Raw genomic sequence first — 72,089 nt, forward strand, 5'->3', positions numbered from 1 at the left:
AAGAGGAGGAGGAGGAGGAGGAGGAAGAGGAAGAGGAAGAGGAGGAGGAGGAGGAGGAGGATGAAGAGGAAGACAAGATGGATGAAAAGGAAGAGTTAGACAAAGTGGAAGTGAAAGAAGTAGACAAAGAGGAGGAACAGGAGGACGGAGAGGTTGACGAGAAGGAGGACAAAGATGTCAGAGAGATAAAACATGAAGTGGATGAAGAGAAGGATAGTGTAGATACAGGAGGGAAGGATGAGGAGGAAGAGGAGGACAAGGAGGATGAAGAAGACAAAAACCAGGAGAAAGACTTTGAAAATAAAGAAGTGGATGAGGATGAGGAGGACGAAGAAGTAGACGAGAAGGAGGAAACAGTAGCCAGGGAGGTGAAAAATGAGGTAGAGGACGAGGATGGTGTGGATACAAGGGAGGAGGATGAAGAAGCAGAAGAAGAGGAGGACGAAGAAGAGAAAGAGGATGAAGCAGACCAGGAGAAAGAGGTACACAATAATGAAGTGGATGAGGATGAAGAAGTATACGAGGAGGATGATGGAGAATTAGACGAGGAGGAGGAGACGGACAAAGGGGACGCTAAAGCAGAGGAGACCGTGCTCAAAGAAGAGGAGGAAGACGGCCGCGAGGACGCAGACAAGAAAGAGGAGAAAGACAACAAGGGAGACAAAGTAAAGAAACGCATCAAACGCAAACCTGATGTCCCACTACATCTGCAGTTCCATAAACTGAACACCTCCTTCTCCTCCTGGAAGCAGTCGTGGATGGTGGCGGTGGTTTACAGAGGAGGAGATGAGTATGATGAGGAGGAGGAGGAGGAGGAGGTAGAGGAGTGGAAGGCTTGGAGAGAGTCGTGGAGGATATATCGCTGGAAGAAGCCGGATGAGGACGAGGTGGTGTATTTCTCCACCGAGCACCGGAGTCAGAGATACATGGGACTGACGCACGAAGGAGACGGTATGCCAAACAGTGAATGGACTCTCAGCTGGAAGACTGCAGCAAAGGATGCAGACACTGAAGAAGAACAAGAACAGGAAGAGGAGGAGGAGGAGGAAGAAGAGGAGGAAAGCTGAAATTTCTGATAGCTCAAAATTGATGATATGGGAAGTACATTGAGATTTATTTTTAAATGTTGGAGCCCAAAGAAGTTAGAGTTATAGTATTACAACCTTAATACGTTTGGTTCTGAATGTCTTCAATTGTGTCCGTAGAATCATAAGCTATACAGCATGATGTTCATTTAGTAAATGATGGTCCATTTAAAGTCAAATAGACCCTAAAGCAGGGTATGCTTTAGGGCGGGGCTACCTTGTGATTGACAGGTCGCTACCACTACAAGAACCATATATGGCATCACTCCTCCTCAGTCCAAATATGGTCACTTCAGTTCAATGGTTGCAAAAAACAAGAAGGCAACAAGCAAAATCCAAGATGGTGACAAATGCCGACCTCGAGGCTTTAAAACCGTAGTCCACCAACCAATGGGCGACAGGAGTAGAACAAAGCTTCTTATATTAGATTCCTTTGACTTCTTTTTACAAACAGTCGCCAGCCCACGGTTTGTGTGCTTCATAACTAGTAACTAGAGCAGACTAGGGCCCGTCATATAGCGTGCATTGGGGCCCGTTGTAACTACCAAACACCACTGGGTGTTCCACGTGAGGATAACCCGCCGTTATTAGTCAACGTCATCCAGGTTTCAGCCTGAGAGAGTCTGGAGGGAGCCGGAGATTCTGGAGGAATGTGCATGTGTTTTCTACTTCAACAGTACAAGCGCACAACTTCTGCATCTCACCGCCCCAATATGAAGGGCAGCCCTAAAGACTTTGGATCGGTTCTGCGATACATTTTCTCACACGGTTTTAGCAACAAAACCAGGGAGATTGTCATCAGTTTTTTTGTTGGGCAAAGAGTTAAGAGCCTCACTGGGGGTGTCCAGCATTGACTCTTGTAGTGTCACACTTTTGTAACTTTCCTCCATTACTAGAAAGCTAAATGTTTGTGCCACTTGTGGCTGGCTCCAAGAGTGAGTCAATCCCCATAGACCTCCATGTTGAAATGCCCACCTTTGAAAGCAGAGATAAACTTGTTTACATGCTAAATACAGCAAATGCAAACACGAGGTTGTGACAGCGTGGCAATATGAAGCACTTTAAGAGAGATACATTGAAGAAGAATGTGTCAAAATATGTAGAAAGTGTAATGTTAGACAATGTAATGTTCAGCGGCAGAGTTGTGGAGGATGTGGAGATCGGTGTTACTGGTTTGTAAAATGCTGTGTATGTTTACCTCTTTAAAAAGATAATGTGTAAATATGTCACCGCATTTAATAAAGTATTTCTAACAGACTAAAGTCAGAAAGCCAAATATTTAATGATTAATAAAGTGGTTTGAAAGAACCAGCTGAACATTTTGCATGATGCATTTTCTCTTTTTTTCTGACAGTGAGATGACTAGATGCATATCAATGCCATGTCTGTGAGCTGGAGTCAGGTTGTGCTTAGCCTAGCTTAGCATAAAGACCGAAAGCAGGGGGAAACAAACAACAGTGAGCGCAGAGGGAGGATGAATACACCGTTGTTCGTCGAGAAATAGTTCCAGCATGTAACTCCCCTTTACACGTTGTTTCTTCTGTATCTGTGTGGATTAAACAATCAATATACAGCATGTTATAATGCATGTTAGAGGTGGTAGTTGGTGCGTCGTAGGGGCGACTGTGGCTCAGGGGAAAGAGCGGGTCATCCTTAAATCCCTGTCTCCTCCTGACAGCATTTTGAAGTGTCCTTGAGCTAAATACTGAACCTCAGGTTGCTTCACAGCAGCACACTGCTCCTAAATGCTTAAAATGAGTTAAATCCAGAGGTCAAACTGCATGAATGTACCTGTATGTGATGTTTAAATCAAGTTTGTTTGATTTTGTGACTGTAATGAACACGGGAGCCTCTAAAGGGTGCTAGCGGAGCACCTCATTTCTCAAAACTAATGCTAAGTTGTTGTCTGTTCAGTCAACCTATGCTGGAAATATATTTTGAAGCAACGGGTAAATTAAATGTTTATGAATCAGCCACCAGATGGAGATACAGACTCAGCGTGGTCCATCTCAGCTCCTCACATTGTTTGTAGTTCTACAGCACGGAAACAGAAGCTCCATCAGCTGATATAATCCTGGTTGTTTTTAGAGTGAAACTCTAGTTACTCACTGTTTTACTCTTTTGTTTTGAACTTTCACATTAGCACAAAACAAGAACTGACTAAATAATGAAAATGGATGTAACAAATACATTTAAATATATCACTTTACTGCAAAGTCTCATTCAATCATTTTTATCCCCATATATAGTAATTGTGTTCTTTAGTTTGTTGACATCCGACATTCTAAGAAATGGCAGATATTAAATCTAAATCTAATAGGCTACAGCATAAATGCATAAATCAAATTGAGTCAAATGTCTTTTTAAGAGATGTGGTTCGTAGGACCATAATGTGCATTTCTTTGTATTTGGGCATTATGATAACTATGTTTTTTCATTCCATTAAGACTCCTTCTTGTTGGGCTATGTTCATGGGCGCCTGGTTTCATTTTTAAATGGGGAAGCAAACTTGGAAATATTCATAATTGGCGAGGGGGACAGGGGGTCTACCTCCTGAAAAAAAAGATTAAAAAAAAAGACAAAAATCCAACAATTTTAATTTACTCAGATTTTTAGATTGGGATCATTTTTAAAATCCAGCATTCTCCTGCAATACTTTCTTAAGCGTACCGACCCTAACTGTGAGCTCAATTGCACGTTTCTGAACAGTAAAATTATTTCCGACATAGGCCGTTTAAACCTAATCACAGGATTGGGGACTAATTGATGATAAGTTTATTTTTGACAAATGACAAAAAGTGGGGTAGCAAAACCATAACGTGGCTCCGTTGCTCTGTGTTCAGGCGCCTATAGCCGTGATATTACACTTTACTAAAACTACTTATTAGAATTATTTTTTTACATCTTCAGTAAATAAGATACATTTTATTCAGAAATGTAGCTTTTTTCCCTCATCTTCTAAAGCCTTCATGGTTTTTATAACTAACTGCAACATTTAGGTGAGTTTCCGTTATGTTGATTCCAGCTCTTAGACGAGACTGAAACTTTTTTCCTTTTTGTGTTCATATGTAAATATGTATTTGCGCCTTATGTCACTGTGTTATAAAGGCAGAAGAATAAACAGCTATACAAACCAATATCTGATAGTCTTATTAAAAGTATCAATGATTGGAGGTTAAAAGATGTTTGCTTATGGACAGTTTTGGAGTTCATGATCTAAAATAGGAAGATTTGCCAAAACTCAGTGCTGCGCTTGCTTCAGTGGCCACCAGCAGACAGGAAACAAGACATCCACCGCATCTCTTTGCATCATCACATGAAGTCAAAGCTGTGCTTTCTCTCACATATCTGCGTCTTCCTCTCCCCCTCTGTGTCTTGCAGAGGTCTGGCAGCTTTCACATGCAGATTTCCTGTTGTATTCGGGTCCGGTTTTCCCTCCTGCTGCTGACTCTCCTGCTGTGTATTAGCATGAGATCAGACTGCATTGTGATGCTGCACAGATTACAAAATACCCATTTCCACCTCTTGATTGTGCCTCTGTGGTCCGAGCAGGGACAGATTAAGCCGGGCTGAATGGAGGGGAGGAGGGGGTTTCCTCTGGTTCTACTACAAAAAAAACACAAAGTCTAGGATCCAGATAAAACCCTCCTTGATAAAAAGAAATTCTACAATTCAACAATTGTCTGAAAAAAGTGTATCTTTGCTAACTCATCTATCCTTAACACACTGATGAAGCTGCTGCTCACTCAGCTCAGGATGAATCAACACGCTCAGCAGAACTCTGGCACATTTACTGACTTTATTCTGTGACTGGTTTATTACATTCAAGAAAAAAATAAAGCATTTATAAGAAAGGAAGAGGAAGAAAGGGGGGAAAATAAATACATCGACAAACCTGAAACGCACACAAGGCTAGTAATTCATCATTCATAAGCAGAACAGATTGAAAAGGGAGGAAAATTAATTCATAAAGATCATAAAGTGTCCTTACCTCTCTTGATTAAATTGAATATTTCTTTGCAGTGTCAATCCACAAAGAAGTTACATATTTCCTGAAGAACCAAAACCCATAACCTGGTACTAATCCGGCCTTTAATAAATGTAGCAAAGACAGAGATGTGGTTTTCTATATGATTTATTTATATATAAAAATATTGAAAGACGTGTTGAGAATACAGTTGAGTTATTACAAGCGTGACAACCCTAATATGTCTAATGTTGGTGTGTGGGTGTGAAATGAGGCACGGTGTATAATACAATAAGGTACACATTAAGGGATGTAAACTGAGTCTATGAAGACATCTGGAAGGCATTTAGAAAAACTGGGTCGTGTTTAACTCAAGCCTACCTGGCAGGAGAGGTGAACACGCTGCTATTTATAGAAATATAAGCTGTATTTAATGGAGGTAGATGTTCAAATGTGTTTGTGTGAGTTATATTTGAGTGGAACTTTTCTTTCATGGAAATAAGAAGACGAGTCTCTTAGAAAGCTGGTCTCTATTTCTTTAGAATTAGTATCACATTTATTCCAAAATAACTTCCTGGTAAATCTTCAGGAAATTACAGGCCCATAAAATACAATATTAATTCCCAAAAAATTCCCCCTTTTATGCTTCAAGAAATAAAATTCTGCCAGAGAAGTACCGGATCTTAATTTATTCAGTAAAATAAAATTTCACTGAGACTAAAATGCAGGAATCAGTCTTTTGAACTGTGTTGTTTGTAACAGTAGAGTAGAGGGATGTAATGAGGGGAAAGGTGTTTGTGCAGGATAATATACAGCATCATGTAATGGGACAGTGTTAAAGCAGATGTGAAAGGTTTGTACTCTATAATTAAAACAAATGAAGTATAGGTTTGTGTTATTGTCTACAGTGGAGAAGAAGGGACATGCTGGATGACCCTGGGTCATTAACATGTGAAGGCAGGACTAGATGGGCGAGTGAGGGCACTATACATGTGTATGAAGGGGGGGGGGGGGGCAGAGGGAGAGAGTGAGAGACATTGGAGGTGCAAGCTGAGAAAGAGGGTGAGGAGAGGGAGAGTCTCATATATGTATATACTAAAACAACTAGAATATAAAATACAAACACAAGATATTAAACCTTAAACATTAGACATGATAATTATTCAGAGATCACAGAGCATGATATATGACGTCTCCTCTCATCTGAGGAAAAGACCACAGGACTTTTGTTAGGCCTGTTATTTCATTTTTTTATACATTAGTCCACAGCATTACACACATTAATGTCACTTTACTTTCCTCGTCTACAGATAAAATCACACTGAGTTGAAGGCAGTGAGTTCTTCATTGTTGTGACCAATTAAGGATCATTTTACAGTCTTTTATTATTGAAAACACTGAAGGTTTGCAAGTTCCTTCATGGTTGGGAAAATGATCTTATTTCTTCAGCAAAATAAAAGATTTTTTGAAAAGTCAGTTGTTGCTGTTTTCCTTAGCTTTTGTAGATTAATTTTGTAATTAGAACATTTGCAAAATTGTTATATGTGAGTTCCTTTTTGTGTCACTTATTTGAACATTGTGTTGAGACAGACATTCAGCAGGTCACAGACATTATTACACAACTAAGAATTCCATTGGTTGGAAAAATAGATCACAATCAAATGAAATATAAACTAAAAAAACAATACCATTAAAAGCCAATACATATATATCCAGCTTGTTAGTGTGGCATAGGGGTTAAAATTCAACTAGACAAATATTAATAACATCTGACATATCTAGGTGAAATTATCCAACTGCAGGTAGAAGATGCATCACATAAGTCAACTCAAAAGTGTGTTATTTTCACTATTATTATCACATTCCTTTTACTTTTGGGAGAGTTTCTCTTATTGTTGATTCCACCTGAACACGTCAGACAGACGGAAACAGAGAGCGATCGGGAGTAGGCGGGGCTTCCCCCAGTATGAGACTCACCTGCAGAGACTGGAGGCTTCAGAGGAAACTAACAGTCGCGGACCGAAGCCACTGATCGCTGCTTCTGTCTCACACGGAGCGGTGAGGACACCCAGAGGACAAGGACGCTCTCTATGGACACTTTGACTTTCTTCTGACTTCTTTGGGAAAGAAACACAGACTCTCGGTTTCGGAAAATATTTTGATACCAATTTGTGTTCGGAAAGTCTTTTAGTTTCGTTAATCAGGTGCAGAGTTGAGTTGAGACGGTGAACGAACAACTTGTTTGATTAGTTGGGATCTCTCCGGTACAATGAGTTGGACGCAGCTGATCAGGTGAGTCTGGAGACCAAAGATACGTGTGAATATATTGAATTACTTTTTATTTATTATTTATTGATTTCAACTATTTTTACGAACATACGCCGTTTTTATTTATTATTTTCAGGATGGTGCTCTGTGCAGCGACCTGTGTCCACTCTGCTGCTGCTCTGCCTGATGCAGGTCTGTTCAACACGCGCGCACACACACACACACTAGTGTGTTCGGTGCTGATTTATTCCATGTGGAAGAAACTATGAGTTATTTTACAGATTTGTTAATGCCAAAAACAATCTGATAAGTAGAGTGAAGTCTGTTGAACCCGAAACTCTGTCTCTAGCAGAGCCTCTGAATTGAACCAAATGAAATAAGTCAAACCCTAAGTATTAATTCAATTGTAAAACGCATCATACATCATTTAGGTTTTATTATCTTTTGAATTTGGGGTCCATGTGGAAGACCATGATCCATTATAATATAATGGTCCCCCCCCCCCCCTCTTCTTGACAATCATATGTTAGAAGAAGATGTGTCATCACATGATGAGGATTTTTTGGAGGAAATCTGAATTTGTTCCCTTTTATCTTTCTCAGGCTGTGAAGGAGACGACTGCAGCAGAGGCCACCAGACCTCCTCTTCGTCCCCATCCTCCTCCTCCTCCTCTCCTTTATCACCCTCTTTATCTTCTTCCGTGGTGGTGAAATCCCAGCAGTCCTCCCAGGACTTCCTGGGCCAGTTTACCCAGGTGAGCTCGCCAAATAGCGGGGACCGTAAACACCGCGACGCCAGCGCCGTCCTGCCCTTCATCGGCCTCACGGACAGTAAGTTCACACTTCACCTCTGTATGCACAGATGGAGGCGGTCAGCCCCAAAAACCAACGAAGAAGAGAGCCACATAACCCAAAACAGACTGACTCAGGGTGTATGCACTGCAAAAAGAATGTTACTATATAATAGTAAAAAAATAATCAGCTTGTACATAAATAAGTAAACAACTTTCCCATCTTTTACAGCTTGTTTTAAGAAAATAAGATTTAATGGTCTAAATGATCAAAACCGTCATGAGATTTGTATTTGCAGTATGTATCAAAGGCAGTGAATTAAACATTTTTATATATATACTTTGCTGCAAGAGCACACAGGTTGAATTTCTGATTGTTGACGTAGCGATAATATTTATTATTATAAGAAAATTAAAAGAAACTGGAAAGTAAATGCATAAAGTACAAGAGTAATAAAACAAGTTTAAACTTCCTAATTGAAAAACTGCAGCAAGAATAGATTCAGATTAAATATGTAAAGTAATATCCACAACACAGGTGGGTTGCTCATGTCACATTCATTATAACAAAACTATAAAAAGTCAGATTTTCAATTTTTTTTAATTCTTCGTAAATTGCTTTGTAAAATTCTCTTCGAACTAAAGTCTCTAAAATGAGAAGTTGTCCCGGACTGACCAACGAGGCCGTCGGCAGTTCGTTTTAGTGTTTCTCTGTTAATTTCCGATGTTTGTTCAGACTCTCAGTGTTTGTCTGCTGATGTGAAGCAGAGGACAGGAATGTGCAGCCAGATGGAGACTCTGGTTTGTCTCACAGGCGCAGATGCAGGCAGGGAGAGGCTCAACCTGAGGTGTGAGGGCCCCGCGGTGGCCTTCAGCTGGTCTCACTGCTCTCTGGACTGTAGCAGACACAATAAGACTGGTCAACAAATAAAATAAAAAAAACATATAGATTATAGTTCAATCAAAAACTGGAATAAGGGGGAGAAGCTAAAAACAAAAAAACTGAAGTAAATTCATAATATGAAAAAAAAACCTGAACAAAAGAAAGCTTTTATACAAACATTATTATATTTATATTATATTTTAAAAAGATGGCGCTGCAGAGCTGAGGGGCCCTCACATGAGCGTAACCTTTGACCTCTTCATCAACCAATATTATTATTATTAACCAATATTGGTTGATTGTATTTTATTAATTAGAGTTCATGTCTGAAATACGGAAGCTTCTATTTGAGTTGGATCCGGGTTGGACGCTGCAGGCTGGACCTAACGGTAGAAGAGGATGTGTTGAGTGGTTTATTTGAAGAAAATAGAGAAATTGTTTGAGGTGCTGTCGGTTGGAACACAAACATCCTTTTTCCTTGCAGGTGCTGAGCAGAGTCGCAGCTGCTGTAAGAACGGAGGGACCTGTATCCTGGGCAGCTTCTGCGCCTGCCTTCCGTTCTTCGCGGGGAGGAGCTGCGAGTACGACCAACGCATCAGGTAGGCAATGCTCTAAATCACCACCATCACACAGCTGTTGTTTCCTTAGTTTAGTCGGTATATGTTTTGCCTGTCTGCCTGTAGGAGCTGTGGTTCCGTTCCTCACGGTGAATGGGTTCAGAAAGGATGCTCCTACTGTCGCTGCGGTTACGGCGTTCTGCACTGCTTCCCCGACGTCTTCCATAAAGACTGTGGTAAGATGCACACACATCTGCACCTTTCTGTTGTTACCTGGATCAATTGATCATTTTCCAGATCATCCATTAGTTTTGAGGCTGTGTTGAAGGGTTGGAAAGTTTAGCATCTGGTGACGGAGGGCAGATTCTGCTTATAAAAACATGCTTCATGTGGTGCGTTCATGGACGTGCACAGACCAAGTCATTCACTCTTGTGAAGATAGAGTTGGTATTTATCCATGCTGTCCACTCTAAGGCGGTGATGTTTTTCACTTGAATGAAGAGCAAAGGTGTAGACGACGCCCGACGTTCAAATGCAGCGTCGTTCACACTTTTCACCCCAAACAAAAAAACAACAACCCCGGTGTTCACGGTAAACTCCCACTGAGTGTAAACGCACCTATTAAGGAGCACGAGCCCCACCCACTCACTTACAGTTCCAAGGCTTTTATTCCAAAATGCAAAATCCCCCCACGACTGTCGGCTCCTACGCAAACATCCCACAATGAGGACACATTACTTCCACATTAAGCTGTGCCTAGCAGCAGCAAATGCTAATAGCTTTTTTCTAACCTGTTTTTTGCCGCTTAGGCTACATGCAGGATGTTCTAACCCTCTGTTTGGCTGAGCTTGTTAGGGCTGTATGCTGCTTGAAAAGAAGATCTGCAAACACTATTTGGGTGTTCTGGAAAAACTAGTTCATCGCCATATTTGTTAATCATAATTTGATTTGTAACTATATTAATCTCCTATGCTGGAATTTTATTATTATTTATTTATTTTATATGATTTACTATTATCTATCTGTAAAGATCAGGATTCTGTCAATGAATGATTATTTTAGTAGGGTCAGTGCATCAGTAATACACAGCCATCATATTTATCATAATATATTATTTACTACAATTGCAAAACTTTGGTGTATGCCCATGCCTACATATTATACAGTCTTTCCGATGGTGTGCTTTACAGTGAATAGCATGTATCTCAGTAACTAAAGGAATACATGTTAACACACCATAAAATGAACCCTATTGAGGTAAAGTGAAGAGTGCAACAAAAGGAAGTACAAAAATAGATCCAGTGTAGACAGGTAACCTTAAAAACAAAATGAAGCATTGAAAAACAAACAATAGTAGCCTGAATGCTGTAAACACCACACAATAGTAACCACAAAGTGTACTGAAATGAGTTTGTTACAATAATATTAAATACTTTTCTGTCTCTCTCTATTTCCCAGATGACTCGGAGGAGGTACAATGGTATCGTTCGTCAGCTGTTGGTACAGTTCGGCCTGGCTGCTTCCTGTATCTGGTGCTGCTTCCTCCACTGCTTCTGCTCCTCTGATGTTTTAAAAAAAAAAATGGATTCTGGACACCTCCACTGGGATTCATGTGAAACACTGAGCTGTGAACTATACAAGATTTCTCAAGCTGTTTCATCAGGACTAAAGATCGGTTTCCAAACATCATCTTACTACAGAATATCTGGATTTTCAACCCATAAGTTACACTGTGTTCTGGTTTAGGGGGACCCTCTGCAATGTTGTGGTTTAGGGGGACCCTCTGCAATGTTGTGGTTTAGGGGGCCTTCTGCAATGTTGTGGTTCAGGGGGACCCTCTGCAATGTAGTGGTTTATAGGGACATACAGATGGTCTTCTGCACCTAAATTGAGCTGTTCATGGCCTCGTCCCATTTAGACTCCAACACATGAAAGATGAGCCCATGAAATGTGAGGGGATCTTTTTGAGGACCGAAGATTGAAAGTACTTGAACCGTATCACTGGACCAACTATAACATTTTCAAGAATCCAGTAAACCGTTTCTTCAAACAAGGAAAGTTGCAGTTGCATCTGAACTAATACCAGTTTTCTCCTTGCTGGTCTTCTTGTCTCAAGAGATGCTTAGCAATGTGTGTAGATGTCTTTAAAATACATCCCTCCGCTTGCAGATTACAACATTTCAGGGTTCAGGTTTATAACTTGTCAGCTTCACACATCAATTCATGACCGTGTCTCTTTTAACAGTTTAACAGTGAATGCAGCAGCGACTGACGTCCAAACTCTGCGTCTTAAGTGTCTTTAAACCTTTCTGTCCGGTGAGACGTCGTCTGTGTGTCTATGGTGTCTCGAAGAACAAAGTGTATATGAAGGAAGCTGTACATAAGATTTTTATGAAAAGTATGTTGTTGTTTTTTTTTTAATTCTAGTCTCTGTAGCTTAATGTGATTTCTTTTTTTTTTTTTTTTTTTTTTTTTTTTTTTTTTTTTTTTTTTTTTTCTTTTCCCTTTTGTAAAATAAGACATATTCTTGTTTTGAACTTTGTCTTCTGCCTGTTTCCACAAATTGTGAGTCGATGTGACATTTTGTCCTGTGTTTATGAAATTGTTTAACACAATGTCATTAAAACAATTGTGACAGTGGGAGTAACATGAAAGTTAACGTTTTAATATTAAATAAATCACTAGGTTTAAATTAGCAAATCCTGTTTCAAAGTAAGGGTTGATTGTTCATTTAAAAAAAAAATTTAAACGATCTTTCCCACGGGAGTGAATTGTAATTTTCTCTCTCTCTGTTATCTGCAGGTATTTTCAGTGGGAGCTCTGCCCGTTTCTTATCTCCAGAGTTTATTGATGAGGTTCGTATTGCTTATCAGCTGTTCTCCTATCTTAAACAAACACATCAGCTGTTGTTCTGCAGCCTGTCGGCCTGCCAGCTGCTTCAGTTCGCAGCTCTGAAATTAACCGGCAGGATAAAATTAATTTGTTAAAATTAATTAGCTCAAAGGATCGTTATTGCATCTTGTTATCTCTTGTTACTGCTTTCTCCAGTATTTCTAACACTGTACTGTTGAATCTGGAAACATGGTGACGCCACTAAAAAGAAGCTCCTTCAAAGGGTCGCCTAATACATCTGAGGGGTCATGAAATGATCAATAAGGTAGGAAAGAAGAAAGTTTGGCTATTGTATTTTAATATTTGTTGGTATTCAAGTTAAGCCAAGTGAGAAGTTTAGCAGGGAAATGTCTCTTTAGTGGAACAACTCATGAAAATCTGAAACTAGGCACTGTTTCATTGAGGTTACATAGGTTCACAACCTGTTTTAATCTTATCGTGTTATTTTTTGATAAGTAAATATGCTATTTTTAAAATGCTGAATCTTATGGTTGAAGTAATGAGTAATTATATCTGTCAAATACATGTGGAGTAAAAAGTATATTTCCCTGTGAAATGTAGATGAAAAGTATAAAGTAACATTAAATGGAAATACTCAATTAAAGTACAAGTACCTCAAATCTACTTGTGTAAATGTACATAAAACCCTTTCTCATAGGACAAAACCCCCACTAATATTTGGCTTTTCTCTCCAGTGGGGAAAGTTACAGTCTGCGGTTATTCCCGGGACCAATGACTCAGAAGTCACAGGTATTGGCAGGCAATGATATGTTACATGCGTCGAGTTGAATATATAATAAATAAAATCAATTGGGATTTGGACAATTATTGTAATTAATTAACTCCTCAAAGTCACTATACTCGTTGGTGATCTAGGAACACACTTAGTTCAAACTCGACAAACAAAATGAAACTCATCAAAACTGCTTTGGTTACTCTTTCCGCTGATTCAACAATCATCAATTCTGGTTTGATTGGAATAAACCTTTAATTCACTGAGAAAAATATGAAAAGAAACAGCCGTTATATGCGCTCCTCAAAGCCACAACATTTCACTGACAGTAATTGTATCATGCTGATCATTTTAAAACACAATTATTCACACTCGAAAGAAATAAAATAAAACTCATCAAAACAGTCTTTCCACTGTTCAAAAAATCACCAACTCCGGGTTGGCAATTTGAAAGAGTGACTGAATACGTAACTAATATGAAACATAAATTTCTGTTGATCCTTTTTCCGATAGTTGGTGACACTAGAAGTCTTCCTACGTTTTTGCATATACGTGTGCTTAAGAGGGAAACAAAGCACTAGTAGCTACGTTACCGAAGAAGAGTACAAGGAACGAGGGAGAGGAAGAGGATAACAAGAGGAGGAAATGTGGATGCATGTCAGGGCTTTTATCAAAGAAAATGTCTTTTTTTTCTCAGTTGAATCCCTGAGTAATCACTGTATAGCTTTTCTTTTGTTATCCATATAACAACTTGTTTAAAGGCTGCGCTCTGATTGGACAGACAGCATCTCTAAAGAACAAGCGGAAAATGTGATTTAACCCTGCACGGTGTCCGCTGCCTCCTGAATGTTCTGTTTGCCAATCTCCTCAGGAGGAGGTTAACAGGATCGGAGGGGATTTAAGGAGCTGCAGGTGGAGACGGAGGAGATTCCGGAGTCTGTGCAGAGGAGGAGCAGCAGGAGACGGGAGCAGATTTAAAGGGCTTAAAGGGAATGTGAATCAGAGGAGAGCAGTTCAATGATTTTATCCCACGTCCTCCATGTCGTCCCGCTGCGACACCCTCATCTCCTCGTGCTTCATCTATCAGCACACTAATGAACCCAGAGAGAGAGAGAGAGAAAAGCACAACGTTCCATCATCAGAATGCAACTCCAGCTCCATCTGCTGCAGCTCAGAGAGGTGAATTACACCATCGTTCCGGTGTTGAGCAAAGCAAATAACCTGGCAGAGAGAAAGCGAAGAGATAAATATGAGGAAACTGTGTGAGAGTTTGTCTTATCTCTCCAGGTTCCTCAAACAACTTCACTAGCTGATAGCAGCAATCAGAGAGAACACACTGCAGATATCTGCCAGTATGACACACACACACACACACAAACACACACACACACACACACACACACACACACTCTTTAAACAGATAAGATTATTTGATTGATTATTACAGTCAATTTAAAACACAGGAATAATTATGAGGATATGAGTTAATTAATAAAAGCATGTTATGAAGAATTCAATAATAACAGCACTGCAAAGAGAAGAAAACATAAAAAGAAAGAAACAGAGGGAGCGGTGATGTATTCATGACTATTTAAAGGCTGAAGAAAAGAGAGAGAGATAAAGAAAGAAAGGTATCTGATAGTGAGAAACTGTTCCTCAGTTTAGACACTTTACACATTTTAACTGGAGTGTAGAATGAAGAGCATTGATTGGTCAGCAGATCTCACAGTTCAGAGATAGAACAGTGCTTTAACAACCAATAGAATCCTCTTCAAACTGGATTTAGTGCTTTGCTGGTAACCAGTGAAGAGAGTCCAGTCCACCAGTAGTGAACACATTGTCAATCCCAACGCTCCGTTCTACATTCCCCTCTAGCTTCAGGTGTGGACGAGTCAGGGTTGGTGGTCAGTTTACACTTGTTACATGGAGTTTCCTTTCAAAATAAACTTCTGTGTTCACAGGAAATGAAGTGTGCTTTTTACAGGCATATGGTCTCTTTTCAAAATAAATTTCCAACATAGGTCAACATAGTTTTTTTTTACCTGCTACGGTTTAAAGAACAAAATTTCTGTGTTAATACAAAACAAATCAAATGTTAAATCAAAGTCTTCTCAATATTTCATCAGTCTGTCTGTTTGCTAACTAACTGTTGATATTCTCATTGATTGAAGAAATCCAAGATTACATTACAAAGCAGTAAAGAGTTGCATCAATAGTTTTCAATAATATCTTCTAATACTATTTATCACCAAGTATGATTTTAGTTGTCTGATGTTTGTGTGTAAAATGTGGGCAGTAAACTGGACTGTGCTGTGAGACACACAGTGACCTGGAGACACCGTGGAGACTGTCTCACTCTCTGCCTCCTCCATCTGCACCACCTGCACACATAGACTGTAAGTTATCAAAGTGAGGACATGAAGCCAGAGACAGATCCAGATCCTCATTATGAGTCCTCATCATGATGCAGGTCCACCATGAGAAACCTTCAATAGATTCAAACATTCAAATGATATCCAGGGTGGGGGACACCACTGATGTCATCATCATTTTACCATAACAACCAGTGTGACTGCTGTAAGGATATAAATACTGAGGAGTGTGAAGCTGCATGAGTCAGCGTAAAGAACCGTTGATCACAACGATCATTGATACGAGTGAATATTCATGAGGTGCTTTGCATTGACCATTTATGGATGAATGTGGGCGTGTAGAGGGTATGAAGCTGATCCATGTGAGCACGTTTCAGGTGGACTGTGATTTATGAAGGGAACATGGTCTGCAGGTGTGTGTGTGCACGGTTTAATATGTCTGGTCTTGGTACCAGTAAAGAGTCTCTGCTGCATCTTGAACCAGCTGCTGGGGAGATAAGACTGACTGATTACAGAGACACAGTTACAAGAATAAATGCATGAACTATGGTCTCCATGTCCTCAACAGACAGGAATGATGGAAGAAGTTACTGCTGACAACACTGTCGATTTATTTATCTAACAAACATGAAATGACAGAAGTCAACAGTGTTGGTTGGTGTGTTGGAGGAATCTGCAGGTACGAAGGTTAAGACCTCAGTTTCATTCTGCTTTAGCTTTCAGGAGCATTTTGACATCTTCAATGTTCAGCAGAGAGTTAAAACAGCTTTAAACACCAGGTTTCAGCTACAGCTGGGTATCAACAGTAGGAAATATTATATTTTCTACAAAAACACCCCAAAGGAACAGACATATATATATATATATAGATATGTGACTAGATAGATAGAAAGATGGATACTTCATGTATCCCTGGGGAAGATTGGCACGTCACATTTCCAGCTCTGGAGGTGAGTTCATGTCCTCTTTTAAAGCCAATCACAGTGTTGGAGTGTTGATGTTGTCAGTGATGAGGAGCTTTATGTTCTCAGGTTTGTTCCAGTGTGGAAGATGCTGTTGGTTAAACGTTAAGACGTATCATATAAAGTCCTATAAACATGATACAGCTGATCTTTGAACTGAGTGCTGCAGGTTCACACTGGTTTATTAAAGTGTTGGAGTGTGACAGCAGCCTGAAGACACTGAGGACTGATGAAGAAGAAGAAGAGGATTTAATCCTGATGGAGCTCATCGTCCCACTCATATCAACACAAAACTCTTTTTCCACACAGACCTGGTCCAGACAGCAGAGAGCTGCAGAGTGCTGAAGTTCATGAGAAGAAAGTGAGTAAGTGGAACTTGAATTGATGACAAACAAGCTGCTCTTTGTTGGTTCATGTGTTGACCTTCTGTCATTGATAATGAGTCCACAGCACAAAGTTGATCTGACAACAGATACTTGAAACTACAGCTGGCTGTCTTTAAAGTCTACATGCAGAAGCGGGTCCCATTTCCTGATGAGACACAAATCAAATGAGACTGAAGACTAATGATGAACCTGTCTGTCTGTCTTCATCAGGTGGCTGCAGCTTATCAGCAACATGAAAAGGTATCACACTCAACACTTCTCATTACATTTGATCCTGGTTTACCTTCAACATATTCATTCTTACTAACTTGATGTTTACTGTTTCTCTGCTCATAATACAGCTATAAATCTATAAAACACATACAGTCGTTAGATTGAGTTCTGATACTGGACTAAAGTCTGGACTTTGATACTTCAGGTATTTTATGAAGCTCATATTTCATGTTTATTGAGGCCTCCGTTGGACAAAGTGCTCTCATAGATCAAGGGACAATTTCTACTCTGTTAATTAATAACTTCAAAAGCTCAATGACAATGTGTTATTATGTTGAACTAATCAGTCTATGATGTCAGAACCAATGTATGCCGAGAAGTCTAGGGACTAGTTGCTGAGGTTAAGGGACTAGTTGCAGAGATCTGGAGACTATTTGCAGAGATCTGTGGACTAGTCATTCATTATGTCATGCTCTCATGTCCTCGTTTGGGTCAAGATAACCTTTTGGCAGAACACACGATTCATGTATGGGAAATGTTTTGGTACGAATTGGAAAGATTTATCACAATTTGTCTGGCGTGCCCTAATCACCTCCTAAGAATGTTTTTATGAACCAGGATGTGTTCCACATAACACATTATATAAACGGTTTACTTGTGAATCCAAATGTGTTCAGTTCAATCCTGTTATATGATGATTTTCTTCAACATATCCCCCCTTTGGGGGTCACTTGACCCCCAACATAACTTCATAACTTTTGTCAAATAAGTGGAACTGTAACCTAAAGTTTTGATCCCTCACAGCATTGCAACAACACAAGTGATTTATGTAAATTATATGTGCTTGATTATATACCAATACAGAACATTTGGGTTAGTAAGATAATTCAAATAACATCACTCAATAATAAAGTTCACTTTCACATAAGGGCGAAAAAACCTGCAGGTTGCATGACAGGAAAAACTCCCTTATGGTCCTTCCCCGCCGAGCGACCACCTTTTTGGTATGAAGTGAATCTGTTCTTGCTTACAAACATGTATTAACTGATACATCACACATTTTAGTTTCTGCAAAATATTGAACAATATATCGGTATTCATTAGATGCAATGTCTATGATAAAACTATACGCTATAATACTTGTACACAGACTATATGAATCGTGACTTTGAATATATGTGAATGTAGAAATATCTGATTATAATACATTCAATTTATAGTGAAACAGTTCGGACAGATAATAAAACATGTAACGTGGTGTATTTTGGACGTGTATGTACTTTCAACAAAGTTCAGGCTCTCGTTCTTATGCTGAGATGCCTCCTAGTCCTGTTTCCTCCATGTCATCTGAGTCCTCCAGATAGTCCGGAATGGGAAACAGGTCCGGAAACAGGTCCGGTCGTCCAACCACCATTTGAGCGAACTGGGCCTTTGTCCCTCGCTCAATCGTCATCATGTTCATCATCTGAGCCAGTTGGAGATTTGCCATGACACCCATCTGTTTGTCCATGCTCCTCTGGCACTGTCTCCTCAGGATGGGTACGATGCAACATGCCAATAGAAAAGCCACAATTAAAACTATTAATGCGCTAATGCCTGCTTTTACCAATACGGACCCCCATTTTCGCAAAATTTGTTCTAACCAATCCCATGACCACCCACCCTTGCCAGCATTGTCCTTAACTTCCTGTCTCAAACCCCGAATTTTCCCCATTGCAACAGAAAATGTCCCATCAGGTGCAGTGTTATTGGGAATGAATGTACAACAATGTTTCCCAAACATTTGACATACCCCACCTTTTTCAGCTAGAATCCAATCTAATGCCTGCCTGTTTTGCCATGCCATTGTACTGGTCTGGTGTCGCTGCTCACCCAACCCCTTAAAGGCCTCATCAGTGTAATTCATGAACTTCTGCTGATTGTAGTAGATATAATTGATCCAGTCAGCGTTTTTGTTAATAGTAATCCAGGGTAATATAGACTCGAATCCTGCCTTAATCTCATTTTGTGCTTTGAACTCCTTTGGAATCCCTCTAGGCCAGTGTTTTTCAACCTTTTCTGAACCGTGGCACATTTTTACATTAAAAAGGTCCCGCGGCACACCAACAACCAAAAACGTTATAAAATGACACCTTTAACATAATACAGCATATATGCCAGGGGTGTCAAACTCAATCACAGAGAGGACCAAAATAAAAATTGTGACCACGTTGAGGGCCAAATAGAGTCACCATTTAATAAACAGGAGAGAAAGAATATTGAACAAAGTGCAAGAAGAATACATGTTTAGGTAGGCTACATTATTTTATGCATACGTATCAGAGCCAGATGTTTGGCATATTCTCTTTGCTGCCAGTTCATTCATATCTGGGGTTAGGTTCTGTGGAAACCCTCACGATGGAGTGAAGGTGTGCATCAGTGAGACGACTCCTGTGTGGGTTTTTGTTCATCTTCATCACAGAGAAAAGCTGCTCACACAGGTACGTGCTTCCAAACATGCAGAGCATTTAAGCAGCATGTACAGTAGGCGGAGTTAAGGCATCGTTTCGGGGATGAAGCTTGTGCAGCGCCAACAGAGTCATACTTTGCCTTGAGTGCGTCATTACACTGGAGGTATATCAGCTCCATTTGGATGTGCACAGGTGCTCTTTCCATGTCAACTGCAAACGGATCGCTGAGCAGTTCAAATTTAAATTTCTGAGCTGCAAAGTCGACAAATCGCCGAGTGAACTCTGTGCCAAGTGCACCCAGTTTATCAGCAAAATGCGCAGTCGGGAACACAGCGGTGGAGACTTTTACTGCATCACACATGTCTGTGATCACACATGTCTCTGATCATACGTTCCCATCCCTGAAGCTGGAGGTTTAGTGCAGTGAGATGCTTCGTTATGTTGAACAAAAAGCCAGCTCACATCGCCACTTTTCGTCCCGGAGCTCTGTGGTGTGGCCGGTCAGTTATGATAAACATTATATTTTCTGGCCGGCCGTTGTACCGAGGGCCGGATATATGCTGACAATTGAATGACAAGTCTCTCAATTTGTCGATCCTTACTTGGCTTTTCATCTGGGTTATTTTGTCCAGGGCCCAGTTCAGAGTCTGCATTTTACCGCTAAGTATTTATTACTTAGCCAGCCACTATATTGCAGCTCAGACGCTCAACAATGGCAAATTATTTGCAACAACTAAATAATATTTTTTTGGACTGATTAAGTGAAATTGGACATTTTCCCACGGCACACCTGGCGATCTCTCACGGCAAACTGGTGTGCCGCGGCACAGCGGTTGAAAATCACTGCTCTAGGCTGTCCTATAGCGTCTAACTGGATACTTTGGTCCAGCGTGGATTGTCTCTTATACCTACGCTTCCCATCGGGCACTTCCGTCATTTTAATTGTTTCCCCTGCCCCGTTATATATCACGTGTCACATAATTACAGCTTCTTTATTCATAATCTTCCCATTCACAGCACTCGCAGACATTCTTATGAAGAAATATATTTCTCATTAAACGTTGCTGTATTGATCTTTTTCTTGTTGACAGCTGCTAGTTTTTCCAACAGCTGCTGAGACTGAAGACTAAAAACTGAATGACCTTCCCTGCTGGTCTTCCTCTGTGTGCCAGGATCCATCAGAGACCAGAGTCCCCTGGACCTGAACCTGAACCCAGCTTTGTGTCCCCTGAGACTAACCAGTCACACAAACATGGCATCGATTTTAAAGGAGGAGAAGTCTCTTCTGCAGAGTAAGTATAAATTACATTTAACATGTACCTGACAGCTTCCCAGTAGAACTGGTCTTCTACTGCTGATATTAAAGTACTCTGTACAGAAAAGTGGACAGGTGATGATAATGCTATTTCTCCTGCTTTCTGAAAAGTAACGAGAAGTAGTAAACCAAAACTACATCAGTGATCAGTCACTTCCTGGATGAAACAGGAAGTGGTTTATTACCTAATATGTGTCCAAACTACAACCAGGACAGTGTGTTTGAGTTCAGACAACCAATGTGGGACAGAGTTCATTACAGTCCACAGTGATTTACAATCAGAGCAGTCAAACTGAACCAGAACTTCAGGTACATGTCATAAGAACATGAAAGTACATCCTTCTCAAATAAACAAGTGAAAGTGTGTTGGAGAGCTACGTTTTAATATGTTAAAGACATGAGATGTACGTCAGGTGTATGAATGTGTCGTGTGACAGATGGCTCTCAGATGGTGGTGAAGATGGTCAGTGACTCTGCTGTCCTGACTTCAGTACTTCACTCCACTACTGTGGGACCAGAACAGAACAGAGTGATGATGGAGATGAGAGACCACAGAGTCCTCTGAGGGACAGGGCGGCCAATGTCCAGAGGTAGAGGATGAGTGTAGGGTTTGAACATGGCTCCTAATTAGGAAGGACCAGTTCCCTTCACTTCCCCGTAGACCAGCACCAGAGTCTGGAGCTGATGTGAGCTGAGGCTGGGAGCCAGTTTAGAGAAGCCGTGTAGGAGAACATGGATGTTAGTTTATCAGACAGGAGTGGACCAAACCACATACATGAGTGATGTGACAGGTTAACAGTCTTAAGTCTTCAGACATCTGACTAACAACAAACTGGTTCAAAAAAAGCTGCACGAAATACAAACAAGTATCCCATGTTGAATAAACATAAGCAAGACGTGTTTCAAAGACATACTTTAATTGAAATGAAATAACTTTTACCATCCAATAAAACCAGTTAAAGCAGAGAAATGAAGATTGTATATTCAGTAAATGTCGGTGTTTTTATCAGTTCACAGCAGCAGAGAGAAAAGTCTCCTGTACCCAGCTGTGTGTCCATGAAGAGTGATCGGTCTAATGGTCATATGATTGACTTCAAAGATGGACGCCGTTCTTATGACGCAGTGTAAGTAATTAAAACCTTATGAAACAATGAGCTAGCTGTTCTGATCCTTAGTTATGATACAGAATTGGTTGTGCATTAATTACAGTGTTGTTTTCATTATAATCAATCATGACAAAACACAATATCTTTAACTTGCTGCAGAGGTCTGGTGGCAGAAAGCACTTTGGTGAAGTCAGTAGTCGGTAGTTAAAAGAGTTGCCTGTTGGAAGGTCGTCCTTATTGGAAGGTCGTCCTTATATATCCTAGCCTTCGTTGGTAACAAGGTTTGTTGAGACTCTTGCTGTGTTGAACTGAGATAAAGACTCATTTATTAAGGGTTTAAAAGTACTGAATGTATAATACGCTGTGGGGAACTGCAAATCGTTTTGTGCTTTGTTTTTTGTTGTCTGCTAGTGCTTATGAAATATCTGGTTGTTTGAGATTGGTAATCAAAGGGTCATGTACTGAAGACATGGGTCCTTAATTAATAGAGTTGACTGGTACCTAACTATAAAAAACATTGTCTATGTCTGGCACCCATGCTCCAAGTCAAAGATGTGATAGTTTTAAATATTAACTACGTTTACATCCAACAACAAATTCTGTCTTTTGCCAATACTTTGAAAAAGATAATATTCATAATAGGTTGTTTCATTGCTACTGAAAATTAATATTCCACTAATATTCTCATTTACATGCAGCCGTGCATTCGATTGACGTAAACCTCATCCTCATCACTGAGGCCAGTGAATCACACGTCGGCTGTGTTCGACGGGTCGATGCCCACACACGTAGTTTATCACATCAAAATATGGAAAAGTGGAACGCAGGAGCCACTTGTGTCTTTTTGCTTCTTTTCATCAGGATATGTTTTTTTTAGTTCTGGGCAACGATTAAAATTTTTAATCACGATTAATCGCATGGATTTTTTGCGATTAATCGCATTGTTATGGCAAAGTTCAATAATGAATTCAAAAGTAGTGTATTGCGCACTTTTATTTTAAAGTACTGCTATATGAACAAAAGTGCAATAACATTTGGTTTAAACACTTTAAACACATCAGGTGCTTTGTAACAGCAGTATTCCCTTTACACAGTAGCAGTTCTATCTCTTCACTATCTGTGCTCAGTGTGTGACTGTATGTGAAACGTTCCACTGCTGTGCAACATGAATAAAATGTTTCAGCACGTTTCAGCTAAATGTCTGTCTTGTGTCTTCATGACAGTCAGAGCATGTGAATGCAGCTCTACTGTTCATCAATATAATGCTGTAACTCCGAGGTGATGATGGTTACCCAGCAATCAAAGAATAATAAATATGGTGTTATCTTTTCTACTTATTGCTTATTTTTTCTTCATCATTGTGTCTTCAGACTGAGTGACTGTGACCTCTCAGAGAGAAGCTGTGAAACTCTGTCCTCAGTTCTCTGCTCCCAGTCCTCTAGTCTGAGAGAGCTGGACCTTAGTAACAACAACTTGCAGGATTCAGGAGTGACACTGCTGTCTGTTGGACTGGAGAGTCCACACTGTGAACTGGAAACTCTCAGGTCAGCTGAAGTTAGTTTGTCTTCAATGATTTAAATATGTCTCTAAATGATCAGATCCATGCAGTGTAAACAGCCTCTCTCTTTCTGAATCTTTGAATTTGTTCATCAGGATTTCAGATTTCATGAATCTCTTTTTAACCAGGAAATTAAACAGAACTATGGAACCAGAAGAACTAATCTCAAAGACTAAACTAGGGTCCAGAAGTCATTTCTGTGAATTTGTGTTTCCATCACGTCGAACCTTGTAGAACAGACAAATTTGATCCACAGTGGATTAAAAAAGAATGACAGCATTTGAAACAGTTTTTATTCACAATAAAACATCACAGGGTCATCCTGTTGTTCCTCTTATTTATGTTTTTTGATGTTATGTTTGATATAATTAATGAATGAAAAGGAGAAAAGCAGAGGTGGAAAAGAGACTGAAAACTTGAATGTCTGTCTCTACAGTGACGATCTGCTTAGAGTTTGATGGCTGTTCATTTTAGCTTTAGAACGTAACCGACATGAAATCGGAATATGAAGTCTAATTTCTCTTTTTCACTCACTTTGTTCTCTCTCTCAATCTCTCGAGTCAGGAAGACAACAGAAAAGTCAAACTTTGTATTTAACACTAATGAACATTAAATATCCACCCCTCATCCTGATATTGATACTACAGTACTTCCAGTTTACAGTAGAGAACAATTAACTTAAATTTAATCTTGTTTATAGCAGAACAGAAAGAGTTTTATCCACTTTCACTGAACAAATGATCTTTGTTCTTTCGGATTGTACTTTAGTCCAGACCCATCATCAAAGAGGATTTAATTTTAACACAAATGTCATTTTTCTTGTTGTTGTTTGTTGTCTCTTCAGACTGAAAGGCTGTAACCTCTCAGAGAGAAGTTGTCAAGCTCTGTCCTCAGTTCTCAGCTCCCAGTCCTCTAGTCTGAGAGAGCTGGACCTCAGCTACAATCATCCAGGAGACTCAGGAGTGAAGCTGTTGTCTGCTGGACTGGAGAGTCCACACTGTAAACTGGATACTCTCAAGTCAGTTTAAGTTATTTTGTCTTCAATGATTTAAATGTGTCTCTAAACTATCAGCTCCATGCAGTGTAAACAGCCTCTCACTTTCTGAATCTTTGAATTTGTTCATCAGGATTTCAGATTTCATGAACCCCTTTTTCACCAAAAAAGTAACCAGAACTTTGGAACCAGAGGAACTAATCTCAGAGACTAAGCTAGGGTCCAAAACAATAGGAGAGAGAAAGTTCTCTTTCTCTCATATCAAACAATAGTTTGATGTTTTGATGCTCGTCATCTGCCACCAGTGTGTGTTGCCCTTTAGTCCAGACATTATTGTGAAAAGACAAACAATCTGTTTAAACCGTCTTGATAAGTCATCACAATAGGAATGTTTTTCTGTTTTAAAGGACTTCAGCTTTACCTGGTGTAAGAGCCAGAAGTGTATACATCAGTTAATTGGAATTTCGGGCTTATTAACCATTTAATTTCTGAATTATGCTCATTATGCAGGAACTAAATATATGTAAAACATATTGAAAAGCATTTATGTTAATGATTGACACTCCCTTTTTTTCTTGATTTAATGACGTCATGACGGCAGCCGGTGCAAAAACCCGAAGAGATGCATTAGACACGGGAGCATATAGTTTTTCTACATTTTCGAGCAGAGGCCTAAAAATAGGGCTAGGGATAAAGTGGTTAATAATGAACAACACAGATGGAACGCCGCTACACCTGGTTTTGGTTTGTTTTGCACTGAGAGCCAGTTCCCTGGTTGATAAGAGTCGACTTGTTGAAACTACAGGCGACAGTCGGCCACAGACGCTCAGTGAAGAACCAACAGCTGATTGTGGACATGGTGTGTCAGAGCCCAAAGAGGTTTATTTATGACTGGACCAAAGTTATAGGGGGACACAGGCAGTGCTCTGTGGCTGCAGATGGAGTTGAACTGTAATATTTTCACCCCAGATTACAGAAAATAGAAACCAGTGCTGACTGTTGCTAGGAGACAGGATGTGAACAGCTTTGTACATCCAACAACCCCCCCCCCCCCCCGACCTCCCCAATCAGGGGGTTTGTGGTGTTGTAGTGATTTCAGGCTACTTTCTCCTTTACTTCTGAGAGACAACAGTCATTATTACAAAAACACAAGAGGTCGCTTGTCAGGACCATAATATCCAACAATCAATACTTCTATATTGAAAACAGATCAGCTGACTCTGTGTAATGGTGAAGAGTCGTGTGGTGGTGATGAACCCACAGAGAACTGTCTCCATCTCTGCAGCTCTACAGAGCTTTTTAGCTTCTTTTAGCTCCTAGTTTTGGTTCTGCAGCACATTTCCTGTTTGGTTCAGTCTCAGTGTTTCCAGCAGCAGCTGTTTTCATCCAACAAGCTGTGATGAAGCCACTGTTTACTACCTGCTCAGCAGCAAACAGTAGACAGACTCAGTTAGAGACTAGCTGGTGAATATAGTGGAGCATTTAGCAGCTAAAGAGACAGATATTTCCCTCAGGAGTTGCTGGAGACCAAAAACAGAGCGGTTAGAGAGCTGAACTTAGCTGCACCAACAGAGACTTTGTAGCTGACTGAAGATCACTGCGTCACCAGTTTGGTTAGCACTACGTCACAGGGATCTGCAGCATATATACATAAGGCGATAATTTAACCCTTTGTTGTACAATATCGTTCTTTGTTTATGATCGTTCGTAATGTTTTCTATCTGGTTGTAACTCATATGATGGTGGAAGTACGGTAAATGGTGATAGTTAAAGAGGTTTAATTGTTTGTTGATGGTATAATAAGTACATTCTGGTTCACTTTGGTCACTAATAGTGCTGAAATGAAGTATAATATATTGCCTGGTGTTGAAGTGAAGTATAATATAATACCTGGTGTTAAAGAAGCCCAGTCCTGTGGCTGTAAGCTCCTGAGGTTTCTTTCCCTCTGAAGTGACCTGGTTGACGGGCTCGTTGTACGTCTAGCTTACCTGTGATGTGCTTTGCATTAGGTACATCATCACAGACAAGTTTTTTTGATGATAGATAGCTCATTTATTCACTTTGTTGTGGAACAACGTACAAAAAGTCCCATTCTTTCCGCCGACAGTAAATGCACCACATTAGTGTATTAGCGGTCAAAACCCTTTGCCCTTCCGGGGTCAAACACCTGACAACCACGGCAATTTCAGCACCTATATACCTGAGCCCAGGACATGAATACAGCGCCATCCAATGTACACACAGAGAAATACAGTTGTATTTACAACACCATATTTGGCTCTAACGCCTGGTGTTAAGTTATGGCAGCAGTGAACATTAGCTGTATGTGCTTTTAAATATATCAGAACATATTTAGATTATAGAATGTGGCACTGGTGCTTTATGACTCAAACCATCATGAATGCTTTGCCTGTTTACATTAATTTGTATATTGAATATGGGGTTTGTTTTCTCTGTGTTTTTTCTATTTAAAAGTTTTTTACCTACGCTAAGTGACTATACTAAAAGCTTAGTGATTGAACTATGCTGAACCTACCAAAATAAAAGCTGGAAAAAGAAAAATGAGTGAAAACCAATTTGAATCCTTCGGGTAGACTCATCGATCATTCTCAAGTGGGGAAAGTGCACATGTTTAAGAACATAACCTGACACTGATACATTTTTGAATTGTATATGCCAGGGGTCCCTAACAGGCGGACCGCGGTCCGGATCTGGACCCAGGACCTAAAACCAATAGATAATTGAGAATTATAAAATTTTGATGGAGCGCTTCTATTTTAACCAGCACAGCTTTTTCAGTATTTACGGCACTTGTTCAGCGGTGTATATATTTCTAGGGGAAAGCCATCTTTCCCAGAGGGGATGTCGTCTATAGCTTCCTCTATCTCTGTAAATGTAATTTACTTATTCAAAGCCTCTTGTTGTTCATTCATTTGTGGAAGGTTTAAATTAAATGTTCTAGAAAGCTGTTTATTTGAGAGTCACTTTAATGTACAGTGGGTCAATTTTTCACTCCGTTTCATTGCAGCCATTTGCTAAAATCAAAAAAGTTCATTTTATTTCTCATTAATGTACACTCAGCACCCCATCTTGACAGAAAAAAACAGAAATGTAGAATTTTTTGCAAATTTATTAAAAAAGAAAAACTGAAATATCACATGGTCATAAGTATTCAGACCCTTTGCTCAGTATTGAGTAGAAGCTAGTACAGCCATGAGTCTTCTTGGGAATGATGCAACAAGTTTTTCACACTTGGATTTGGGGATCCTCTGCCATTCTTCCTTGCAGATCCTCTCCAGTTCCGTCAGGTTGGATGGTGAACGTTGGTGGACAGCCATTTTCAGGTCTCTCCAGAGATGCTCAATTGGGTTTAGGTCAGGGCTCTGGCTGGGCCAGTCAAGAATGGTCACAGAGTTGTTCCGAAGCCACTCCTTTGTTATTTTAGCTGTGTGCTTAGGGTCATTGTCTTGTTGGAAAGGTGAACCTTCGGCCCAGTCTGAGGTTCTGAGGTCCAGAGCACTCTGGAAGAGGTTTTCTTCCAGGATATCTCTGTACTTGGCCGCATTCATCTTTCCTTCAATTGCAACCAGTCGTCCTGTCCCTGCAGCTGAAAAACACCCCCATAGCATGATGCTGCCACCACCATGTTTCACTGTTGGGATTGTATTGGGCAGGTGATGAGCAGTGCCTGGTTTTCTCCACACATACCGCTTAGAATTAACGCCAAAAAGTTCAATCTTGGTCTCATCAGACCAGAGAATGTTATTTCTCATAGTCTGGGAGTCCTTCTTGTGTTTTTTGGCAAACTCTATGCGGGCTTTCATATGTCTTGTACCGAGGAGAGGCTTCCGTCGGGCCACTCTGCCATAAAGCCCCGACTGGTGGAGGGCTGCAGTGATAGTTGACTTTGTGGAACTTTCTCCCATCTCCCTACTGCATCTTTGGAGCTCAGCCACAGTGATCTTTGGGTTCTTCTTTACCTCTCTCACCAAGGCTCTTCTTCCACGATTGCTCAGTTTGGCTGGACGGCCAGGTCTAGGAAGAGTTCTGGTCGTCCCAAACTTCTTCCATTTCAGGATTATGGAGGCCACTGTGCTCTTAGGAACCTTGAGTGCTGCAGAAATTGTTTTGTAACCTTGGCCAGATCTGTGCCTTGCCACAATTCTGTCTCTGAGCTCCTTGGGCAGTTCCTTCGACCTCGTGATTCTCATTTGCTCTGACATGCACTGTGAGCTGTAAGGTCTTATATAGACAGGTGTGTGCCTTTCCTAATCAAGTCCAAGCAGTTTAATTAAACACAGCTGGACTCCAATGAAGGAGTAGAACCATCTCAAGGAGGATCAGAAGAAATGGACAGCATGTGAGTTAAATATGAGTGTCACAGCAAAGGGTCTGAATACTTATGACCATGTGATATTTCAGTTTTTCTTTTTTAATAAATTTGCAAAAATTTCTACATTTCTGTTTTTTTCTGTCAAGATGGGGTGCTGAGTGTACATTAATGAGAAATAAAATGAACTTTTTTGATTTTAGCAAATGGCTGCAATGAAACAAAGAGTGAAAAATTTAAAGGGGTCTGAATACTTTCCGTAGCCACTGTATTTCTGATGTAGAAAGTGATTTGTAATATTTAGTAAATATAGCATTAATCTCCTCAGATTTCAAATGTTTCCGCTTGAGGTTTTCAGACATGAGACAGAGTTATAACTATTATGGTTTCTTAAAAGCTTTGAGAGTAAATATCCTGGTTTGTTCCCATATTCCTACAACCTTTGTTTTTTAGAAAATAATACTTTCTCAGTTTGTTGGGAGTTAAAGTATTAAGAGCAGCCCTCACAACACTCATTTGTTCGTAGTTTTCTTTAGTTGGATGTTTGTGCATCTGTTCATAACTTAGTAATTCTGCCTCTAGGTTTTTCTGTTCAGATATTATTTTCTTCTTTTTTTCTGCTACAAAATTAAATAATTCACCCTCTCAAATATACTTTAATAGTTTTCCAGATTATAGAGGGATTTACAGAACCATTGTCATTAATGTCCAAGAACACAGAAAGCTCTTTCCTGATGTAGTCTCAGAATTCTGGGTCTGATAAAATGGCTTTATTGCATTGCCATCTATAGGTGTGTACCGGGCTTTGCAGAGTTAAAATGAGACTAAAGGGGCGTGGTCTGATATGTGAATTGAGCCAATCCTACAATTTAGAACTGAGGATGCTAATGCACGTGGAATAAGGAAGTAATCTAGTCTAGAATAAGAGTTATGGGGATTTGAATGTAAAGTATTTTACTGTGGGGTTTTTAGTCTCCATATATCTACCCATCGTATTTCATTCATTATCTTGACAATAGTATCTAGATCTATCTAAATTAAGATTCAAGATATAGTTCCAATCTCCACCAATAATGATATTTAGAGATGTATAAGAAGAGGTCAGTTCAGCAAGCCTGGTAAAACAGTTTGGTGGTGAGTTAGGTGGGCGTAGACATTCAGAATAACAATATTTTCTCCATATAGAATAGAATAGAATAGAAATATACTTTATTCATCCCCAAGGGGAAATTTGTCTGTGGCAGCAGCAAACAAGGTTACACAATAAAATAAGAATATTAAGTATGGAAAATGCACAATATATACAATATAATAAAGTAACAGAGCAGGACCTATTAAATTTAAGAAAATAAAGTAAATAAAAATGCACAGTATATACACTAAATAGAATCATATTAAATTAACTAATTCATGGTCATATAGATGACCATGAATTAATACATAGCACCCGTTTGGGTCAAACTGTACTGTCTCAATGACAAAAGGTAATTGTTTCCTAATGATGATCACAACTCCTCTACTTCTGGTGGAATAAGATCAGAATACAGCTGACCTACCCAGTCTTTGTTCAGTTCATCATGCTCCTCCTTACTTAAATGGGTCTCCTGTAGTAAAGCAATATCTGCTCTCTCTCTTTTTGAAGCTCCTTCAGTATTTTCATCTTTTTGATTGGGTGATTGGCACCTGTGATGTTCCAGGTGTGGATTCTCAGTTCTCAGTTCTTCAGATCTTCAGATTCCATGTATGCGTACGCAGTTGACCTTGTGTTGTGGTTTCTCTGTGTGGGGCTGAGTGAGCTCTCTCCATTACCGGGGGATTAGGAAAGTGTTCCTGACCCAAGAGGTGTAGGATCAGCTGCTGCACAAACCCAATGACATCCCGGCCTTCTGCCTTTTCTGGAGCTTTAACGATACCGATGTTGGAGCGTCTGCTGTAATTCTCCATTGAGTCCAGCTTCTGTTTCAGCTCTTTTCTTTTACAATGTGACTGATGCAGGTTTTTAAGTCCTCAATGTCGTCTTGGTTGCAGCTGACTCTTTGTTGTACTACAGTGGTTTGGTGTTTACCTCTTATATTATAATATATAATAGATAATAATGAATATCAGCGCCGTATTCATGGCTTCAGTAGAAGCATCAAGCCGTGACATTTAGTCTGGTTTACACTGGCTGATTGCGTCGATGAGCGACTGAAGGGAGACTTGACTTTGGTCGGCCATACTTTGGGTTTAGATGTCAGATTTCACAGGTAATCAGCTACTTGTTCACTAGTTTAAAGGTGGTACATCCGTTGGTTTGAACTTTTAGAGGTTCTATTAACAAAGTGACTCAGCCGATGCAGTGCGACTCACGCACATGCGACCATGACCCAGAACCGACACAACTACTTTATAAGCTGATAATATGTCACATGTTGTGTTTACAGCTTGTTTTCACTGAACCACAAGTGGACAAAGAAATCAATTGATGCAGGTTTAAACATTTGATTTACTGACTGACTGGTAGAGGAAACTGAGTGTGAAATGGATGATGATTGTCAATATATTACTGATAATAATATATCATGAATAAGTGAACATAATGAGCTGTCGTCATGGGCCAATCAGAAGAAGCTCCAGTGAAGTAAAAGAATAAGAGCTGATGAATAATAAGTGCTCCATGTGAACATGAATAACAAAGCTCTGTGTATGAGAGCGATGTAATGTCCATGTTTCCATGTTGCTCTGACCCCCCTCCTCCTTTCAGGGTGGAGCCTGCTGGAGTCCGATGGTTCAGACCAGGTCTGAGGAAGTGTAAGTGTGCTTTGAATTTGATTCATGAAAACAAAGCATCTTCAAACTGTGACATCACTCATTCACATCTCTGATGTCATCATCAAACAGATGATAGATTAATAACTGCAGATGTATTGTGTGTTGTTCTCTCCATCAGATTCTTGTGAACGCACACTCGACACAAACACAGTACACAGAGAACTCAAACTGTCTGACAACAACAGGAAGGTGACACATGTGAAGGAGGATCAGTCATATCCTGATCATCCAGACAGATTTGACTTCTGGCCTCAGCTGCTGTGTAGAACTGGTCTGGCTGGTCGCTGTTACTGGGAGGTCGAGTGGAGAAGAACAGTTTCTATATCAGTGAGTTACAGAGGAATCTGAAGGAGAGGAGACAGTAATGACTGTTTGTTTGGAAGGAATGATCAGTCCTGGAGTCTGTTGTGCTCTGATGGTGGTTACTCTGTCTGTCACAATAAGACACAAACACCCATCACCTCCTCCTCCTCTGGCAGAGTAGCAGTATATGTGGACTGTCCTGCTGGCTCTCTGTCCTTCTACAGAGTCTCCTTTGACACACTGATCTACCTCCACACCTTTAACACCACATTCACTGAACCTCTTTATCCTGGCTTTGGGTTCTGGTCCAGGTCTGGTTCCTCAGTGTCTCTGTGTTCTGTGTAGGAGGGAGAGTCTCCTCCTGCTAGAGAAACGTTCTCTCTGCTGACCAGATAGTTCAGTGTGTACAGGATCATACACAGCTGATGTTAGTTCGTACCAACCTGATCTCTCAGTGGTTGTAAATGCAGTTTGAGCAGGTGAGGGTTACCTGAGCTGGTCTGGACTCTGGGGGGTTGAGAGCTCTCTGGGACTTGTGGTGTTGCAAATGGATGTCTGAAAGAGCTGAGTGAGGTCCATGTAATGACCTGAAATGATGTGTTGTCTGAGAGAAGCTGTGAAACATCTTTTACTTTGTGTAGAAAACTGAACTTTGTTGTCTTGAAACATTTGTTTGTGTGAAGAAAAACCTCCGAATGTCAAACAAGAGTCTTTCTGGAACAAATTCAGCATCTATGGGAAAAGAATCACAAGTTGTGAAGAGTTGTTTTGATTTGAACAAACTAAATTCATCATCTTTGATCATCTTGTAACAAATGAACAAACTTTGAGAAGTGATGTTGAAATAAAAAGAAATCAAAGTTTTGGATGATTCTAGATAATAAAGCACATAAACACCATGTCAAAGCAGAAATGTCCAAATCCATCACAATACTGTATAAAATGAAGGATTTGTTAAATCCAGCTTCATTCTTCACATTTTATTGTTCACTTGTACTTCATTCATCACTGACTGTGTGCTAGTTTGATGAAACTCATAGAAACAAATCAAAAGAGACAAAAGAAGTTTGAACCAAACTACTGATCAAGAACCAACTCAGCTGTTTATTCAATGAAAATATATTATAATTCAGAATGTGTCATGATTTAACTTTTCATTCGTTGATTTGTATTCTTACTGATCATGTGTTCATTTAATGATGATGTTTCAGTGATGTTCATTCATGTATTCATGTGTGATCATATATGCTTTTATAATCACCAATGGTTAAGACGAGTAAATGAGATCATCTTGGTTTAACATACTCTGATCTCTGTCAGAGTCAGCTTAGGAAACAGGATGTAAGGTCACATGCTGTAACCATGCTAACTGTTTAGGAGACATCCTGACTGATGTTCCACCAGGAAAACCAGACAGGAACCTTAGAAATAAGAGTTAACTTAAAGAAGTCTGTCATGAACTGTAAGACTACGTAAACAGCTTCATCAATGATGTACTAATGTTTAGTTGTGACCATATATGGACCAGGAGGTTAAAGATGCTCCAAGTAAAAAGGTAGAAATAGGAGGACACAACAAAGAATCACCACTTGGCTGTTTTAGGATTCTTTTCAGGCTTCTGGTTTGGTCTTTTTGACGAGGCTTATTAGTGATCTGAACTTTTGAGGTTTTTCACATTTTATCTTTTATTTTATTTACTTTTTACTTCATCAGTTTCTGTAACCTTTGATCTTTTTATTGTATAAACCAAATAAAACTGGTTTGTATTTTGTACATTCCCACCAAAGTCCAGTGTTGCTGGTCTCTGAGGGTGTCTGCGTAGTGTCCATGAGGTCAGAGAGCTCTTCTCCTGGGATAGGCTGACAGCACTGACTGATTGATATGAATATGAATAACAGACCTGCTACAAGCTGAGCTTAAATGCTGTTCTTCAGTCTGATGTGATTCACTAACTTGGTTGGCTTAGATAGTTTTGATGCTCTGCTGGTTTATCATGCTTGGTGTTCATGTGATTACAGGACTTATGCCGTGTTCACACCAAACGCGAATTCATCGCGCCGCAGGTCTCGCCGGGGACCATTTGTGTACATTCGCGCGAATCGCGCTGGAGAGGGGGCGGGGCTTATCGCCCTGAAAGCCGTTCAACTGTCCGCCATTAACCATGGAAAAAATAACCTCTAGTTCTGCTTAGTACGTGTTGTGGAAGTCACAGATATCCCGGGAAACTAAACGCCGTCATGTCTGGGTTCATAATATTGTCCAGAGGAGCTCCGTGGATTTTATCGAGCTGTATTCACTGTGCCTAGCAAGCCACACAAGTCGCTGTTTACTACAGCTGTATGAGCCCCAAATAAACTGATCTGGCTGTGATTTAACGGCAATAAACCGACAAAAAGGGCCTCCGAAATAACTACGTAATGATGCCGATTTGTACTTGTCTTCCCCGACAAAAAGGGACTCCGAAATAACTACGTAATGATGCCGATTTGTAGGCTACTTGTCTTCTCAATGGAGCGGATGGATCGGTGCTAGGCTATGCTAACATTGTAGCAGCTCCACCAACACTCAGACTAACGTCATGTAGACATAAATACGGCAGCGTCTATTCATTGTTTGTACCATATGGTTTACACACACACACATTTATACACATAGTTTGGTCCGGTCTCTATTGATATGAGGTATCGTAGAGCTCTGGGTGAACAAAGACGGCTACAGTATTTATTTCCTGATTCAACAACGGCAGGAAGTCAGTGATGACGGGGGGAACAACTCAACGCTGATAGGCTATTGCGCCGGGGCGTAACGAATATTTCGGCGAAGTTGAAAAATTTCAACTCACGCGTTTGGGGCGATGGACGCAAATTTACGTCCATCGCGCCTCAAATTCGCGTCCATCGCGCCGCGCCATCGCAAATTCGCGCCGCGCTAGTCTCATCGCGTCTGTGCATAGACTTTGTATGTAATCTAATTGCGCAAATAATTCGCGTCGCGTTTGGTGTGAACACAGCGTTAGACATTAGCTGTTGTGTTTGTGGTGAAGCAATAGGGGTCAGATTAGCATCTAAATGTAGGCTGATAGGGTCAGGGTCCTGAAGGTTCTGACCACACGGGGTTCCTCCTCCAGTGGTGGTCCTTTAAACACGTTTCCGCCAAACCATGGTTTTCCTATGGTGTGATGTATGCCTGGCGTGAGCTCCTCTCTTGCACTATGTTTTTCTAGTGGTTTTTTTGGTGAGCAAAGATGTTAAAAAATTCTCAACCTTTCAGCCCCAATTGCTCATCCATTTCACTTGGCCCAGGCAGCCAATCAAACCAAGCAAAAGGCGCGCTTTACTACTTTATTTTTGATGCTGGTAGATGGGGTATAAAAGGACAATGGCAGATGTACACAAACCATTGATATCAGTGTACATATGTTTTTCATGAAATATTTTTTATACATTTGATAGACTGGTTGCACAAACACTTCTGCTCATCAGCGATCCCGCCTGCCTTTTCAAAATAAACTTCCGTCTTCACAGGAAACTCAGTTAGGTTGAGGCAACAAAGCTACTTAGTTAGGTCTAGGAAAATATTGTGAAATACTTAGTTAGATTCATAGATCATAGATCGTAGCTTGTATGCAAGTTACGTGACAAAAACTTAAAAGTTAACTTCTCGTGTCACACGGGGATCAAACAGCGGTCTCCCGGCTGAAAAATGTCTGTCGCCATTTGTTGGAGTCATGTTTTAGCGGTGTTTATTCGTCTTTGTATATGATTACACGGCTAACATATTCAACTATTTTGTGGGATGTCTACTGAATTCACGGCACATTATTTTTCATGTAGAAAAAAAAAAGAAAAAAGCCTGAAATAGTAGACACAAAGAAAATGGCTGGACCTGGGATATCATTTTGAACTATCCCAGGTCCAGCCATTTTGTAACCCTAATGCTCCCCATTGGGGGTCTGTGGCAGTCTGCATATCCCGCACCATAAGACCTAACCTTCGTTTCTCTTACGCTGTATGCTTTGTAGGTACCCAATGCATGTTTTGCACGACCTATAAATGCTGTCATGTCGCCCGGTGTATTGAGCTCTCTATTGTATAGTCTCACCTGTTATGTCTCGTTTTACTATAACCACCGCCCCTTGTAAAAAATTCTACAGCTGGAGAATGTTTGAAATACATACATGCGGAACAGTCCCTTAATGACATCCTGTTTTATTAACCCCTCCCCCTGCACGCCAGCCTGTACTGTCAGCTGTTTTAATCTCTGTCGTGCTGTTCAGCGGTTTGGACGGATTTGAATAAATCCTCTGTGTGTCCGTGTGTGTGTGACATGATATCAAAGTCTTGTCATGCCTTCCATCTGACTCGCCCGTTTAGGGATTTTGTCAGCAGCCGCAAGAAGTCACACATAGAAATGCGATTCACACACGCACACACACACTTCACTGGAATACACAATGAAGTTTTGATCATTTACACACGTTAAAAAGACTATTCAGAGGTGTTTTTATCACAAAGGTGAGAAGTACATTTATGTACACTGTGTAGGAAGTTATGGATTTACAAAAATTAAAAAAACATTGTTCTAGTAGAACTCAACAGAAGATGAGTTCATGCTGACTACAAATTCAAATAAAATGACCTGAAACAAAACAGTACAAACCTACCTCGGTTTTTGAACCCCATCATGTTTCAGATCATCTTGTGATGTAGTAAAATGTAATTTTTGTGTTTTGAGTAAAGTATCATTTACCAATTTGGAAAGTATTACTTTTTAAACCAACGTGTTCACAAATTTAGCTTTTTGTCTGAACAGTAACCTTCAGACCCTGATCACACCAAAACGTGTTGCTAGAAACGTAGTGGATTTTAGACGCGCTTAGATGTTAAAACATTCTCAACTCTTCATCGCTATTGGCACGGAGTTTCTAGATTTAATTGGCCCAGGCAGCCAATAAAATTAATAAAGAGGCGGGCTTTACTACCTAACTTCCTTCCTGTTTTGATGCTGGCAAAGGTTGATATTAGCAGTTTTTACTTACGATGAATTACATATCTTTTTCCCTCCTCCTCATCCAACACATTTTTCCCCCGTTATTTACATTTCATCATCTGGTTGCGAAAGCACCCCCGCTCCACCGGCTTATCAGCTGTTTTGCCCGACACGCTTTGCATAAGAGGCGTTTTTGAAGCGGCCGCTCCGGTTGCGACGCCTCTCGGTGCGATCGGGCCTCAGCGTGTTTTGAGCTGTTACTTAGTCAAGTAATATAATATAAATTATAAATATTCATGGGGATCGGCTTCCACGGCAGAGTATGAAAGAACACACACACACACGGGCCATGTGTGCATCAGGTCATTGCTACGACATTAGATGATAATGCTATTAGGGTGTATTAGTAGCTCTGGGAACACACTCGGTGTGTGTCACCACTGTGACATTAACAGTCAGCTTATCTCCAGCAGCTGTGGTGTTAATGAGACAGAGAGGGAGAGAGGGAGAGGAAGAGAATGGTGTGTGTGTGTGTGTGTGAGAGGGGATAACATTAACACAAATCACACCTTGTCTCCTAGAAATTATATTTATGCCTTTCTTTTTATGTCTGTCTTGATTATGTTCTGTGGTAATGTTTTTGTTAATAAAGGTAGTGCTACGTCTTAGTGCTACGACGTACAAATTGCAGGACTTTCACACCCCGAGTCCAACCTGTGTTTAGGCAACGAAAGCACTTTGGACAAATGGTAGTTTCAGTTATTATGTATTTCAGAAATTCCTTTAGTGTCCAATTGTCAGACAAATACAACAATAAGAAAGCATTTTTGGGAGGACCATTCATGGATCCTTTTGGGCATAATCATCTTGCACAGGTCAACTGAGTCTCGGCAGCACCATCTAGGCTACACAAGACGGTGTCCTCCTTTACAAGATCACCCAAGATGTCCCACCAACTGTCGAGGAAGAAGAGTCCTTACTCTACCAGAACATAAACGGGTCGCTTTCTAGAACAGCAACAAGCTGTTGCTTCTGTCCTGGCCGAGGACAGAAAGAAATGGCCCCCCATGCCAAAATAATCACATACCACCATTCCAGAAACCTTTTTTGCCCCACTGAGCACTTTAACTGATGCACTTAATGGAGACACCATTAAGTGCACCAGATGTCCCATTGGACCGAAAATCCCATTTGTCCGACAGCCCCTTTATCCCGAAAACAAATGCCCATTTTTCCGCAGGCCTACTACAAACTAAGCATCAACATCCAACACATGGCTCATGCCTAATTATGACGCAGAATGTCAACAAAATACCCAATTTTCTTTTCTTACTACGGTGAAGGCATGACCAGCCCTGATTGGCTAGAACTTCTTTTGGGTTGGCTTGGTTGGATACCAGCATGAGGAGTGAGATTGGTTAGGTTAGGAATACCAGAGTAAGCCAATTAGAGGAAGATGATGCCTTCACCATAGAGGGGAGAAATATTGTGACTCGGAGGGTCCCATGACGTCATTCTCATAATAACGTCCAAATAATAACCATGCCAAATCAAAGTTCAAGTGTGTCGCGATAAATTCTTCCTACCCATCTCCCACCCTGTTTATAATGGCCAGATTGTTAGCACGTCAGGTTAGCTAGCTTTTCTAACTTCAGTGAATTGCGTATTACAACTTTACAGTAGTTCACTGTCCCCTTTGCTGCTGTAAGACTGCACATTCCCCCGTTGTGGGAATAACAAAGGATTCATTTGTCTTAAACGGGGGCACCCTGGGGAAAAAATATGACTTCATTATCAAGGTTGGAATTTAAATGAAAAAGGAATATATACTACCAGTCACAAAGATTGATATGATAAATATTGAGTTTATTGTTTGAGTTATGGAAAAGAGGTATAGTTGTTTATTGTTTTCTTCTCCTTTTTTCGAACATGTAATATACTGTATATTTATGTTAATGAGAATTTGTTTGACAGTTTGCTATATATTAAATGTTAATTTTATTTATTTATTTATTTTTATTTCTTACATGTTTGAAATCAATAAATACTAATACAATAAAATTAAATGTTCGTCACTGTCCACCCGTATTTAACAACATGAATGCCATTAGTACATGACTGTATGAAAATGATTGTTCAATCTATGCACGATAGGCATATCGTTTGATTTCATGGACGGCCGAATGGTGCTTCACTTTAAATGTTACTGCCGCAAGGAGTTGTGGGGCGGCACTATCTCCTTTCCATTCATTCATGGTCCAGTGTATCCTATGCTATACGAGATAAGAAAATACACATATCACCTTTCCTCAACATTTAGAGAATTCAACCAGCTCTTATCATGGCTGACATCTGGATACTTCCGGCTCATTTCACTCAATTAGGAACCATAATAAACAAAACAGACTTGGGGTACATCCCAAGTCTCTTAATTGCATCCCCGTTTCCCTCACTTGCGTCCTTTCCTTGCGTCTTAATCCCTCCCACCAGGGATGCGTGGAAAGATGCAAGGAAACCATGCGAAGAGAGGAAACGGATTTCTAGCAGACATCCCTGAATAACTGACTGCTATATTCACACACAAACAATAGCCCCCACCACCTGCCAACACAGTTACTTTGATTATATTTCCATAATTTGTTGCAGACCGAAATAAAGTGTATAGATGAAGCACTTTACAGTGTGCTTCATTAGCACTTTACATGTGTGCAAATGCCATATACAACATGCTCCAGCAAGAGCAGGTGCATTCAAGGCACAGAAGAGCCAATCTGCAGCGTGCTATCGTGTATTTAATAGAGGTAAGCATCATCCACACTTCAAGTGTAATGCTTTAGGAATGGTTGCACAAATAAGAATACTTAAATGTAAAATAAAATGTAATCACATTTTAGAAAAGTTAGGTGTGGGAAGTAACTATTGCCTGTATTTTGTAGATGAACCAAGAGCCAGTAAATGCACAGCTAAATCCTCATGTGGCAGCCCTTGCTGTGTTCTTTGATGGTCAGAAAGACCTCATGGCAGACTACAGGCTGGGGCGCCAGTCCATGGAGGCCCTTTTGAGGATTCTGCCATCAAAGAACACACAAGGCTGGTCACATGAGGTGCATTTACTTATTGCTATTTACTGGTTGGCACACGGCTTATCATACAGTGTGGTGTCCCGGGCTTTCAATGTCCCCAAGTCTACAGACTGGTGATCAATGGAGTGGGGAAATTGCAGCCCTTCGCCAAGGTCATCAAACCCACCGCTGGAGCACTGGATGAGGTTGGCCACGCATTTTCCCAGCTAGCCAACAGCCCAGTGTTCTCCAGATGTGTGGGTGCCATTGATGGCTGCCATGTTCTGTTCTGTATTCTCCCTCAGGGAAGTCTAATTAAAGTTTTTATATAAGTCAATACCCATCAATTACTGAAAGAAATAGTCATTACTTTTACACTCTCTACAGGATACTTTATTTTGGGTGATAGTGGCTACCCCTGCATAACAAGACCTGTGGCCATCATCACACCATATAGAGAACCACTGCAAAGGAGGGTGCAGAGCCGCTTCAACCAGCATCATGCAAAGGCCCGTTCCATCATAGAGCGGGCCTTTGGGATGTTTTCTTGTGGGCCTGTGGAGATCGCTGTTCTTCAGGGCTCTGGAGGTCGCCCACACCTTTGACCCCTCAGTCAGTTAACCAACTCCTCAAACAAATTAAAAAATCTTGCAGTGTTGGCTTGTGCAGCCTGAAACCGGTCTTCCTTCTGGGCCTCTTCTTTTAAAAAGTCCACCATGTCCCCCCTAGTGGCCCGTCTTTTTCTGGGCGGGGAACAGACAGAGGTGGATGGCTCATCGTCCTGCTCGGTGGTGGTACAGCTCCTTGTGCCAGGCTATGCAGAATCCTCTTCATCACATGCCTGACCACAAGTAGCTGCCCCAGCTCCAGAGGATGATGAGCCACTAACACTGGGGGCCACGTCAGCCACAGGCTCATGGTTTTCCCCAACGCATGAGTCCATCAGGACTGGGGGCACAATAGAGGGCTGCCTCCCAATGGCCTCATGCATCAGGTAAACCCATGGCCAAGTAGCTGCCGTGGCCTCCCCTCCATCTGTCCCCGTCCCAGTGGGGGGTTTTTAGTTCCTGTAAAATATAAAAGGGGATTTATCAGTGTGATGTGGACACACTAAAAGCACTGGGAATGGATGCATTATGTCACTAGTGCTTTACATGGAAGTGAACTGAGCTCAACAATAAACACAACATCTCGCCTTATATTTTCATTTTAGGTCGTCCCACTTTTTGGCCACCTATGTGGAGGTGAGATTTCCCTCCAGTCCAACAACCTTTATGATCTCTCTGTAGAGTACAACAAAGCATGTCAACTTATGGCATTCCTAGTATGATCCCAGACACATCATAGTGATGTTTCATAGAAGGGCATCTGTTAACTGGCTGACAGATACAAGATATTATTCACCTATGAAACTGTTATTCAAAGTCGATGTTATGAGCAATGTTTATTGTCACATATAGCATTTGATTCTGGCCAGTCTCACATGCAAAGTGAGGGGAAGAGCCCGAGTGTCGTGACAATAAGCTACATATATATTACAGCACACACATAGCAGGTACGTGGACAATGGTGAAAGCGCGACATTGCATTGTTTATCGATGCAGACACAGCGTAGTCAAAACTGATGTAGGTTTGTTATCTCACCCCCAGGCCTTCTTGGCTGTATGCCTCTTCCCTGTGAAGAGGTGATCATTTTCTGATCTACATTTTATCAATAGTTTTGTAGTTTCGTCTGTCCCCGTTGAATGACAGACATTTCATATGTCAGTACACTATCGCACACTATTTCACTTGCATATACAGAACTACTAATACGCTGCTGTTTTACCATGAGGGTGACACGGCTGTTGAAATGATCAGCTAAACATAAATGCAGCCACGCGTACGCCAGCACATCTTACCATAATGACTTGACATGGAACGGAGCAAGCATGTGTGTTTTTTTTCACCAAATTATGATACATAACTTTTGCTGTAAAATGCACTCGTCAAGAAGGTGCTGTTATGACACGATTTAACGGGTTGTGGATAGAACAAACATAAGCACGTGTTGCATTACTGTAACGTTACATTTCACAACCACATCAGATAACGGCACTTCTGTTGCTTCTCCGCCATCTCGTTCAAATTTTCCAGATGTCAAAAGGAGAAGGACCACGTTGGCTTTTTAAGCGCCACGACTTTCAGGAAGGCTGTTCTCGTGGTTCCTCGCTCATGGCTCTTCTGCGATCCCTCCTCGCTCCTCGCTCACCAGGTGATTCTTCAGTACACCGTGGAGCAGACCCGGCCCAACTTGTTACAGGGAATTAACTAACTAAACCCAAATGCTCAACACTCAAACAGGGAACTGGTGCAAATGAAGAATTTCTAATCACAATTCTTCATGTGAAAGAAGGGAAGAGAGTCTTTCGGAGGATTTAAATTTAGCCTAAAACGTTTGTTGTCATACAATAAACTTATATATAATATAAAGACTCTGATATTGGAAAGGGAGGAACGGGGGCAGACACGCAGCGAGTAAAGCAGCCTCGCTGTGACAGAGAGTGTAAAGATGACTAAGCTGTAGTTAAGATCCTGGTGCCATTTGGTTAAGCCATGAGACATCTGTGTATTTATGTACAGTACTGTATGTGTGTGTGTGTGTGTGTAATAATACTACTGTGTGGACAGATGAATAGCGACAGAAAAATCAAAATGTCCTTACACTCTGTAACCTGAAGATATGTTCAGTTACACAAAAACATCCTCCTGGTGCTGATTTATTTGAAGGATAAAAACACGAATGGGTAATGTTGGGATGTTAGGTTTTAGAGATTTAGAGTTTTCTTTGAGAAAAATGTATTGAAAACATCATCAGTAAGGGTCAGGTATTTGTGTGACTCTGAATCAAAGAGTCAGGGCATCGCTCTGGAGTTACCTATTTGAACCATACAGGAGAAGATGAAACGTGTTGCCTTCTTCCTGGGGGAGCAGTAAAGTAGTACTCTAGTGATTCAGTATGCCACTCCATGAATTTGAGATCATTGTTAAAAACATTCTCAAAAAAAAAGGTCAAAAAATCCTGAGTTTAGTAGGACTTTGTATGAGCTCCAAAAACAGAAGCTCCTGCATGTCACTCAACAAACACACATTGCCTGGCAATTTACCACATCTGTCAAACTCCACACCTCCAATTTGTAACACTGGCTTTCTGTTATAAATGTCGTCTCCAAGGCCAAGATGACATAACCTCGATGTCATCCCGATGACAACATCAGTGTCCTTTTGTCTCTTTAGAGGTGAGTATTACTTCCATCTGGCAAGTAAACTAATCCTCAAGAACATTAACTATTTCAGGACAAATCCAAGACATCTCTTCAGGGAAAAGTCAGGGCGGAATATGAGGAGGGTCAACAATCCTCCACATCCCTTATTCTGATCTCGCCTAACAAACCAACACGTCACCATCCCAAAGCTGACACACAGGAGCAAACCAAGAGACGGGAAAAAAAGTAACACTTGTGTTTCAGAGTGAGACTTAAACATATAAGAGAACAGAAGGGAGAGGGAGAGAAAAAGTGGACGGACAGAGAAAATATAACGCTAAAAGAGAAGGAAACGAGTGAAAAGAATACGACAAAGGAGACAATGTGGAACGAAGGAAGGGAGGAAGGACATGAGAGTAAAGGAATAAAGATGAAGGAGGAGAAGAAGGGAGGTTAGAGAAGGAGAAAAATAATTGGGGGAGAGGAGGAGAGAAGATAACAAGGAAGGGAGGAGTTAAGAGAGGAGATAAAGGAGAAAAGAGAAAAGAGAACAGGAGACATAAAGAGATGTAAAAAGAAACAAAAAGGGAGAGGACAAGAGGAATAACTGATAGGTGAACTAGAAGACTGAGAGACAGAACAATAGCAAAGTCATAAGGAGAAAGGAGCGAAAAGGAAACAGCAGTAAGTATCCAAAGAAGAGTTTAGTGGATTCATTCTTCAAGAAAGCAAAAAAAAGGTTTCCTTCCGTTTGTGACCACAGTTTGCTCCCTTCATTGCCAGGCGATGAACGCGGCTCGGATTCACGACAAGCAGAAGCTGATGTCGTTCTGGGAGAGGAAGATCGTTCAACACGACGAGCAGATGGACGGAGAGGAGGACCGCAGGGGGAGCAGCGCTCTGACACGGTCAGCGGCAGAGTTATTAACAGGAGGTCATGCTCCACCTCAATATGTGTCACTTTTAAATGTTTTTGAATTTGTAGTCCTGGGAGGCAGGCTGTTACAAGTGGTCAGCTTTAAGCCTCATTACAATGCAAGATAAAGTTAGGTTGAAAATGTAGTTTTTTAGACATCCAGGAATTCGATTTACGCTTTGTCACGCCATGTTTTATGGATGGATTGGAGAGCTTTCGGATATCAAGACAGCTAAGTGAAAAGACATCTGTGAAGCATTCAAGACTTACTGAAGTGGTTAAAGATACATCTCTACCCTACTTTTTCCTCTCAAGTAGCCTCTACAGATAACGACAGCTGAGGTTACACAGACATACGCTGTGATCATCATGAGGGACTCTGGAAGAATCTTTAAAAAATGATTTGCCACCTGTCACTAAAAATATGTTTTAAAATCTTGCCATGACCATCAGTATTTGTTATTCAAACTGCAAAACATTTATTCGCGAACATGAATGCGGAATAAAATCATTCATTGTATTTTGCCATTTCATGGGTGTCACTGTTGCAAATGGTCCACAATGCAAATGTTACCCCAAACAATTTGAAAAGCAGTGGATTTTTCTTCATTTGTGGAAACACGGACACAGAATGTTGCTAGCACCGCTTTCTCTGACGGATCGTCCTCTTCGCTCTAACGTCACAGCTGTCAGATTGAGCGGTGACTAGCTCATCAATATAAAGTCTGAAGCAAGCATACTCCGGCTGGTGCTCGTGGTGAAAAAACAACGTCAATCAAATAAATAATGAAAGGCAAAGGGGCGATGCACTCCCGCTTTTCAGTCAGAGAAAGACTATGTGGACACAGGCCCTTTAGAGTGAGAGAGGCAAGTGTGTTGATTCTGTTGCAGCGTATAGTTGTTGCGTGGTTGTGTAGTTGTGTGAGCGGCCCTAGTATTAACTATATTAGCGTTGGTGATGGTAAATGGTCAATGGTCTTGTACTTGTACTTGTATAGCACCTTTCTAGTCTTCCGACCACTTAAAGCGCTTTTCACATGTCATCATTCAGCCTTTCACACCCATTCATACACTGACGCTACCATGCAAGGTTGCCACCATATCAGGACTAAACTAATTTACATTCACTCCCATTTATACGCCGACGGCATAGCCTTCGGCTAGCAAATTCGGGGTTCAGTGTCTTGCCCAATGAGACTTCAACCAGAGGAGCATGGGATCAAACCGCCCATCCTTGATTAGAAGATGGCCCGCTTCATCTCTGAACCGCAGCAGTGATGTGTATGCATGTGTGTATAGTAGGGGTGTAAGAATACACATATTCGTATTGAACCGTTCGGTACGAGGCTCACGGTTGTTCGGTACACATTACGAACCGAACAATACGTTTGAATAATACTAGTGCATTTCAAAAATGCAGAAGCTTAAATTGTGGGAAATATAATGTTGTCTCTGCGCTAAACATGGCAACGCACGCGACGTAACAGACAACATGCTGTCTGACACTCTCACCACGGAAGAAAAACATTCTACGCGCTACGCTAAACTAGCTTAGCAGGAAAACCAACAGCAGCACACATGCTACAAACTATCCCCGCGGCGTTTAGGTAGCTATTCTCTACCGATTCAAACAGGGCTACAGGTATATTTATAGCCGCGGATATGAGACCCTACTCTGGAGTGGAAAACCAGGCTGTACTAGCATGCTTAATGCTATTGAGAATCAAATGTCCGAAGCTTCCGCTGTTCCTCTGACAACAGACGGCCGGACGTCACGGACTACACATAGCTTCAGACTCGCCCCCTTGTGAGTCTCACCAGCGAGGATTCGGCATTTCTGCTTTTTTGCTGTATTGAAAAAGTACCGAGAATTTTGTGAACCGTTACACCCCTAGTGTATATCCTAGTCGATTGCCTTGCGTATCGAGTCTGTGTTGGACTGGAGCGCTAGGTAGCAGGGACCCCCCTGATTACCACAAGGTATTTGTTATCCTCCCCGTTTCATCAAAATAAAGTCCCTTTTTCAGACCATTTCAACCCAATGGTCTGTCGGAGCTTGTGATGATGAAAACACTTCCGTCTTGATTAAACCATTATTGTTGTTACTAAACTGCTAAAGTGCCTAAGTTATTCTTCTGGCGTCTTCGGCAGTAATTACCACCACCCTCTGGACGGACTGAAAAATATGTAGCTGTAGTGTCAGAATAATTAATATTGCCTTCGACAAAATGTGAGGGGAATTGAACTTCCAGATGGACATTTTAAGATTAGGAAAAGATGGCTTGAAGTCACTAATGCTGACTATTGATTGGGCAGAATCTGTCAGTCTCTGTACGCCCAACCATCCCCCTACTGGTTGTTTACTGTAAAGTTAAACAAGTTAAACATTATCATCCGGCAGCTTCGCCCCCACTTGTCAAACAATAAGACAGAGAGAGAGAGATCGATCTGACGATTTGGTAATGATGAACTTTTTTTTCATGTTCAGGGGATTACAGCGGTACTAGCAGCTCATGTTTCTCCATTCGCTCTGACAGCATCACATATATATATATATATTCCGTGTCATGTTGTTCCAGCTCTTCATCGAAGCCGTGTGATGTTAAATATTCAAACCTCTGGGATCGAACCGTTTGATCAAACGGCAATATTCCAGACACACGCTGTGCGTTGTTTTAGAACACTATCTTTTGAAACTCTTGGGATCTCGGATCAAATTCAAAACATAGTTCTGTGGGTTTGAGTAAAGTCCGGAGAAACTGCAACAGTTTATGAACATGAGCGAACCGCTGGCTGAGAGGGGAAAAGAAAAGAGCATTAAAAGACGCATGCTGTTACTGTCCCTAGCCTTTGTCCCCGTCTCTCTCCGTCATAACTTGATTAGTTTGGAGAAATGCCTTGTGTTTGCAGCTTGTCTGTCTGTCATCACATAGTAGCCTGAGAATGTTGATTAGGAGGCCGCGCGGCTATACATCTGAATCCGGGAGATCAGTGTGAATATCTGAGGATGGACTGCAGATTAACCAACACACAGTGGAGCGTGCTGACAGACGAACGCTTGCTAAAACAGACACAACAATATTAATCCTGTCACAGCAAACACGGACTCACACACACACACACACACACACACACACACACACACACACACACACACACACACACACAATTCCTATTTGTCTGTAACACAATTAGCCCTGACAGCAATGACTTCAGATCAAGTTTCACTGGATGTCTGCACGATTAATTTAAGCCCAGGTGTTATTGTGTCAGGGTAAATACTGGCCTCGGATGTGCTGACAAAACCCCCCACTCATCTCGGCCTCCAAAATCGCTGAATTGAACCTACGCAGAGCAAAATATGACTTTAGTCTCCTTTAACGTAGGGTGATAATAAAAAATAATTAAATAAATAATTAGGCAGAAGCTGGTCAGAGTATGCTCTCTGTGAGTCTCAGTAAGCACTGATTTGATGATTTGTGAGTTAAGACTTCCTGGTTAAAACCAGGCGGAAACCTCTGGTTCTGAAAAGTGAAGCCAATGCTGAAGTGTCTTAAACTTGCATTCTCTCTACTGACCATCAGGGGGCGACTCCTCTGGTTGTATAGAAGTCTGTGAGAAAATGACTCTACTTCTCTCTTGATTTATTACCTCAGTAAACATTGTAAACATGAGTTTATGGTCTCAATCTCTAGTTTCAAGACTTAATTTAATAAATTTAGAATTAAATAGACCGTCAAGCAGGGTATGCTTGTGATTGACATGTTGCTACCAGAGTCTCTACATCACCCCTCCACAGTCCAATTATGGTCACTTCCATTCACTGGTTGCAAAATACCAAGATGGCGACGACCAAAATCCAAGATGACAACTTCCACTATCTAACGTGGCGATGGCCAAAATGCCAAAGTCAAGGCTTCAAAACGGCAGTCCACAAAACAATGGACATCATAAATTCTATGTTCACTTCTTAGTCAGTCTATTGTTAAAACTCAAACATGATTATGTATTTGCTCTAACAGCAAACAGTTTTCAGCCAGGAACTAGTAATTACACAATTGCTCTACCAGGTTAAGTAGCTTGCTAGTTATTTAGAAATTTATTTAGAAAGATAGCTTGCTTGGTGGCTAATAGGGTTGAAATGAATTGATTTTGTTGCAAAATGTTGCTCTTCGAGTCTTTAGGCTGTTCATATGGAAAAAAAAACCTCATTCACTTCAGTCAGACCACTGTGTTAGCACCATTGAGCGCATGTATTTGTGTTGATATAGAGCAGATTCAATTCTTCCACTTTGCTGCAATTGCTAACCCTTACCCTCCTATTATCATCGAGATGCTTGGGAAGCCTTCTTTCCATTCCTACATTACTTTGTAGCTACATCATTCTACTGTTTTCATGCTTGTGAAGTTATAGAATTTGTCTCAGAGTATTATAAGCCACTATGAAGTGTGTTTTGGTGCCTGGTAAACCTTCAAACTCATGGATCAAGCAGTGAGTTCCTGGATCATATTTCATAATCTCACTGGTACCTGAAGGAACACACCTGCATCCTTGTTGTTTCATCTGCTCATTCCTTGTTCTCCTGCTCTGCCGCCCCCCCCCCCCCCCTGTCTCCAGGCTGAGGGAGCAGTGGTTAGTCAGGTTGGATCAGAGGAATCAGCACCAGCAGAGTTTCTTCGAAGAGAGAATCAGACGTGCTCAGAAAACTCAGCAGAGCCTCGAGAGGCTGGATTCCCTCTGAAAGCAGCAGATGAAGCTGGAGAAGATTACAGCAGCTCCTCCCACCAATCAGCTTGCAGAGGAGGAGCAGCTTTCCGGTGGCATTTGTAGTATTGAAATTTGTAATAATGAAAGAGCCAGATTGCAAGTATATGAAAAAACAGATTTTTGAAGTCTAAATAACACCAGTTGAGTTAAAATTTTGTTGTAATATGTTGACAAAATATCAAACATGCATTAATGTTGATGAAGCCTAAAATGTACTAAAAAATAAATAAATTCTGTCAGCATTCTCTCTTTGTCTCAAACCACACACTGCGGAGACGCACAGTTCGTCGCTGTCCTTCTTGTCTCAGTTTTGTACAATGAATAAAATTTGCGGTTTGCAGGTTGCGTTTGGGTTAACCTATATTTTAGCATGTTTGGAGGGCAGATTTGGGTGCAAGACGGGTGGGTGAAAGACAAGCTAGTCAGGTGGCGGAGCATCGTTAAACACAGTTCCTTCAAACTAGACAGTAACAGAATAATACTCATCCAAAACCGTCTTGGTTAAGCTTTCCACCGTTCCAATTATTCCCTTGATTCATCGAGTTGGATTTGAAAATGTGATGTCTGAACCGGCGGCTAGGAGCTAACAGTGGTGCTAACAGTGTGAACAACAGTAACAGAGCAGTTTTAAGCTGGGGGGGACCACAGACGACGTTACTCTTCCGCTATAGCGGTTTCCGCCTCCGTGGGTCGGGGGATGGTGATATCCATGGTAATCGCAGTATGGACACGTCAATTAGCACACACACACGGCTGCCCATCACAAGACAGGTATAAAGTACTCTATTGGTATCGGTATCACCTTAAGCGTACTGATCGTATCGTCATTATTTTGAATGACACCCAGCGCTAGTTTAGATGCACTGCACAAACAGTGGTCTTTATCACCCCTAGGTGGCACTGCTCAGGCACGTGAAGGTAGGGTGGGGACTATATTATTTGCAAATAAGTTAAGCACCCTGATCCGTGTGCTCCATGTTGTTTTTGTTTGATTTAATTTGCTCATTTTTTGTCTTGTTTTGCCTTTTTTTATTCCCTGGTATTGTTTTCCTTTTGTGGTTAAACATCTGAAATGAGGCATGCTATCCACTCCACAGACGGCTTACTGCATATGATTCACAAGAATAAAAAGAACGATAAAAAAAGGACAAATGAAGACGAGGGCCCCAACAGAGATGAGCAACACTGGACTTTGGTTAGAATGCACAAAATACAATCCAGTTTTATTTGGTTTTTACAAAAAGTTTAGAAAATGGTTACAAAAATGAATAATACAAATTGAAATAAAAGATCAAGCAAAATGTCAAAAGCACTAAGTTCACAAGGAACCAAGTTTTACCAAAGCCCCCAAAAGAGCCAGAGCCCCGATCCTTTGTTGTCTCCCCATATTTGTACCCTTCTCCTTCGCGCTTTCTGCAACCTCCGGGTCCATATAAGGTAGACAACAGATCATTCTTAAATCATTGGACAAGACAGTTCTCATAGTCTTATCACCTCTGACAGACCTACTTTTTAAGTTTAACGCTTCTCCTGCTCATCATAGACAATGGAAAATAAAAAGAGAATTAACCCCTTGTACGAAACATAAACAACACCGTGGGATAGGACCTCTTGGTTAGGTGCCACAGGGGTCATGTCTTGTACATGTCAGTTAGGTGTGAAACTATAATGCGCATTGAGGACCTCATCGTATAAGAGTCAGCCAGGTGCTCAAACCACAGGATGCTGCAGTAACGCTTTTTGATGTCTGGCCTCTCGCTCCTAAGGCAGAGAGGTGTTAGATAGCGTCAAAGTTCACCTGCAGTATGCAGCAAAACTACAGTTTCCCCTTGTTGCATGCCTTTGTTTGATCTACAATTTTCATAAGTCAATTAATCAATTTGTGTATCAATTATTTTAATAGAAAAATATAGAGATAGGTTCTTAGGGTGGGGTGTGTCTCGGACATTCATGGTGGATACCTCAACAAAACAATTGACAACCCAGCGTAGTCCATATTATTTAATGTTTGGCAGAGAGGCAAGATATCCCTCAGAGGTGCAAAGGGAGTACGAGGTAAGAGGCTCTATTTCTTTTGGAGTGAAGGGGCTGTGGTCGTGATTGATTGGACAAAAGGCTTGTAATACAACCCCACTTTTCTTTTTTTGTACTTTAAGTGACAAATTGGAGAATTTTGGTTATGAGGGAGGAAATCTTTGAAGGTCTGACACACCAACAAAATGTGTATACAACAGTCCGACAAAATGTGCTGAAAACTCGAGAAGATCCGTAAACGAAAGCTGGAAATGGGATGGGAGGACAATTTTAATGTTGGAGGTGTCGTCCTCAAACAGAAACTGCGGGAATGGCAGAGGAAAGAGGGGGATGGAGAGTGACATGCTGGGTCCATACACAATCACTGCCATAAAAGGGTAATGTTTTTAATTTCGCTCACAATACTACCAAAACAGTGGTCAATCTGGGCCACATAACTGTGGATTCCATCCAAGCTTACTAAAGTTAGCAACTCCCACCATCCAGCCCTGACAAACCTGTTACATTTCTTCCATCACACCCCTAAAACCTGTCAACCATACTCCTGCTATCACCAACTGACCATCCACAAGCCACATCTGAGTCAACCCATCCATGGTAATCATGGTAATCATGTAGCCTATTCAGTAATATGATATCAAGTATCAAAATGCTATAGACTCTTTAAAATGACATGCATGTTCTGTATTTCCAGCTCTCAAGGATATATGGAATACATAAAAGGAGATTATCTGGTCAGAAGTGGATCCATATGAGCTGTTCACCGCAGATTTACGGATCCTGGCACCTGGGGGACATGTGAGATTGAGGAAAGTCTTTGTTTGTAAGCTACTAATGATTTTTCCTGTTAGATATGCAAGTTAAATTGATATGTTTTTTTAAGATAGTAAATGCCTACCTTTGTCACGATTTATGTTTTGATTTAGTTATTTATTCTGTTTTATTAGATGTTCCCTGTGCCTTGTACTTTATTTCCTCTTTGTCTGTGTCTTACCCCTGTGATGGTCTGCCCTTCCCCTAATTATGATTAGCTCCGCTGTCATAAGGACAAATACAGGAGAACATTCCTGCCGTCTGCTATAACACTAATAAATGACCTCTGGTCAGATCATCCTTCAATTGACTAGAACACCACTACACTGCTGTTGTTTGCTGTTGGTGATCCTTGCACTACTGTTTTTAACTAGTTAGTTAATTTAATACCATTCTATTTCTTTGTATATACTGTGCATTTTTTATTATTTTCTTTTCTTTAATTGTATTATATTCTGCTCTGTTATTTTATTGTATTGTATATATTGAGCATCTTTCATACATGATATTGTTATGTTTACTCTGTAACTTCGTTTGCTGCTGCGACAAACAAGTTACCCCCTGGGGATGAATAAAGTCTCTATCTATCCATCCATCCATCCATCCATCCATCCCGTCTGTTCATCTGCCTGCCAGTTCTCCCTGGTACGTTTTGTGTCTGCACCCCTCTGCCGTGTTCCCTGTTTTTTGGACGTTTTGTTTTCATGGACTTTTTGTGATTTATTCTTTGGACTTTTGATTCACACGTTTTTTTGTGTTGAATATTTTTTTGTTCCCATTAAAATCCACATTTATGCTACCCTCTGTTTTCCTCGTCTCCCTGCATTTGGGTCCGGCCCTTTTATTTTCTGCAAAACCTTACAACCTTGTGCAGGTGGCAAAAAGGGTCCAAAGCTAAATCAATGTTATTGACATGGCAGCGATTTGGAATGAAAAATCAAGGTGGATGAGAAAGGTAAGGATAATGGTTGCTTTTCAAGTAGTCAGTTACAGTTATACAATCTTATAAACTATAATATGCCACTTGCAGCTTTTTGTAAGGGAGTTGGACTCTCTTAGTGGAGCTGCCCGCAGGAAGAACCATAAGACTCTAGTAGTAATTGCACTTAAACCAATGCAACTTATGCAACTAAATGTCAAACTCTGAGAGAATCTTAATCATTAAAGTATCCTTTTTATAAAAGGCCATGTATCCAAAGGAAGGACGGGCTCTGTTTGTGGATCCACTTCCGATCAATTAACACATTGTATTCTACAAGGTAAGCGTATCAGGAATTATTGTCATGTGTTTCATGTCTTATGTATGTTCACTGGTTTTTGATGGGCAAGTAACAATGATTTTTGCTTTAGGTAAAAGTAAATTGATCAAGATGGATGTGTGAGAGTCTCTCATCCCTGTCAGCAGGATTCTTGTAGGCTTTTAGAAAACCTGTAATTTAAGGTAGCTGAGCAGCTGTTAAAAGGAGACAGCATTGACTTCGCTGTGGACGAGGTTGGCACAGACTCTTTGCCAAGAGAAATGGCCAGGAGACTGGTACAGGACTCTAGTAAGCGTCAATCAATTGTACCTAAAGCTCACTGAATATTTGATCATAAACAACTAAACAGAACTGGGCCGTGTGTGTTGGGGAAAAGTAAACTCATTTCTCAATCTTTCAGATTGAATGCACATCGTATTTCAAGTGGTTCCACTGGGTGTGTGAAGCACGGCACAACACAGATGCAGACCTTTTGTGTCCGGCTTGCTAATGACCAGGTTGAATGGTTGTCCTTGACACTGGAGTACAGTGTGCAAAATGCAGAGTGACCTCTCTCTCTATAAACGGACACACATGCGCACCCTTTAACCCGACCTTTAACCCGACACACAGACCTTGGCTCGTTTCCTTCTAGTTAGCATCCCGCGACAATGTCCTGCTTTAACCCAGGTTCTCAGGAAAGGCACTGGATCAAATTTGTCCAATTAGTCAGACTCGCTTTGTGCAACCTGTAGCATCTGTGGCTGGCTGTGTCAGGGGACCACCGAGACCCTCTGCATTCTGAGTCACCCACTTATTGAGTCCATCCTTGAGTCATTTCTTTTTCTCCGCCCTTTACCCCTTTGTATCAAATGCTATTTGACCCCTAGAGTGTGCCAACAAGGTAGTACATATTTTGAGGCTATGTGAGACAAATTGAATATGAATGTCTTTTACTTTAACTCAACTGTTTGACGTCTCTGTGTTCTTGGCTGTTTGAATTCTCAATTTTCTTTTCTTGTTGTCTCCGATGCGTGAATGTCAACATTGTGTATTGTCACCTCATGACAACATCACAAATATCTGCATCATTATTTTGCAGTGCTACAAAGACGTTTGGAATTGTCGGATATTAAACAGTCGCCCATTTGTTTTGGAAACCAGCTGTATTGCAAAATGCTTGAACTCTCAGGTTTCTCTGAGCTACATCAGCTCTCACACGGAGAATAATCGGATCTGGAGCTCAGATGAGAAAATCAGCTGATCAGAATGTTTATCTGAATGATGATAAATCTGCCATGCAATAATTGCATGCATGTTTAAAAAAAGTTGAGCCCAAGCCACGCCCATTGGCCGGAGCAAACCGGACCGCTTTGGGTTCTGCCACATCTTTCATTTTCATGTCCCATTAGGTGTATCTCCACCATTTTGCTGCCGCACTTTTAATCTTTAAAAAAAAATAAACTTGTGATTATATTTAAGCAGCCTATATCGAAAACCATTTTACCATCTACGGTAACTGACAAAAACAAGTAATATAAATTTTTATTACATGATTTTAATTTTCTGGCTTTTCTTTTTTCTGAACTATATGTCCCTTTAACATAGTTCACATTCTAAACACAGCTGTGTTCAGTTTTACTCTACAGACATATGAAGAGGTTGATATAAAAAAAAAAACGTGACAGAATGCTGTGATCCCACAATGCAACACTGAATATATAATGGTGCTTCAATATAGTAAAAAAAACAAGTCAGCATACATCAGCTAATACATCTGGTTACTGGTAATGTTCCTAAATTGGCAGCAGCGTTCCAGTCATTTTGATCCAAGTCCACTGGTGCGTGTATTTGATTCATTTCATGTTAGTGCAACACAATACACTAGATGTTCGTCTTGTAACTGCCAAAACAGAGTGCAGTCGACATCAAGAACATGGTGCGAGCTGTAATTATTATGGAATGAGGACACAACGATGATGTGTGATCTGCAAAGAGATGCTGCAGTTATTTTTTTAAACACAAGAGAGCAGCAACACACAGTAAAACATCCAGCCAGCAGCACCAACTTCTTCCAGCATGTGGACAGGCGGTTTTTCGTGGTTTGTGCTGAGCTCCTTAGTTTCAATGAAGGGAAACCATAATGCTAGAGCATAAAATGCTATTTTCAAGCACCTGTCAACTGTTTAATCATGAAGCTTTTGTGTTTCAACACGACAGTGCTCCTGTGCACAAAGCCTGCTAAATAAAGAAATGATTTTTCCCAGTTCATGTGGAGGAAGTCGACTGCACAGAGCCCTGACCTCAACCCCCATCCAGCACCTTTGGGATGAACTGGAACACTGACTGTGAGCCAGACCTCATGAGCTAAACATCAATATTGGACCTCACTGATTCTCCATGGCTGAATGGGAGCAAACCCCTTGCAGCCAGGTTCAGAAAGGTTTGCAAAACACGTGGGGGTCTCAGAGGGTCCGAGACCCTTTCGTTGACACTCAAGACCTGAAAGCTTCACCTGCAAAAGGTTTGAGGCTCTATAAAATCTTTAAGAAAATATTTTGTCACACAAAAAAGTAAGTCTTAGGATACTATGTCCAGCAGTAGTCATTATTCAAATTGAAAACATTTATTCACAAATATTAATAGTGACTGCGAGAAAGGATCTTTTGCAGTAAATGACACAGCCAGTCAGAACTACAACAGTTTGCTTGAACAAAGCCTGTCTTCACCTGTTTGTGGACCTGAACATACCCCATTTGGACAAATTTGATCCAGTTTGATACACTTTCAATTGATATTGACATATTTCACTCGATTCATCAGTGCAGTCGGACGATTATTTGTTGAACTTAATAATTGAAAGCTATAGAACTCCTGTATATAACTGGCTTCCCGATAATGAAGGACCCTCAGTGAACAGATCAGCTGATGGTCTCTGTGACCTTCATGCTGCTATCGTGTGTGTGTGGTGTCGCGGGCAGGGGATGATGCCGTTCTCTGTGGGAAACCCGCGGGTTTTAAAGGGACTCGGTGAGTAGATGAGACTGGACGTGACTTTGCTAAATATAAACACTAACCTTGACTCTGATGCAGAGAACAACCTGAGTCACAGCTGCTGCTGCTGGAAACACACGGAGATAAATGTGTTTCTGTGTGTTTAGAAGTAATGATGACAGCGATGATGGTGGTGATGATGCTGCCTGTTCCGCGTTTAACAAACTGTGAATCATAGCCTGAGCTCTGAGTTGCTCCAGCCTCTGTGTGACCCTCTGAAGGATAAGGGGGTAAAGCTAATGGATGGACGTCATTTTAATCACTAATACAAAACAAACATTTTTTTTAACTAATAGATATCTCCATGAAATGTCGCCATGTGATTACTTGCATTTTCAATTTACAAATTTACTGAAATGTAATGTTTGAATATGCAAATGAGGATTTATCTTATCAGATATTTGCTAATTTGCACACATTTCTGGAAGATGAATCTGAACATTAGATAAAACCAGGTCCAAAAGTGTTTTTGTTGACTCATAGTCAAACGTTTTTAGGATACCTCTATTTATCACTCAATCAATACTGTCAACAGTTATATAAATCAGGCTACGAATGACGTATGAACAAAGACCTCTGTAAAAACCTTCAGAATATAGAGAGGAATGAAAGTGGAAAGTTTGGTGTATGTAAGTAAATGCTACTGAAGTGGAGATTTCTGACTCATGGTTAGGCTTTGCCTCTTGTGTGTGTGTTTCTCCTGATTGTTCTCTTTCTCTTCACCTGTGCTCAATCACCTGCCCCTGGCTTTTCCCTCTGCCAACTCCACACTGCACTCATTCTACTCACCTGCCTGCAATCTATTCATCACCCCACACACATATACTCCCCTGCTTTCGCTGTTCTGGTTGTCAGATTGTCATTTGTTCCTCGTGTTTCCAGAATGTTCCCTCGTGTTTGTGACTTTGCTTTTTTCCCGTTTTTGGATTTTTGCTCGCTCCCTGTTGGAGTTGTTTTGAGTTCCCGTGTATATGTTTATTTTTGTGCAAAGTAAAGAACCTTGCCTTCCACCTCATCTCCAGTGTCTGTCTGTGCTTGAGTCTTTGCTCTACTCAGGAACCCTAACACTTAGCACAAATGGTAAGGAAATGTGTGTTTGGTAGTATAGTTCTTTGTTGTAACAATGCTTCTTAGCAATAAATATTAAACCGTTTGAAAGCCGATTTATTTCCCTTTTAAATGGTGCCACATTTGTAAGGAACAAACATTTGTGGGATGAGCAGCAGAGCTGAGTATGTGGGTTGCGCCCATGAAAAAAGAAATGATCTTCTCTGCCGATATCTCTCTGCATTGACATTGCTTCTGATGACAAGCCTCGTTTTTCCAGTAATGGAGATGCCATCACACTGCCTCCACCAAAAGATGTTACTCTATCGGTGCAGCAATCAGCATAGCGTTCTCCGCGTCTTCTCCACACTTTGACCGGTTCCTCCACATGGTCAGGTTCCAGTGCACGTGTTGCAGACATAAGTGCAAACGGGCCTGACGGTGAAGGGCAGTCATGGCAGGCCTCCTGGCAGCCCTATGAGACCGGAGATTAGCTGTGTGCAGTCTGTTCCGGATTGTCTGGGCAGAGACATATCGTCCTGCTAATCTGTAGAAGACAGCCTACGGTTCCTATGTGCTGACAGGGTGAGGAAACGGTCTTCTTGGGGTGTCGTCTTCTTGGCACGCCCACTTCACGGCCTGTCTCTGACATCTACTGACCACTGTAGCAGGGCCCATGCTCACAGGTGCTGCCAATCGGGTGCCAATCAGGATTGTCAGCACCTGGGGGTAACGGAAGCTCAAAACAAGAGTCAATAGCAACAGCAGAATAAGCTGTTTGGCATTGGCAGAGAAGATTTAGCAAATTTTTTATGGGCTAACCCACATACTCAGCTGTGCTGCTCATCCCACAAATGCATGTTCCTTACAAATGTGGCACCATTTAAAAGGGAAATAAATCGTGAAAATAAATCATTTAAAAGGGAAATAAATCGGCAATAAGGTTTATTGCCAAGAAGCATCGTTACAACAAAGAAATAATCTACCAAATGCACATTTCCTTACTTTTTTATTATTTTGTGTACTTTTTGTGCTAAGTTTATTTTGCAACACAGTAAATAAAGATATTTTATTAACTACAGGTGAATAGGGTAACATATTTAACTAACATATGATCACCATGAATCTTCCCCAGTTCATTACTTAGATTAAGACAGTATTTTTGGAGAACAAGTTTTCTGAAATGTGTGGTTTAAATATGCCAATGAATAATAAATATGCCAATTATCTAATGGTAACCTTTGGTGAATGTAGGAGAAATCTTCAGACACATATAGAGAAAATAGTCAAACACCTGGATGTGTATTCTGGATGTTTTCTTTCCACGAGTTTGAGAAAAGACATGTTATGGAATAAAAACTCTTAAAAATGAAAAAGCAATGTTATTGCCTGAGGTGTCTCGCCTTAAAAAATTGTGTCCGGTTTCTGACTTACGATTTGATATCCTGCTTTGGGCAACTAAGTCATAAGCAAGTATCAAAACATTCCAGTTTCCCGGTGAATATTCAGCACAAGTAAATTGCTGGAAAACTCAGAACCAGGATTTAACCACCAGAACTGAACCCAAATCCCAAACCACCTGCCCCACTCTCAAAATGATTCATTTGAATTTCTGCCACTGGGAGGTGTTTTAAGATGCCGCTGCCAATTTTTTTGTCACTTTATTGATTTTTACGTGGTGAAGAGCACCCCGTAGTTTAGTTGTTATAACGAAGCACCCTTTAGGGTCTGCATGAGACGCACTGAGCTGTTGTAATCTGCCAAGAACATTTCCACTGTTTCCAAAGAGGAACTGATATATAACTGCGTGTAGTTGTGTGTAGTACCTGTACACCTGTAATTGTAGAACCAAATGAACATCCTAGGAAATGATTAAGACATTCCATGAGCTGTGAAATAAAGCACTGCCCTCAACCCCCCCCCTCCGTGTTGCCTTGTGTAACGTAATGTGCTGCCATGTTGGTAATTCTCTTTCAGAGAAGAGATGTAGATCTCAAGACACATTCAATGTCAAATAAAAATAATACTATTGACATTAAACAGTTTAAGTAGTGGGTGGTTACTGTCACCTTAAAATGCCTCCTTCTCTCCTTCCTCACATCCTCCTCTCCTATAGGACCCACAGACTTATCTCATTTGGATAGGCATTGAACAGCTTTTCAAAAGTTCCACTCACTCAATTTCACATTTAACAGAAATAGTAGTTACTTTAAAAACACACAAAAAATGTGATAATTTTGGTGACCTTTTAAACATTGCTACATTACAATAATCTGTCACTGAGTGTTTGAGAACAGGTCTCTAAAAGGATGCTGACTTTACTGGTAACAAGAGTATGGACCTACTCCAAGATACATTCAAGTAACAGTGATATCTGGAAGTAGAGAGACATCAGTGAACATCCTCCCAGAGTCATCACGGCTGGAACCAGCAGCAGTGTTAATGTTGGTCAGCGGGGGGCAGCGGTGAGCCATCTGTTGCATCGTGAGCGGCTGGTTCCTCCACATTATCTGCTGGAATCTGAATCAGTGCTGAAATTAAAAGCCGGAAGACTCCCCTCCTCGATGGTTCTGTTTGCTCTGTGATTTTCAGGCCTGAAGCTCCCAGCGGCTCATTATGGAAACTGTCCACACACTAAAGCTCTCACTCAGCAAAGCTCATTTGGTTAAAGTGCTCAGCAGTGACCCTGCATTTCACACATTTCCCCTTCCAGCACACCGTCGTTACTCAGAACCTCGGTTCACAACTGAGCAGCAAATCATCGACAGTTAGACAGTTTCTGAGAACTTTACTCAGTTCAACATCCATACGACAACGGCATCAACGTATCCTCATACCACCATTCCTATGATATATTAGGAAAAGTTAAAAATGCATTTTTTGGGCGTTTTCCTTTCGAAAGTCCAGCAACGTGTCTGTATCCTCTTGTCACATGAATACGGTCTTTTGAAAATAAAGTTCCTTGTTCCTTGAAACTCAGGTCAGGTTTAGGAATAGATTGTGAAATAGTTTTAAATACTTATACTTCCTCGTTCATGGTTACGTGGATAAAATATATATTGCGGGATATCTACGAATTATGGATTATTTTTCATGGGTATTGCTCCGAATGCTGGATGAGACTAGATACAAGCACAGAAAAATGACGGCAACCTCTAGTGTTCATAATTATTCTAACAAGAGTAAAGGAAAAAGTCAGGTGAAGTCAGGTGACAACCTCCTCCACCCCGCGAGGACGCCGGCGTCCTCGATCCGTTCAGCCCCCCTGAAAATATTGTCCGGAAAATGGACTTATTGTTCGCTAAATATTGTGGATTTGTACATTTTTTTTACCGGATTAAACAGCAACGTATGGGCAACACTATCGTATAAGTCACTTTTTACTCACTCCAAACACAACTATAGACTACTAATATAAGCATCTAGAAAATGTGGTGTAAAAGGACGAATTTGTGGCCAAAAATCACCATCATATTTAACTGCACATCGATTTTGGACCATGAAGCTAACGGCTACTGAGCTAAGCAATGCATTTTTTAGCATTAGCATTCGACACAGAACGCATAAATACCTTCGGTTTTTCTCTCCGTGGAACCAGTAGAAAGCAGTGAGTGGACAACGGTACCATGACAGTGGTCTTCACTGGAAAAAAACATTGGTTTTTGGTCACGTTTTATGAAAAATTATGACAATAACATCGAAAATTATCCAGTTCAAAGCTAGAATCATTGTTGGCAACTGCATCCTGTTTGCTGCCGAGCTGTTTCCTTTGGAAGGGGGGTCAATCCACCATGGGCGAGCGGTCAGACTTCCGGCAAACGGAAATTTACGCTCAGGGAGACACGGCACTTCTTGCAACTTTACTCGCTGAAACTTCTGTCAATCAAGACCCGCTTTGACGCTTGCATTCCTGAGACTCTGACACATCGAAGGCGGGCTCATTGACTGAAATCGACCGATGATAGGCTGAGCTACAGCCCCATAGACACAGAGCAACTGAGAAAATCCTATGGATGACAGCCAGAAACATGCTCTGAGAGGACCCTTGATCTCTAAATTATTCTAAACAGCTGTATTTGGATGTATTGAATAATATGAGTGATAAAAAAAGTGAAATATATAGTTATATAGTATATAAAAGTACAATGTAAGAGCTGCAATAGCTGGTTCGAAAATGACGCCCTCGCGTGACCTCTCTGTACTAAAGCCTCTTATTCTTCACTTTATCCCAGCCAACCTTTATTCAACAACTACTGATCGGTTGCGCTATGATTTGGGAGAGTTTTTAGGCAGCCAGCTGCATTATTTCAAAAACATAATATCAATAGAAGTGCTTTTTTTTCAGGCGAACCTGAATATTTTCAATTTGAGCTGTGTAATGTCTTCATGCACTATATTAACCAGCAACATATACACAATATTTACCCATCTGAACAATCTCAAAGTGTTATCTGATTATAGCATCAATAATTGTTAAAATAGACCTTGTAGTTACAGAACTGTGGTCTCCTTAGTATGGGTATGCCATTTTCGAGCAACCCTGTCTCCTAAAAATTACGTTCCCCCAAAACTAAAATGCATTCTCAATTACATTTGACTAAAAACGTATTTTCTCCCTGATTACGTTTGTGTTTGACGTATTACAAATACGTTTCTAATCAACATTTGAACACTTTAACCTTTTTTCCCTCTCCATCACCGCCTCTCATTCGCACTATTACGCGGTCAGAATACGCCGCCTGTCTCTGGCAGAAATGCGCTCATCCAGGCCGAGCAACGAGAGGAACATTACGCGGCTATAATACCTCCACAAAGGCCCGCGTGTAAAATCCGGGAGTAACCGTGACTCTCTTAATGGTTAGGTTTGAGTGGGGACGTGGCTTCCTAGTGGAAGTTATGGTTAGGGTTAGGGCAGGGTTAGGGTTAGATGGATACAAATAAATAAAATACGGGCTCCGTTGGCGCCGGACGCGAAGTCTCCAGCGGCCCCCGCCGTGAGGCACCCCATCATCAGGTCTGTCAGCCCTCGGAACAGGCCGCGGGGCAACAACTTGTGGTTGGCGGGGGTAAAGGCGAGGCAGATCACAGAAAAATAATAAAGACTAGAGTATGGCAAAGATATGTTGATGAGAAACGTATTTGTAATACGTCAAACACAAACGTAATCAGGGAGAAAATACGTTTATGGTCAAACGTAATTGAGAATGCATTTTAGTTTTGGGAGAACGTCATTTTTAGGAGACAGGACTGTTTTCGAGCAGAGGCCTAAAAATAGGGCTGAGGCTTAAGAGGTTTTAAAGAGCAACCAAGTCTACCTAGAGAGGATGTTGGACTGGATGGAAGGTCCAAACAAACACAAGACTTTCACCCAGGAAAATGTTGTTCATGTCCCGTGTAAAGCCATCATTTTACATATTGATGACTTATTTTAACATAAGTTACATAAACATACCTATTTTAACGCAAACCGTGAACTTTTCCTAAACTTGTGTTGTTGTTTTCATTCCCAATGTTAACCACGTGTTTAAATTTGGACGGTTTCTTGTGGGTCGGTGCAATCCGGCTTGAGACAACATGAGCCGTGAACACAACTGATAACAGTATACGAAATATGGGTTATATTGACACTTCAGACCCCCTGAAAGCCTCAATTGCAAAATTTCGGAGGGGCTCTAAAGTCATAAGACAATTATTTGGCCCTTTGCAATAGTCACTAAAATACCTTTGAAAAGCTAAATAGTGCCCAGCGGTTTTTATTATTCCAACTGCAAAACATTTTTTCACAAATATGAATAGCGAGTGTGAGAGACAAGATTCCGTCGTAAATGACAAAAAAACAAACCGGGACTTCCTGTTGCCATGGCATAAGTCACATTAAGAAGAAGGACGACAGTCAACAAATTGCAACAAACTGTTCGTCAAACTCATATAACTCAACAGGTAACGGCAGTAGAACCTGATGGATGTACAGCTGGCCTGTTTTTGGCACAAATGCCAGCTCAAACTCCTGATAGTGGAGTTATCGATCAGCGTCTGCATGACCTGTATATATCCATAACTGTATATGCAGCATTCAGAGATCTAAGTACGAAAACAGCAACTCACAAAAACGGACAGTATTTGTGGTGAAGACACTCTTTAATAATCTGCAGCTGTGCTCCTGATGAACAGAAAGGACTCTGCAGTCTGTCTGGCAGCTAATTAACATTTTTTCTTTTATCAAGCAGGAAATTAATCTGACGTTGTGTCCAGCTATCAAATCATCACTGACAAGCTTTCATTGGTGGATTCAATCAGTCTTATTTTATAATGAATGCTGAACGCTCAAACAGAACAGAGCAGCTGCTCACTTTCCGTTCACACATCCAATAAAGTCATGAATAAAGCTTCAAATTAACTTTCAAAAACCAAAGTTTTCTTCCTGATTGCTAACAGCTGACAGGTCTGTGGGCTGGTGTCATTTGTCACGCTGACATATAGTCTATATATTGTGTACTGCTTTTATGTTTGTCACCGTGTATCCTCTCGCTTGCCTTCCTTCAAGATGCTGATTTAAGAAATCTGCCTTCATGAAGGCTGTGTAACTGCTTCAAGGTTGGCAGCATCTTTTCAGGATTAGTGAAAACTTCCGTTTCTAAAATGCTGAAACCACAACACGACACATATGTGTCAAGTTTCCACATCACACTTGTAAGTTGAATATTGAGCCACGTTTGGCTTCCAAATGAGTTGTGGTGTCTCAAACAGCTGGTACGTCCAGCTGTTATCGTCAGACTTCATCAATACCTTTTAAGGTCGATTGGAGCTTCCATAACTGGGGACTGAAGGACTTCTGAAAACAAACCCAAGGCCTCGTAAGTCCTGAGTATTGCCACACTTTAAAACATCAGGTAGGGCCCTCTCTCTGCACTGAGAACTGTATCTGACAGGAACTTCAGTCTCTCCTACGATTCTAATTTCCTATAATCATTTTAAAAAGTAATTTTCCTCAGCATTTCGCTGAATCACTGCAGGTCACTGTGGATTAGAGCATCAGCTGTGCGTGCTGTTCCCTTCCCTGCTGCAGTATGTACATGCGTTTTGCTAATCTCTCTAAAATGAGCAGGAGTGGATCTGACAGTTACTGTGTTTGCTAACTGACAACCAATTAGCCCAGTTTCCACATGGAAATTAAACAGACTCTATTCTTGGATTGTGGATCGACGTGACATGTTTCACTGTCGCACATCTTGGAAAAGCTCTCTGTTTAATTTTAATTGCACTGCAACAAAAAGCAGATTTCTAATTAGAGTGTATGTGGGGACTGGGGGAGTTTCTGCTTTGCCATTTCCTAACATGAACAAAACAAAATTAAAGACGCATGGCGGGTAGTGTTGTCATGTGAGACCTGTGTGTTGTCGAACAACATGATTTATTACTTCATCGGTCAAAAGTGACAAAAACTGTGGCTCAGTTGTAGAGCGGGTCGTCCTCCAATCAGAAGATTGGCGGTTCGAGCGGAGCCGGGGATCGATGTGGCAAGACCCTTAATCCTGTTAAGTGTACGAATGGGAGTGTAGGTGTGTAAGAATGGGTATGAATGGTTATATACCAACAAGGGCAGTTGGCACCTTGCCATCAGTGTATGAATGGGTGAATGACATGTAGTGTAAAAGCACTTTGTCTGGTCGGAAGACTAGAAAAGTGTTATACGAGTACCCATTATCCCATTACCCATACCTGCATGGGTAGAAACTAGCAGCCAGCCAGGCACGAAAAAAACTCCCTGAAATGTACAACACAAGTGTGTAATTGTATCGAGACCTCGGGAGGAAAGCGCTGTCCGAGAAACAAGGTAGCTTGTAGATAGGTAATACAAGAAAGAAGGAAGTTACGGAAGTAAACGAGTTGGCATTACTGCTGTGGCATCTATAGTCTATAATGCAAGCTGTCCTAAGAAATGAACAAGTTTCTACTTTTACCTTTACTTTCTATGTAACGTTCCATTTGATGACAATGACTAGGAGTTCGGGAAGAACCTGTGTTATTCTGAGCAACTCCAATAGTAGTGTTTGTTGTTTCAGTTTCATGAGTGACCGACCACTGGTGACTCTTAGCAGAAAGCATCATGATTGCTCAAACAAACAGAACATGAAGGTGTCCTCGTAAAAGCCTGGAGGCAATCGTGGTGCGTGAGTAGCCAGTTCTCTTGGATTAATGAAATCATAAGGCTATCTGTATAAATAAAACTGCAAAACCTCCAATCAAGCTAATTTAAAATACTTTCATATAGCCTCATCAGTCAAACCAATTAATTTACCAACATAATCAAATCAATGAGGTCATTTTCCAACATTCGTGTAGTGTCGGAAAATTCAAAATCCCGGGCGAAAGTAAATGTTGGGTTGATGGTAAGAAACTTTTTATTAATTCATGTATTGCCTTTGAATTTTTGCTCACAAGTAATTTGTAATATGGTATATTGTTTTAACCATTCAGTGCTCTCCATATAGAGTGACCTAGATTAGCTATACAAATTTATAAAAATGATTTATTATTATTTATTCATTTTTGTGGTTTTAGGTAATCTGGGACAGTCACTACTATAAACTTCAAACTGTTTCATTATACTTGGATAGCAACATGAATCTTCACTGGTTTAACAGCCTATATGTCTAGGGATACACAGAGTGAAATAAATATAAAATATATAGTGCTGGAACACTTTAGGAGTAACAATGAACATTTATTGATAAAGCTGATTAACAGAAATAAGAGAAGACTTAAGACATCAGGGTCTTCAAGACCAAAATAACAAACAAAAAATCCACACTAACTGGAAAATGAAGTTCAAACATTTCAAAAGCCAAAAGAGAGCTCCGGTTCTGGGGGTTGATGTACAGCTCCACTGACGCACTGATGAAGTTCAGGTGTGGGTGCTCCAGGCACTAGAAGGGGCATGGCAGACCTGAAACACAGAGAGAGACCAGAGGAAAGTCAGCAGGTGTAACACCCCCCTCCCATAAAACCATGCAACTTTTAAAGGTATGTCACTATAGACATTTTTTACTACAATACAAACAAAGTTTTAATCACCCTTCTGTCTGATATCGAGATGCCCAGCACATCAGTCTCTGGTTGTGGTTGTACATCCGGTTGAGGAACACCAAGGGGTTCTGGTCAGTGCATATAACAACAGCAGCTGTGCTTGAACCCACATAGACTTAAAATTGTTGCAAAGCAAGGCGCATAGCTACGGTTTCCTTCTCAATGGTGGAATAATCAGAGATGCTTGAGCTAAACGGGCAAAACACAGTTGTTAAAGTAGCTATGTGAGGCATGACAAAAGCAGAGATATCACAAGCTTTGGAAGTAAGAGTAACCAGCCAGTATCCTTTCAACAACCTGCAAAACCATTGTTTTCCTACGTTACGGCTCCTCGTGTGCTCCTCTCTTGTGCCGCTCGCTGCGTTTTTTAGACGTGCATAAAAGTTATTATTATTAATATTACACATGTTCCAACTTTTCAGCACCAGGCACGGAGTCACACCGCTTGTCAATATCACACTTGGCCTAGGCAGCCAATCAAACCAAGCGAGAGGCGGGTTTTTACTATTTTACCACTGTCTTCCTGTTTTGATGCCGGTAGTTGTGATAGGAACGGACATTGATATTAGTGAACTTTAGTTACGATGAACTATGTAATTTCCCCCTCCCCCTTATTCAACCAGCAAGAGTTATTTACATTTGATTGCCTGGTTGCGATGCACCCCTGCTCCACAGGCTCATCAGCTATTTTGCCCGACCTTTGCCAAGGGGCATTTTTGAAGCAACCGCGCTTGTTGCTGTGATCGGGGCTTCAGGGGTCAATCAGGCAGGAAGAACTCCCGGAGCTCAGCTGACTGGGCTAGGCTGAGCCTTTTTTAAGTAAGTACTCTACCTCTTTTTTCATCAGCTCCCTTTTTGGTACAGGACTTCAGGAAGCATGTTGTTTCATGAGGAAAGCCGACATCAATACCATGCTCCAACACAGTAGTACGTAAGGGCACACCTCCGAAAAACTGAGATATGACCGAATTATACTCCTGATTTTGGGAAGAAGATAGCAGATGTGAGTATCTAGGTTATCAAGGATTGCCAAATTAGGCAACCAGAGAGATGGAGGCAAGAGGCTGTAGAACAAGCATGGTGTAGAGCAGAGGTATTCCAGACTGGAGGTTCAGTTAGAGAGAATTTCCTCATGCAAAGGTCCGGAACATCAAAATAATGTCTAACTTGTGCTATGATTTAGCGCCAAATATATTGAAGTAGCCTAGAAGTGGTATCAACCTATGTATGTAGTCAACAACTTACTGTCTAATCAAATAAGGAAAGTTCAATTGAATGATATCTCAACAATATTTGTCAGATTTCATATTGACTTCATATTGACTTTATCTGTGCTAAACCTCTTGTTTCAGCTCTATTCCCTCTCTGTTCACATCATTGTTGGGCAAAGAATTAATGTATTAGGATTCTGATCATATTGGGCTCTTAGATTGTTTTTTGTTATGTGCCTTCATTTTGGATGTAAGTGGGTACGTTTGCTGAAAAGATTTTTGCTTTGTCTCGTGGCGCTTCACATTGAGCTTTTAATAATTGCCACGGTCTCTGAATGAGACATACTGGTTTTAAACTGCCCGTGGGAAGAATGAACATAAAAGAGTCTGTCCATTCTGTTTAAAGACTCTGGTCTCTCTGACCACTTTTCTCTTTTTGGAGAACGTCATGTGAAAGGACTTCTCTGACTCACGTACTTCTCAGACTGTTGGGTCTCTCTCCCCGTCTCTCTCCTGTGTGTGTATATCTAACTGGAGTTGCGACGCTGATCTGAATAAATATATTTGATTGGCTGAGCAGCATCAATGCATGCAATGGTCGGTGTGTTTCCTGGACTGATGAACAAGTGTCGTAAAGTGCTAGAAAAGCTGAGCCAGTTGAAATAGAAGCACTCCGTTACAATTCTATAGTTCTCAATTAATAAATCCGGTTATAGGTCGAGGTCCAGATACAACAGCGTCTGGGTCCGGACCCGGACAGTGGTCCGCCTATTAGTGACCCCTGGTGTAGACGCTCCCGGCATCGTGTAACACAATCAAGTACATTAGTTTGAGGTGATGCACCGGTGGACATGAATTGTTGTTTCAGCACTTTCAATGGTCCCCGTACACAATGGCCAAACACCAGTTCAGCTGGGCTGAAACCAAGAGACTCCTGCTTTGCTTCATGGGCAGCAAATAGTAAGAAAGGCAGACCATCATCCCATCTCAAGGCAGTATCTACGTGTCATTGCTTTGAGGGTCTGAGGGTCACATTGCTTGTGACTACGGATGGTATGGACTGGAGACAACATGCTCAATAGCCAGTGACTATAAGGTCTGATTGAACACTTTTGACTGAAAATTGGTGCTGCAATCGGTGTGGATCTCTGGGGAGACCAAATGTTGTCAAGAATTTCAGCAATCCTTTGGTTACCACAGGAGCAGTGATCTTGCAGATAGGAATACCCTCAGTAAAACAGGAAGCAGAACACATCAGTGTGAGCAGAAATTGATAACCAGACTTTGATTTTGGTAATGGCCCAACACAATCAACAATGACATGCTCAAAAGGTTCGCCAAACAAAGAACAGGTGGTACCTCTCGGGTAGGCTTACCACCAATTTGGCAAACACTACAGGTTTTACAGAACTTGGCTACATCAGCCTTTAGACCTGGACAGAAGACATGCTGGATGATACAGTCATAGGTTTTTTAGCTCCTAAGTGACTAGACCATGGATGTTCATGTGTCACATAACATTTAGCAAGACTTCTTGCAGACAGATTTCTGACCTTCAATCTGGGTGTGTCACATGTCACAGGTAATGGTGAGATAATCGCTGTGGGAGTGGTTAGGTCCTGATCAGGAGGTGCAGAGTCTGGAAGATCAACAGGGGACACTTGCCTTCTGCAAAGAACAGGTGCAAGCATGGAGTCAGCCAGGTTGGCATCCTCTTCCTGTTTACAAGTCTAGGATCGGATGAGGACACTGACAGAAAACACACCAGGATGACTTTTCAACACTTTATCTGGACTGGTAACAGGGATATCCACTACTTCAGGACTAGGCAGCACCTTATCCTAAGCTATATCATTCCCCAACTGTATTGGAAATGAGTAGCATGCCACAGCATCAAAACCTGAATAATGTCGACTCTGTCTCCTGTATTGGGCTTTGCAGTCAGCTAAACTCTGCATCATACTCTTCATCCATGGAACAGACCAGCATGTTGTATTTGAACAGGTTTAATATGGAGAAGTGTGGAACTACAAACCCTCAGAAATACTTAAAGCCATAATAATGTAAACTATACTCACTGGCATTGCCACTCAGAAAATGCAGGATGGATGAAGATAATATTGCACAGTCACTCTAGTACAACAAAGCCATCCTGTCACAAAACCAGGAAAATTAATAAAACGCTACTTCCTGTCGGCGAAAAACCGTAACATCTTAATTTAACACTAGGTGGTAGCAATTGCTTCAAATAAAATTTAATTTCAAAGATCTTGTGTGTCAAGGCAAACTTCTATGCCAGGACTGCAACTTCCTATAAGGTAGTTACTTTCTGCTCTCTCAGGTACACCATGGTCCACTAAAAACTGTTTTTAAATTCCTCAAGCAACATCAATTCATGTGAGCTGAAGTCAGTAGCTTTGCTTGCTAGGCACCATCTATTAAAAAGTATCCTGTTTTCTCTAGCAAACTCAACAAATGCAAGTCAACAAACATGAGTCCTTAGTATGGCAATTTTAACTTGTTCAGACTGTCCTCAATGGAGAGGGCTGCACATGCCTCTTGTGCTTTACCAACCTAATGGCATTGAGTAATAGATGCCAGACATCCTCGGGCCAATGCAAAGCAGCAGAAATCTGTTCAAACGCAGAACATGACTGACAAGTTTCATGAAAAGGTCCAGAAATTGGGGCACATTATTAGATGACTTTAAAAAAGTGGAGGGCACCACAATGTAGATTTTCCTGTTATAAGAACCGCTAAAGGTGTTGTGATTGTAAATGCAGATCTGAGTGGGTCAGAGTGATGCGTGGGTCAGGGTATTTTATTACCCACACGCACGCACCCTTATGTGGCGTATGTAGATCCTTCTCAAAGAATGCCGAAGCCCTCAACAATCTAGAATCATGATTCCTCCCTGGCAGCCCAGTGAAAATGTCCATGAACCTCCCCTGGTCATAAACTACGCCTTACAGTAGTATTGAATAGAAGGACCTTCTGTTGAAATAGTCCCTCCTCCCCTGACAGGTGGCCTCTAAATCTTAATGTGGAAACCATCAGCAGCTGCAACAATGCTGTCAATGCCACATAATCTTCTAAAGACTGCTGCATCGGTCCTCTTCTCATAATCAGTTGGCCAAGTGATGAATGATGAGGCGAGGAGACCGGTTTGATCTCGAACCTCCATGATGACCTTGTGGGCAGCACCTTGGGGGACGTCAGATTTGACAGACTGCTCCCTAAAGGAGCTTTGGTTCACCAGGTACCAGAGGAACATGACTATTTTTTTCTCCATAGGTATATTCTCAGGTCCACCACAGGGATGCACATCACTGTTTCTAGTTTCTGGGCGAATAAATCAAATTGGGCTTTGGTTACACACAGCTGTCATTGGAAAGTGTTGTCATCCATCTCCATTATCAATTTCCATTCAGTGCCACTCTCAACTATGACTTCAGCTGGGATATTGAGATATAGGTTGACTGCATTGCTTAGAAGAAAAAAGTTGTGATCACATATAGCTTTGGAAACCAAGATGATGGTTTGGACACTGAATATTAGAGGTGCACAATTAGTTGAACTCCACAACGTCCCCGTGTTTTGATCAGATTGCCCCATGATTTCCAGCAGTAATGTCCCTATTCAACATCTATCACAATAACAATAAAGGTGCTGCAGTAAAGCAAAGTGTCTAAAGTGAGGAGTAAGATGCATCTTTTAATGTTAATTGTAACCAAATGTGAAAAAATAAACAGTTTTGTTTGATATCATTTTAACTCCATTAAATCCTATGGAGCGCAAGGTTTCAAAATGTATCTCCTCTTACAATGTCTAAACGAGACACTCCAAGATCCATGATATTATATACTTTTACCTTTTTCAAAGATTACAGATTTTTGAAATTCTTTTAAGTTTTTAAGTCATTCGATTTTCCATACTATCCATTCATTCTCTATGTACTTACACTCACAATATTCTACTCATTATTTCGGTTGTTGCCCAAACAGCAAAGATCTAGACCCCACTAGGATAGAGAAGCGAAGTCCCTTTTTTCCCTTATATTTTTGAAAAAATATTTACAGTAGTCAATGGCAAGAAACAAATATTTTTTTGATTCATTTGAGGTCAGTTTGTCGTAGGTTTGTCGCAGTACCATGTCGTTTTGAGTGAAACCATTTAGTGAACTACATCTCTTGTCTTGCACAATGTATGTCACCAACACCAACATGGCCATTACCTTGGTTTGCTAGCTAGTAAGGTTACTTAGCTATATTCTATGCACAAATGCAACATTATCATAATCAATGTGTTTTGACCAGCGACCGATCGAACCGCAGACCTTGCGGTTACCGGACGACCCTCTCTACCCAGTGAGCCATGATCGCCCCCATGCTACGGACCTCCATATGCAAAACGACGTCCTTGCACCTACCCATCAGAACTAAAGTTGTTCACATTCACACTCATCCATACACCGATGGCAGAGCCTTTGAGAGCAATATGGGGTTTATTTTCTTTCCCAAGGAAACGTCGACATGAATTGGAGGGGCCAGGGATCGAAACACTTTTTAAGAGAACTCTATTTGTTTTCATGTCATGCTATGATTTTGTTATGACATACTATATGTTCTATGGCACACTATACTAATTTAG

At 41.0% G+C, this 72,089-nt stretch overlaps 1 protein-coding gene and 1 pseudogene across 1 annotated transcript; both read left to right on the forward strand.

Moving 5' to 3' along the window:
* The first annotated feature begins 7,073 nt into the window (after positions 1 to 7,073).
* Positions 7,074 to 11,999, forward strand: tdgf1 (teratocarcinoma-derived growth factor 1). The gene is made up of 6 exons (XM_031855899.1): positions 7,074 to 7,344; positions 7,457 to 7,512; positions 7,923 to 8,150; positions 9,478 to 9,592; positions 9,677 to 9,786; positions 11,009 to 11,999. The coding sequence occupies exons 1-6, from the start codon at positions 7,322 to 7,324 to the stop codon at positions 11,113 to 11,115; spliced, it is 639 nt and encodes a 212-aa protein (XP_031711759.1). The 5' UTR covers positions 7,074 to 7,321; the 3' UTR covers positions 11,116 to 11,999.
* A 10,788-nt stretch (positions 12,000 to 22,787) lies between these two features.
* On the forward strand, positions 22,788 to 32,549 carry LOC116388250 (stonustoxin subunit beta-like; annotated as a pseudogene).
* The last annotated feature ends 39,540 nt before the right edge of the window (positions 32,550 to 72,089 follow it).

This window comes from Anarrhichthys ocellatus, unplaced genomic scaffold, assembly GCF_004355925.1.
Source record: "Anarrhichthys ocellatus isolate YVR2014 unplaced genomic scaffold, GSC_Weel_1.0 scaffold16, whole genome shotgun sequence".
NCBI classification, from domain to species: domain Eukaryota; kingdom Metazoa; phylum Chordata; class Actinopteri; order Perciformes; family Anarhichadidae; genus Anarrhichthys; species Anarrhichthys ocellatus.

What these genes read in the sequence shown, in the direction of transcription:
- tdgf1 (XM_031855899.1), top strand. Translation starts at nt 7,322, where the DNA reads ATGAGTTGGACGCAGCTGATCAG. An exon ending in AGTTGGACGCAGCTGATCAG is followed by an intron (nt 7,345 to 7,456) that starts GTGAGTCTGGAG and finishes TATTATTTTCAG; the next exon opens with GATGGTGCTCTGTGCAGCGA. An exon ending in GAGTACGACCAACGCATCAG is followed by an intron (nt 9,593 to 9,676) that starts GTAGGCAATGCT and finishes GTCTGCCTGTAG; the next exon opens with GAGCTGTGGTTCCGTTCCTC.